The sequence below is a fragment of the Camellia sinensis genome, chromosome 1 (assembly GCF_055761805.1).
Source record: "Camellia sinensis isolate YWXY chromosome 1, ASM5576180v1, whole genome shotgun sequence".
NCBI lineage: Eukaryota > Viridiplantae > Streptophyta > Magnoliopsida > Ericales > Theaceae > Camellia > Camellia sinensis.
The window spans coordinates 35353851-35425939 of record NC_138961.1 but is presented as its reverse complement, the minus strand read 5'-3'; the positions used below and the strand labels follow the sequence as shown (position 1 = coordinate 35425939).

Genomic DNA, 72089 nt, shown 5'->3' with positions numbered 1-72089 from the left:
CACATTTGCATGTTTCGGGACCATCTTTCATGCTGTTTCAGAGCTGTAATTTATGCTATTCCATGCCATCTTTCATCCCTTTCCATGCTTTGGTAGAGTGGCATTCCATGCCTTAGGTTTGGTCCTTGGCATTCGTGCATGTATGCACACATTTCGGTTGTCTCATTTTCATCTAATGGCTACTGATGTGAGTGTGGCTGAGGTCCACTTATGTTGGTGTAAGTCCATCGTGCATTGTGTATGCCATTTCGGTCCATAGCATTGTGTATGCTGAGTTGCATGTTAGAGCATTGTGTATGCCATGTTACATCGAGCATTGTGTATGCCATTTCATAGCATTGCGTATGCTAGGTTGTATGTTAGTCACATTGTGTATGTCATCTCATTTGCATCGTGTTTGGGATAGGAGGTAGCCCAAGCACGGGAAACGAGGGACGTTTCATACTCCGAGTGACGGAACGTGTCTTAATTCCCGGTCGCCGACACTCCGGATTACCCATGATGGAGTTTAGGTCTTGTTGTGTTTATATGTGCATTCATTTCACATCGAGTCGTGCAATTCGCCCCCTCGGCCATCATGCATCGAGATGCGTGACTGGTGACACGAGGATCGAGGACTACACTCCCTAAAGAGTAGTCATGCATACATATATGAAAATAATTTGCCATGCCCCTTTCTTGCTCTCTGTTGCAGCAAATCAGAAATCAACAGCCTTTTGGAGCTTCGCACAACATTCCGGGATTAAGTGTAAACAGAGGCGAATCGGGGCATTGCAATGCATTTCCGCGCCAAGCAACTCAAGCATGCATCTTTCATCATTCGGAACAGAGCCGAGGCGGTCCATAGCTTGCATGCTAATTTACTTGTTTTCCTAGTTAAACTATTAATTAATTAGGGTTTTGTACTTATTCAGACTGTATTATTTATTCGGAGCCTCCAAGCGAGGGCACAATTATAATAAGTGTGTGTGCGTGTGATGTATGTCTTCCAACCCCACGTCTTTCTCCCTTTTATTTACCCGCTTATGATGGCTAGATTAGGGCATGTTTCAATTAGCATACTTATGCTTGCATGTTTGCATCATTCATCTGTATTGCATGCACTGGGCTCGGCGCATCATACTAATTGCATTGTATTTCAATTCCAAGTTGAATACTTGTTAGTTGTAGTATTTCACATGCCATCCTTAGAATAGCAGAGCCTACTATAGTTGCATTTTGCATGTGTTGCATTAAGCATTTCTGTATATTTAAGATCATGCATGATTTCTAATCAGCTTCTGTTTTGACTTGGAATACTCAGTAAGTTTTATGCTTTAGCATCCTTGCATGCGTGTGAGTGACTGCCATGATAGCATGCTTACCATGAGGCTATTTACTTATGTGATATACCTGCCTGAATGCCTGCGGGTGAAGGTTGGGTTATTTAGATTGAAACAATTCATCGATTGTGAGTTTTAAAGCCCACTTGAGAGTTGCAAATCATCTTGTTTTCTAAGCCCACCCGAGGGTGGCAAATCCACGTCTTAGCCTACTTATGAGTAGCACCATCAAACCATTTTCAAATAAACAAACATGAGATATTTTGTTCCAATTCAGGCGATCCGGTCTATATTTGTATACAGTGCGCATCACGTAGTAAATCTAGGCTAATAACCGGAATAAGAACGCATAATGTTTTCAAAACTAGATATCATGGTTAGTAGAGGTCGATCTTTGATCGGGCGAGCGGGGGTGTTCATGAAGTGACCTTCCCCAATCGTACCCAAGTTCCCGAGCCGAGGCAACTTTGATGATAACAGACACCTAGCCTTAGGCAACGAGTCAGGGTTTCCTAAATTTTCCAAAATAAAATATTTAGGTGGCGACTCTGTATCTGGCAAAGCAGTCCATGTTTGGAAATTCTTTCAAAAAATCTATTTTCAAAAATGATTTGCCGGATTTGGACTCTTTAATGATTCATCGGTCTTGCATTGCACTCTGCGAGATTAGATACAGGATCATGACTTTGAGTCTTGAACTGTGGTGAGCCCAAATGAACAGAACGGGACTCATCCTCCCGGGACGTTCGGGGACGTCTACAAAGACCTGCCACTAAACCTCGCCCCGCCACCGTCTGCAGTGTCACCCAGGTTTCCTGCTGACTAGAGGCCTTATAGCAGGAAAAGAACTCCTCTATCGTTATCGCCGTCCCTCCGGTCGCTTGCGGCCACGCACTCGCGCACGCCATTACTATCTTCCCGGCGTTCGGCATCATTTTCCCTGGCGCCGCTTCTAGTCTGTTTAGCACATCCACCACGACCTGAGGAAGGGGTAGCCTCAACACTCCTCGCAATGCTTCTTCATAGAGGCTAAACTCGCCCGATCTCACATCCGATGCCCTTTCCGTGGTTGTGGGCACTCTTAGCCCTAAGTCCGAGGGTATTCGGTACTTCTTCCTTATTCCCTCCAACTCCTCTGCTGTCAACACGGACCTATCCACCTTGGTGTGCCAATGGTCTGGTTCCACTTGACTGATAGGCCTCGCAGCCGAGATTATCGTCCTGGGGTGAGTCCGTACCGCTTCACTTGCTCCCTCCCCCTCCCTACTCTCCGTTCGGTATTATTTTGCCAAATCAACCGCGTCATCTTCACCTAGTGGATCAACCCTTGCGGTTGTTGCTTTCTCTTGGGCCATCTCTCTTGTATGTCTGCGAATAAATTCGGATGCGGGTGCAAGAAAATTCACAAAGTGTTGCAGGGGTGTATCATTAGCAACGAAGGAGTTTACACTTGGAATGTTTTGATTTTTTGCAAAAAAGTAGATAAAACGAATAACACCAAAAGCCCAAGGCTTGCCTGTATTCCAAGGGTCACAATTAATTTTCGCCAGTTTGAAAATTTTTCAAAGTCCGCCAAAACAGTCTTTTCAACACCCTATAATGACCTATCGTTTCACTTCTTGCCCAACGCCTAACCTCCCCCACTACGAGATTCCGCCACGTGTATGACCACGATCCACTGCCCTTTTCCCCTTCCCTGCCTATTCCACTTCACTTCAAACACGTGCCACGTCGCCTCTCGAGCCCCGAGCCACATCGGCCACCCTTCGCGGTCGGCCCTCCTCATGGTCGGTCCCTCCGTTCGGCCACCCTTCGCGGTTGGCCCTCCTCATGGACGGTCCCTCTTCTTGGTCACCCAGTCGCAGTCGGCTCTCCTCATGGTCGGTCCCTCCACTTGGCCACCTTTCGCGGTCGGCCCTCCTCATAGACAGTCCCTCCGCTCGGTCACCTAGTCGCGGTCGGCCCTCCTCATGGTCGGTCCCTCCGCTTGGCCATCCTTCGCGGTCGGCCCTCCTCCTGGTCGGTCCCTTCGCTCGGCCACCCTTTGCGGTCGGTCCTCCTCATGGTTGATCCCTCCTCTCGGTCAGCTTTCACCCTGCCGGTCTCTCATAACCCTCGTTTTCTTCATTATTCCCTTCGTTAGGCTAAAGCTGCACTTGGGAATGGGAGACTACTGATATGGGTAAGCCCATAAAGATTATAGCCCACTATTTAAGGCCCAATACATAACTCAAATACTAAAGCGTAGCATTGCTGAAGCCCCACGTAGCAATAAGAACCAATGACAGCAAGACACATGGTAAGAGAAGGGCAAGCCACATAAGCAGACAAAGATCTACAAAGTTATTGCCACTGCACATCGCTATTAATGAAGCCCCTTACAGTATTTATTGCGATAACCTCTCTCCGTCGAGACAGAACGCCTTCACCATGAACAAGGTAAGCTAAAGCATAAACTTTCAGCTAATGTGACAGATCAGAAGAGATAACGAAATGATTATCGGAGGATATAAGTAGACATCGAAGACAAGAAGAAGGTTAAGCTTTTCTATCTCTAATTCATCTCTACATTCCGCTTCTCTCTCTAACTTGCTTGTTTGAGGGTTCGCTGGGGGACTCCCCGTTCCCCGTTGAACTCGTGTGCAGGTCTTCTAGTGGGCTTGATCACTTGGACACCGGTTTGAGAAGCGTGGATCAGCCTGACCCGTTCCATTTGGAACCCGCTGTATCATCAGTTGGCGCCGTCTGTGGGAAAGGTTTTTGTTCCGCGCGCTAATTGTGCTCATTGTCGCCGGAGACCCTCTCCCAATAACTCCCTCCTACCACCTGTGAAGGTGGATGGTCACAACTAGACCCATGGCTTCTTACCCCAATGTTCCCGATCATCAAGCCGACCCTTCCAATCCGAATAACCCACCACAGTATTTCACCGAGCTCACCAACAGCATTAACCGCTTGGCCGAGCAAAACCAAGCCCTGATTAATGCTCTACTCCAAAGAAACCTTCCTATACCTCCTCCACCACCTCCAGATATTCCACCCAACCAAGAACGAGCCCCGAGCCATACTATCCTGCAACCTAACCCACCCAACTTGGATGGCTTGCGAGCTCCCCTCCCAGATATAAACCTGCCACCCTGGGCCCCGCATCCATCGGCCCTGGTACCAACCCCTGAGGGAGAGGCCAGTAGCGTCCAGCCCCCGCTCCCCTCCGGTGGTGACAACATTCCTTTCTAAGAACCCGCTGTATCATTCCAGATGGAACGGGTCGGGCTGATCCACGCTTCTCAAATCGGTGTCCAAGTGATAAAACCCACTAGAAGACCTGCACACGAGTTCAACGGGGAACGGGGAGTCCCCCAGTGATCCCTCCGACGAGCAAGTTAGAGAGAGAAGCGGAATGTAGAGATGAATTAGAGATAAAAAAACTTAACTTTCTTCTTGTCTTTGATGTCTGCTTATATCCTCCGGTAATCATTTCGTTGTCCCTTCCGATCTGTCACCTTGGCTGAAAGTCTATGCTCTAGTTTACCTTGTTCATGGTGAAGGTGTTCTGTCTCGACGGAGAGGGGTTATCACAATAAATGCTGTAAGGGGCTTCATTAATGGCGATGTGCAGTGGTAATAACTTTGCCGATATTTGTCTGCTTATGTGGCTTGCCCTTCTCTTGCCATGTGTCTTACTGTCATTGGTTCTTATTGCTACGTGGGGCTTCAGCAATGCTGGGCTTTAGTATTTGAGTTATGTATTGGGTCCTAAATGGTGGACTATAATCTTTATGGGCTTACCCATGTCAGTAAAACCCATTTCACATTTTTTTAGTGTCTATTTTTAAAAATTTTGGTTTTGTTTGGAAGAGTATTGGAATTATATTCCAACTCGTACTTTGCATATGGTATTTGGTTTTGACTTTCAAAAATTAATTCCATACTTACTTTTAAAAACTCAGTCAAAGGCGGAAAAATTTGAACTAACTGATCATCCCACCGGTCGTCTGGCTGGTTGACCGGAACAGTGCATTTTTTTTTTATTACAATTGACACATGTTAATTTTTATATATTCCGCAAAAAATATTTTTAGAATTTTTAAAAAAAATTTATGAGCTTTAATGGAATTTTGAATAGTGTGTTTGGTTATGAGTTGTAAGTTTTTGTATCAAATATCATATGTCACATAAAAAAATTTCTACTCAATTCAAAACTTTTTTCAAAACTCATTCACCAAACAAATTTTTCACACTTAAATTATAATTCCAAAACTCATAAACTCAAAATCCAACTCTATTATCAAATCATATTTAGAAAAATTTTACCAAACGCAGCCTTTATGTTTTTAAGTACCATTCGTACAGAAAATTCTAAAAAATCTACATTCTAAAAAAATCTACATTTGGAGTGTGAAATGAGTTTTTGACTTTTTAACTTTGACATAGACTTTTTAATTTTTTTGACTTTTATGAGAAAAAAATAAAATAATTATGAGTTAAATATGATATTTTGTCATTTTAAATTAAAAAATCTATTTTACTTTTTTGTGACTAAAATAATCATAAAAAATAAAAAATAAAAATCCTAACATGCGAAACAAAGGTAAAAAAACATTTGGTTATTTTACAATTTTGTATATAACTTTTAGATTCGCCACGCATATTTATTAATAACATAGCCAACATTATTGAATTAATTATCTAAAAATCTTATTTATAAATGTTATAATCTCTGTTTGGGTTGAATTAGATTTGAAATTATTTTAACTATAAAAAAAATAAAATAGACTTTTTAACTCAATAAAATAAAACATCACATCTAACTCATAATTATTATATTCTCTCTTACAAAAAGTAAAAAAAAAACAAAAAAATCCTTTTCAAATCAAACTTTTTACTCCTAGACTAAAATAATTAAAAAGTTAAAAAACCAAAAAATCAATCAACTTCCTAAACGAACCCATAATAACTTAAGTCCTATTTTAAAATTTTGTTAAAATTTTGTGAACTAATAAATCTTATTTAATAAAATTAAGGATATTATCAATTTTTTTTTCAATTTTTAAAATTAAAACTATTATCAATTTTACAATGTTTCAAATAATTGTCACTAATTGACAAAAAAACAAAGAATAAGATTAAATATTTTTACCTTTTTACTTTTCAATTTGATTCAATTACCTAATAAAATTGAAAACATTATCAATTTTTTCATTTAATTTCTTTTTCAATTTTACATATCAATATTCTATCATTATCATCATGATCCTTTACAGACCCAAAATCTTCAACTTTACAAATAAAATAAAATAAAGTAAATAATAATTCAAGTTTTTTTAATTTTTTCAAAAAAAAAAAATATATTTTAATTTTTTAAATTTAAAAATTTATGTTTTAAAATTTTAAAAATCAAAATAAATATTAAATAATCATTTTTTAATAAATAATCATAAATAATAAACCATTATTATTTGAAGAATAATTTTAATTATTAAATAATAGACTTAAAATTTTAAATTTTTTTAATTAAAACTTAATCACGTATAAATTCATAAATTAACACTTAAATTTTCCTAAATTATTTTAAGTGGCAGGGCTAATCCAATTACAGATGGAGGAGAAAAAAAAAATCATTGGGCATTATGGGAAAAGATAGTACAAATAAAAGAAAAATAACTATTTTGTTAATAAAATTGAGACATGTTTATAGCATTGAAAAGACATAGTAACAACCGAGTATGAACCATATAAAAACTAAAAAACCTACTGGTAGAATTTTTTTAATCATATTAAATCAACCCAACAAAATACAGAAAAAATGGTGACGTTAATTCAGCCAGATATCTTAACAGACTTAACCTCAGGCTTTTTCACTTTTTCTTTGGGCACAGTCACAGTCAGAACACCGTTCTCCATCGTAGCTTTGACCTTATCGACCTTCGCATTTTCAAGCAATCTGAAGCGGCGTTGCCGCTACTGCGCTCGACGCGGTGCCATTTGTCGTTCTTCTCCTCAAGCTCTTTGCTCCTCTCTCCGCTGATCTGCAAAACTCTTCGTTCTTCAACTTCCACCTTCACTTTTTCCTTCTTCAGCCCTAGAAGACCGGCTTTGAAGATGTGAGCCTCTGGAGTCTCGTTCCAATCAATGCGAGTGTTGGCAAAGGCGGAGGTCTCGCGGGCGGAGATAGGGATGTTGGCGAGAGTAGTGGAGAAGGGGAAGCCCTCTAAGGGGTCCCAAATGTCAAGAGAGAATGGGTCGAAGATGTTGCTTCGTTGGCCTCTGAAGATTCTTGGAATCATCGCCATTTCTGATAGTTGTTTTTTATTCAAGTGAAGAATCGGGAATGGAGATTGAGAAGATTGATTATATCGGAACTTTGTATGCTTGGATTGAGTTCGATCTTGTTTTCGATTAAAGAATGGAGGAGGAGCAAGGGATTTATATAGGAGGAAGAGGATGAGTCTTGTAATTTCTGGAGAAGAGTTCTCTGTAACTTTGTACAACCTTCCACAGCTAGTCTCCCTTCTGATTTATGTAACCAATTCAAAAACATAGGGCCCACCTTATCTCTATTTAAACGAGTATACTTCATGCCCGTTGATGTTGATGTATTCTCAAGCCCAAATTAAAAAGGAGAAAACTCTCTCTCTCTCTCTCTCTCTCTCTCTCTCTCTCTCTCTTCCTCTCTCTCTTAATAGGGAAAAAAAATATTTCTAAAAAGAAAATCTTAAAAAGTTTCACAATTTAGAAAGTTCATTCAACCTCAAAAAAATTAGAAAAAAATAGAAAAAGAAAAAGTGCCAAACAACATGCTTGGCTAAGTCTCACAATGAGCTCAGATCTTTGATCACCCTTTCCTGCGGTCTTTTCTACCGCGCATCAAAACGATGTCATTTTGTTATTTTTTTTTTCACCTCTTATTTTTCAGCCCATTTTGGTTGTGCCCTAGCCCCTCTGATAAAGACGAATAGAGTTAGAGATGAACAGAGCTAAACAGATCGAACGGTAGAGGCGACGAACACGAGGGTAAGAGACGAAGATAGAGAGGCGACGGACGAACACACATTTGGTTTGACGAGGTTCATTTTATCTATCTCTCTCTCTCTCTCTTTCTCTCTCTTTTCCCTTCTTCAATGATTAATCCATAGAGAGCCTTCAAACTACCAAATTTTGTTGACTTTTGTGAAATTATGACTGTTGGGTTGAGTTGAGTCAGTTATTCCAGAGGTTTAAAAGCATAATTTTGTGAACATATATATACACATTTGGCTGAAGTGAAATTTGTGGGCTGTTATTGTGAATATATATATATATATATACATTTTGTGAACATATATCTACACATTTGCTTTACATTTTTTGTGTTGATTTTTGTGGGCTGTTATTGTGAAATTTTGTTAATTTGTGAAATTTATTATGTTAAGGTTTGTTAATTCTATCCATTTTTTCATTGAATGGAATGAGTTGCGTTGAGTTGAGTCAGGCATTCCAGAGGTTGTCATTCCACAGGTTGAGAAGGATATTCTTACTCGACATTCTTACTCATTTCTATATTTTCCTTCTTCCCATAGATTTCCAGATGGAAGATATTACTTATTGGGAAATTTTTGAAAAAAAATGTCCAGAGAGAAGATATGAAATACCTACATTTCTATACCCATTACGAATGGTTTAAGTACTTAGAGCTCACTTGGCTGGCTCATACCTTTGCAGAATTGTTTGAATGTAGCACACAAGTGCTTGTAATACATAGCCCAAAAATATTTAAGTACTTAGAGCTCTAGTTGATTTGAATTTAAAGAAACATAACTTTGTAAACAGATGTATAAAAATACAATTTGAGGCAATTCAACAAGAGACTAATGGTTGATATAGAAGCTGGAAATCCAGTTGGAACATAAAGACTAGAATCAATGTGATGTAAAATGGAACCAGAATTTCAAAACTTTGTAAATAGATGTATGAAACCAGAATTTCAAAATTTTGGATTTCCGGTGCCTTGAACTTAGGTATTTGCCATTCATATGTGATGTAAAATGGAGTTAGAATCTAAATAAATACATCTATTTGGAACATAGTGACTAGAATCAATCGAGTTTAGCTTCTCCAAAGGAGTCAGAATCTAAATAAAAATAGAGTCATCCTGTAGACGTCCCCGAACGTCCCGGGAGGGAATCCCGTTTTGTTCATTGGGGCTCACTACAGTTCGGACTCAAATTGTTACGGTTCTTAATCTGATCTCACAATGTGTAGGAATGGCAATGGGGGGCAATGGGGTGGATATTAATTCCCCATCCCCATTCCCCTATAATAAATTTTCCCCATTCCCCATTCCCCATTCCCCATGGGTACCACCCTCCCCATTTTTTAATGGGTATGGATTTTCCCCAACCCACTTTAATCCCCATTTTTATTTTTTATATTTAATGTTAACAACCACTTTTTTTTTTTTTTTTTTTTTTTTTTTTTTTTTTTTTTTTTTTTTTTTTTTTTTTTAAGGTTCACAACAAAAACTAAATATACCTTCAATCTTTTTTTCTTTCTTTTTAAATATATTTAATGTTAACAATTTTTTTTTTATTTTTTTTATTTTTTATTTATTTATTTTTTTAAGGTTCACAACAAAAGTTAAATATACCTTCAATCTTTTTTCTTTCTTTTTTAATACGGACTTCGCTTTCACATTTCGTAACAAACATAGATTTCCTCTTTCAGTGTTTGTCTGTTCATGTGGTTACAAAAAATGTGAAAGCTAAATATACCTCCAACCAAAGTTAAACAAGAGTCTTGTTTAGCTTTCACTGTGAAATCTATGTTTGTTAAAAGATTGGAAATCTATGTTTGTTACAAAAAAAAAAACAAACATATGGGAAATCTATGAAATCTATAAAAGATTGGAAAAAAACAAAGATTGGAAATCACTGTGAAATCTTCGCTTTCACCCTCAAAACTCTTGTTTAGCTTTCACTGTGAAATCTATGTTTGTTACAAAAAAAAAAAAAAAAGATTGGAGGTATATTTAGCTTTGGTTGTGGATCTTAAAAATAAATAAATAAATAAATAAAAATAAAAAAATTGGTTGTGAACCTGAAAAAATAAATAAAAAAAAAAGAAAAAAGTTTGAATGTATATTTAGTTTTAGTTGTGAATCTTAAAAAAAAAAAAAAAAAAAAAAAAAAAAAAAAAACATATGGGGAAATTAGTGGGTACCCATCCCCAACCCATCCCCTGTGGATATTTAAAGAATATCACCTACCCTACCCAATGGATAAGAAAAAGAGGGGAAAACCCATGTATTTGGGTTGGGTCTCCATGGATACCCACAGGGTAGGTTATCCATTGCCATCCCTAACAATGTGCAATGTGAGATTGATAAATCACCAAAGAGTCCAAATCTGGCAAATCATTTTTTGAAAAACAGATTTTTAGAAAGAAGTGCCAAACATGGATTGCTTTGCCAGATACAGAGTCGCTACCTAAATATTTATTTTGGGGGAATTTAGGAAACCCTGACTCGTTGCCTAAGGCCACGTGTCCGTCATCACCAAAGTTGCCTCGGCTCGGGAACTTGGGTACGATTGGGGAAGGTCAGCTATGAGCACCCCCGCTCGCCCGATCAAAGATCAGCCTCTACTAACCATGATATCGATTTTTTGAAAACATTATGTGCTCTTATTCTGGTTTATTAGCCTAGAATTACTACGTGATGCACATAACATACAAGTATAGACTGGATTGCCTAAGTTGGAACAAAGCATCGCACATTCATTTGTTTTGAAAATGGATTGAATTTTGCTACTCGCAAGTAGGCTAAAACACGGGTTTCGACGAATTATTCCAACTCAAGCAACCCAATCTTCACCCACAGGTATTCAGGCAGTTATATCACATAAGCAGTTAGCCTCATAGTAAGCATGCTATCATGGCAGTCACTCACAGACATGCAAGGATGCTAAAGCATAAGCACTCACCTTGTACTCCGAGCCAAAACAGAAACTAGTTAGTAATCAATACATGATCCCAGTTCATGTTAAGATGGCTAACGCAACACATGCAAGATGCAACTAAGATAGGCTCGGCTATTCTAAGATGGCATGTGAGATGCACAGATAACATGTATTCAACTCGGAATTGAAATACAATGCAGTTAGTATGATGCGCCGAGTCCGGTGCATGCAAGACAAATGAGTGAATGCAAACATGCGAGCATAAGTATGCTAATTGAAACGTGCCCTAATCTAACCATCATAAGCTGGTAAATAAAAGGGAGAAAGACGTGGGGTTGGAAGACATACATCACACACACACACACACACACTTATTACAATATTGCCCTCGCTCGGAGGGTCCGAATAAATAATACAAACCAAATAAATAATTAACTACTCTAGCTAATTAAATATTAGAAAACTTCTAATTAATTACAGGAGGAAGGTGGCCGCAGCCCCGCTCGGAATGATGGGATGATGCATGCTCGATTTGCCTCGCCCGAAAACCCGTTGCCATGCCATAGTTGCCTCTGTTTACACTGCCCTACACCTCTGAAGACTGCACAAGTCCCAAGGTTGGTTCTGGAACACTCCCTGAACACTGTAGGATGTTACCGGCCAAAAGAGATGGTCACCGGCTATGGAAAAGTGGTCATCGACCAGTTGTGAGGCTCTCGGCCAACGATGCATGGTCGGCCGGCACTGAATGTGGTCGGTCGGCCATTTTTTCCTGCAGAACCCTGTTTGACAGCAGCAGAGGACAGACAAGGCATGACAATGCATTTTTAAAGCAAATGTTTGCACAACCACCCTCCCCATCATGTTATGGATCCAAGGGAGTGTGGCCTTCAATCCTCGGACCATCAATCACGCATTTCGATGCATGATGGCCCGAGAAGCCAAAGTGTGCAATTTCAATGTCAAAAGAAATGCACACAAAACAAACAAGATGCCTCCAACCTCTATCATGGTTTGATCAAGAGGCAAGAGATGCATGATATGCTATGTAACCTGAGCATGCGAGCTAAGTATGCAACATGAACATGTGGACAGACATGCAAACATGCAAGCATGTGACAATATTCAAACAATGAGCATGCAAGACCTGATGCAACCAAAGCATGCAAACATGAAGCAATGTAACAACATTTTAGCAACATGCAAAAGATGGACTTAAACTAATATGGACAAGCCTTAGCCATATCTAAATCAGTGGCCATATGAGATGAGAACAAGGCCCAAGATTCATGCAAACATGCACAATGCAAGGGCTCCAAGCCTAAGGCTCAAAATGCAACTTTCCAAGAGAAATGCAAGGATGAAACATGGCATACAATGGCATACATTCCAGCTCTGAAATGGCATACTAAATGATTCCAAAATGACTCCGAAGTATGCAAACACTCATGCTATGCATGCTAGAAGGCTCAAACACCAAAGACTAGTGAAGTGCATTACACTATAGCCATGCAAAGTTATGTTCAAATGATGAAACCAACCCCAAATAGACCTTATGCAGCCCTAAAACAGTGGCAAAATGATATGAGATGGTGGCTCGAAATGCATTTAAATGAAGCTCATGCAAAGGCTCATAAATGGGGCATACAAGCACAACTCTCAAACACATTTAAAGCATGGAAAATAGGGGAGTATGGCACAAGTATAAGCTTTGAAATATCATACACAATGATACTAAAACATGCAAACACCTCGATATAAGCATGCAATAGGCTTCAAAACTCAAAGCTAAGCATGACTATTACACTACAAGCATGCATGGCAAGCACCAATCGACCAAGAGGCCTAAAAACAGAGCTAAGGTGGCCCAAAATATGAACAAAACATGTTTGGAATATGGCCAAAACATGCTAGAATAGAGGGCCAAAACAACATGCAACATAGGCTAGTAAGCATGGATTACACTACATGTATATGAAGCATTCAAGGGGCCACTAAACCAGCAAAAAAAAGATTCATGGCATGCCAAAATATGACCAAATACCCACTGAAATGTGTCCAATACATGTTAGAATGAGGTACTCCTTTGGAAGGCCATGCAAGGGGTTGTTCTACACATGCAAGAAGGACATCTAACATGGCAAAACCAACTCTGGAAAGGGGTTATGCAGGCCCTAAAACTCACTGAAAAAGGCCTAAAACATGCCCCTTTGGAAGGCCAAATATGCTAGTAAACAAGACAACAAAGGAGAGGATCACCCTTCTCCTTATTAGGACCTCAAAACACCATCAGTGGTGAGAGGGCCAATACAAGATGGTCCTAAAGCTCATAAAAAAGGTACAAAAATGAGGCTAAACAAGGCCTAAGAGGGGGTAAACAACCCCAAACACAAAAGTGATCTAAAACAAACTTTAAAAGCATGCAAAAACAGAACTTTTATCAGTTATAAGTTAAGCTCAAAACAGTATGCAAGATAGGCTAAAAGTCTATGCAAAAATGAGGAATAAAGAGGGTGTTTCTCACCCTTGATGCACAGCTGTGAAACCAGCAGGTTCTTGGACCAAAAACCAGTACCTTAGCCTCTGAAAATGGCCTCCAAGATGCTTAGGATGATGATGGAGGTGTTAGGCTAAGAGTTGGTGTGCAAAGGAGCCAAGAACCAAGCAATTTGGAGCTCAAAATAGAGAGATATATATTGTTTGCCTTAGCAAAATTTTTGGAACCGTTGCAATGGAATAGGAGCTCTTCTTTTATAGAGGAACAAAGGTCCAAACTTCTTGGAGAAGCTTGGAGAAAAGGGGCCAAGCTTCTCTTAGAAGCTTGTAGCAAAAGGGCCAAGCTTCTTGAGGAAGCTAGAGCAAAGGGGTTAAGCTTCCTCAAGAAGCTAAGCAAAGGGTTCAAGTTTCTCTAAGAAGCCAAAACAAAAGGGTCAAACTTCTTGGAGAAGCTAGAGCAAAAGGGTCAATGCTTCTTGGAGAAGCTAAAAAGATTCAAGCTTCTTGGAGAAGCTAAAACAAAGGTTCAAAAGGTTCAACCTTCCTCAAGAAGCTAAAACCAAGGGTTCAAAAGGTTCAAGCTTCCTCAAGAAGCTAAAATAAGGGTTCAAAAGGTTCAAACCTCCTCAAGAAAAGGTCTCGGCCAGAAAAGTGGCCGATTGATCAAAACAATGGCCGGCCGACCAAAAACATTGCCGACCGGCCAATACTTTTGGCCGATAGCAAGAAAATAGGGCTGGTGGCCTCAAGCCATAGCCGGTGAGGTGTGGGGACGGCCAACAAGCCATTCCCTGCCCTCAGAGGCAAAAACCCAAGTGCTTGGTCCACAACCAAGCACAAAACAGATAAGTTAAGAGATCTTGAGGCAAGGCGCGTAGCCGAGACCCCCGAGAACTCAAAACGAACACGAGCATGGATGATCATCGAGTGTTCAAACGATGACGTCCAAGTCTTGAAAACGGTCAAAAATGGGGTGTCTACACATCCTGACTAGCATCAATCAAATTTTTTATTTAGATTCTGACTCCATTTTACTAGCTTCTCCAATGGAGTTAGATCTGTTTGTTTATTATTTACAACAACATTTTTATTAGTTACTAGCTTCTCCAAAGGAGTCAGATCTGTCTGTCTGCAACTTATGCTTGTCTGCTAGTTGTTGATGAAGTAATATGAACTTATGAACTGATGTTGGCTGAAGTGAGTAGGATTAACATCAACTTATGAACTGATGTTGACTGGATTGTCTACGTGCTTGTTACCTACATCTCTTAACTTCAACTGTGGTTAGATCTATGTTGCATTTGAAATTGACTTTTGTGTTTACTTGTAGTTAGGATTGACATGTCAACAAGTTCAAACAATGATGCTGGATTCTTTCAAAATAAAAGATGCAAATGTGGGAAAAAAACAAGAGTGTACATATCAGAATCAGAGAAAAATCCAGGGAAGTTGTATTTCAAGTGTGCAAATAAGGCTTGTGACTACTTTGCGTGGGGAGTGGCTCCTACTGGAAATGGATCAAATATCCAAAAGAGCGGGAATGATTATGATTTTGCGAGAAATAATGATGTTGTGAATATCTTGGAATGACTTGAGGCAAACCAACGAGAACGACTTGAAGCTATCAAATTCATGATGTTGACAACAATAGTGATGGCTGGTTTTACCATGCTAGTGGTGCTGCTCAAGTGAACATGTGTTTCTATTGAGTGTAAACCACTACTTGTAGAACTTGTATTTAGTTTTGAAACTTTTATATGTGCATGTAAAATCCAAACAATGTTTAATTAATGAAGTTATTATGCTATGCCAATTGTGTTAATTAATGAAATTGGGTGTTATGTATATGATGTATGAAGATTGATGCTATGAAAAGAAAGTGACGATGATGTTATGTGAGCACAAAGTGAATATGATGTTGCATGATGGATGATCAATCCTTTACACAGGGCACTGTACTGCAATTCTTCCATGGATTTTAGTGTTAAATCATAAAATGCCTAGCTTCTTCAAAGTAATCCTCAAAGAGGCATCTCAAAGCAAGCTTTCCAAATAACAAGTTATATGATCACTCCAATATCCTGTATCACCTCACCATCAGTCAACAAAATCAACTCCTAAACATTTCTCCATGCTGATAAACAGTAACATGTTCAGACAAGCAAACATATAGGAAATGAAGGCAAAGCTTGCTTGTAGAAATTTCCCCTTCCCCTTCCCCGTCCCCGTCCCCGTCCCCGTCCCCGTCCCCGTCCCCGATCCTCGACGGGGAGCCTATCACCCCCCCATCCCCGACCCCTAACGGGGATCGGGTTTCCCCGACCCCGAGAATTCCCCGGCCAAAAAAAGAAAAAAGAAAAAATGCATGGATCTGAGCTCAAATATACATATATTCATCATCAACAACAACAATATGTATTCATCAACAACAATCATTTGTTCATCATCATCAAAGATCTGAACTCAAAATGAAAAAAAATAAAAAATAAAAAGAGAGTGAGAAATCTGATCTGATCTGATCTCCCTTCAACATGGTTTCCACTCAAATCAAGCATTTTCAATGACCCAAACTGAGAAATCTGATATGGGATTGGACCCCAAATGAGATTGTTGCTGAGATTCAGAGTCTCCAGAGACCTACTGAGCTCAAAATGTACAGATCGCCGTGATGGAGGGACGACGGCACTGCAGTTGCGCAGATCACCGTGATAGAGAGACGACCGCGCTGTAGCTGCGCAGATCGCCGTGATGGAGGGACGACGGCGCTGGGGAGGAGGGGGGGTCGGGGCCAGCAGTGGTGGTGTCACCGTGTGTCGGTGACTGTGCGAGAGAGAGTTGACAGAGAGACAAGAGATAGTGAGGGAGAGAAAAACGAGAGTTGAGAGAGAGTGAGGGAGAGAAGAACGAGACACACAGAGAGTTGAGAGAGTAAGATAAGAGTCAGAGTGAAAGAGTGAGATGAGAGAGAAATATATAATTATAATACAACTAATAGGTAGTATATAATATATGCGGGGAAGCTTCGGGGAAACTTCGGGGCGGGGCCGGGGCCGAGAAATTAATCCCCGTCCCTGGCCCGAAAATTATCGGGGATGTATTTTTCAATACCAGCCCCGGCCCTACGGGGAATAATTTTCGACGAAAAACCTATTTATCGGGACGGGGCGGTCTGGGTCCCCGTCGGGTTAGGTTAATATTGCCATCCCTGTAGATTGACCTTTGAGAGTACAAAAACCATCACCCTGCAAACAACCAATTTATTTAATTCATCCAAACACACATAACACAAAATTGATAACACATATCACATAACACATAACAATCACACATAACAAAATTAATTACCTACTTAGATTGCATTCTTTTCTTCTTCGCAATAGATTTTTCCATTCTGCCCTTAATCCTCCTTTTTCCCTTACTAGTTGCTTGTCATTTCTTCAGTCCCTTAGCTTGGATTGGACAATCTACTTCATCACTCTGTGGGCATGTGTTAGTTGAGGAATTTCTCAATTCAATGACCTCCACTTAACCACAAGTGTGCACACTTAATTTGTCTTCAACCATTACACTCAATTCTTCACCTTTTACAAGTGACAAATGATAAGTTTCTTCATTTTCAGCAGCTCTACTTGCTATTGCACTAAACATATTCATCAATGACTTATATCGGTCGCTTTGATACAGTTTCACATCAGCCTTGACGTCATACCCACAACTATCCTTCACATATTTAGCCCTTGCTTTTTTAGTCCAACGTTTCAGTATGTATTGTGGAGGAAGGTCTGTTGCATTGAATATATCTCTAAGCACCTTCAGACAATGTTGACACAATATGCCCTTTACTTCAAACTTCTTGCAACTACAACTCAAAGAACCATCTCTATCCATTGTCACATTCTTATTTTTTTTTTCATCTACCACCGTTCTAATTGTGAATATGGTACTCTCACCATCATTAATAGTGTCTACAATGGACGCTTTAATGGACTGCACGTACTCATTTTGGAATTCCTCAAAAATTGTTTTGGTGTAAATCTGTGCCACTTGCTTTAACATCAAAGTTGGAATTGAAACCCTTGGCAATTTTTGGGACAAATTATACTCGGTTTCTAATTTTTTATATCTCTTGTCATAGAGCACCCTCTCAAAATGCATGAAAAATTCCATCAAGTTATGATCACAATTGAGATAATCCTTCAAAAATGCATTGAAGGATTCGCTTAGTTGAGTAGTACTCATTCCAGCTGCCCAAGAATTCATTACATATGGCCATTTCCATTTCTCCTTCACACCAAAAGTTTGCTCCAACCAATGATTGTTGCGTACATCATACCTATCAAGCATTTGTTCCAATTGTATTCTAAATTCTTCTTCATCATCAATTTCATGCATAAATTTAGAAAACACACCCTTCACCCTTACATTTTCAAAAAGAGAACTTACATGCTTCTCCGCATTTTGCATCAAATGCCATGTGAAAAGTTGGTGGTTTGTAGTAGGCATGACAATTGGAATGGCCTTAGCGATCGCAGTATCTTGATCTGTGAAAATAGTTTTCAGAGCTTTGTTTGACATTGCCTCCAAAAAAATCTGAAACAACCATGTAAATGATTCAGCAGTCTCATCATACATCAATACTGGACCGAATATAACTGTTTCTCGATGATGATTAAATCCAACAAAGGTTCCAAAAGGTCTATGCTCGTTATTTAATTTGTAAGTAGTGTCAAAGGTCACTACATCACCAAATTAAGCATAGTCCATTATCATTTGAGCATCGGCCCAAAATATATTACTTATCCGCTCTTCACAGTCTAATTGGACTGCATAATAAAAGGATGGATTTTCCATAGTGTTCTTACGAAAGTATTATAACACACTACCTGCTTCTCCATATTTCAAATCCTTTTGTCTCTTCGATCTCAAGTAATTTTTTTGGTCCAATTTTATGAAGCCAAGTGTTGCTCTTTCACCAGATTCCCTACCAAATAGCTCATAAGCAGACCTAAGAGGAATTCTAGATTCTGAAGCCAATTATACTTCAATTGCTTGGGTGGTAGATATTTTTCTTTGGGATGGCAACATATGAATGCACTCTTGATGCACAAGGTCATGATTATGGTGACAAAATCAATTGCAATATATTTTCCTAAATTTCTATCTAATTTGATACTCAATCGGGCACCACAACCACATCTTACCTCTTGTCTCGGAAATTTTACTAGTGGATCTCACTTGTCAATACCCTGAGTTCCCTCTTTGTAACATACAAAAGTTCGTGAAGTTATTTCCTTAGGTTGTTTGTTCTTGTGTGCATACGACTTCCTAATACTAAAACCAACCTTCCTGCCATAGTTATTGTAAAAGTCATACGCAACTTGTTCAAAGTCAAATGACATGCCCAATTTCGGCTTCCAACCACAACTACCCAACTCATCAACAACATTATTTTCTTCCATTACCTACAATTTAGTACCATACAACTCTAATAAACAGATTCAAAAAAAGAAATCAAATTGAAAACTCCAGTTGAAAAATCAATTAACAGATTCAAAAAAATCTAATAGTACTATACAGATTCAATTTAGCACCATACAACTCTAGTTGAAAAATCTAATAAAAAAAAAATCAACATGAACAGATTCAAAGAAAAAAATCTAATTGAAAACTCTACCATACAGATTTAATTTAGTACCATACAACTTTAGTTGAAAAATCTAATAAAAAACTATCATGAACAGATTCAAAAAAAAAAAATCTATTTGAAAACTCTAGTTGAAGAATCAATTAACATATTCAAAAAAATCTAATAATACCATACAGATTCAATTTAGTACCATACAACTCTAGTTGAAAAATCTAATAAAAAACTATCATGAACAGATTCAAAAAAAAAAAAAAAAAATCTAATTGAAAACTCTAGTTGAAAAATCAATTAACAGATTCAAAAAAATCTAATAGTACCATATAGATTCAATTTAGTACCATACAACTCTAGTTGAAAAATTTAATAAAAAAAAATCAACTCTATCATGAACAGATTCAAAAACTTTAGTTCAAATCACATAAATAGATTCAAAAACTCTAGTTGAAATCAATTAACAAACCTAGATTCATAAACTCTAGTTCAAATCTGCTAACAAGTTCAAACATTAATATGCCTCTATTTATTGCCCTTTATTGCATACTTCAAACTCTACTTCAAACCAGAATGAAAGAACAATATTTTCCCTTTATTGCCTCTGTTTTCTGAACTATATTTTCCCTTTAAATCTGCTAACTATGGTGCATTAATATACATGGTCAGATTCCTAAAATCAACTCTATCATCCTCATAAGCATTATCCTCTCCAGGACCACCCACAACAGCCTCATCGTTTCCTTGCAGATATGACATTAGAAGTAATATATGAAGTAATACAGCTTACTATGTCATGGCCACAATCTCGCCATACCGTCGCGTCGCGTCCCTCTGCTATCCTCTGTCCTTTGCCGTTGTCGTCTCCTCCTTCTGCTATCCTTCGTCCTTCGCGGTCGCTGTCGCGTCCCTTCACCATCTCTCTCAGTTCGTTTCTCTATGCTCCTCTCTCTCTCTCTCTTGTCTCTGTCCTATTGATGTTCTTAGAGCTAAACAGATTGAGAACATATCAGACCAGAGGAAGAAGAAAGTGGAAGAAGCGGGAAAATAATATTTTGGGGAAGAAAAAAAAAAAATTCACTAACCAAAACAACGTCGTTTTGGTAAGGGTGGCAGGAAGGGCGACTGACGATTTGCCCTCATCTCACAATTTACTAAAATTCAATTTACCAAAATGTATTTGAATAGTTTGTTCAGTTTTCGTACAAATTCAGGTGGGTTCAATAATTTCTAATTGCCAATAGTTAGGCCTTGTTTGGCATAAACTAAAAAATTTAAAAAGTCACTATCCTATTTAAGTCACATCATCTTATTTAAGTCACATCACCTCTACATCACATCAATTCAAACCCAACTCATACCCAACCCATATTTTATAAAAAGTCAAAAAGTACATTTATTTAGATCATCGTAAACAACCCCTAATTCAATAGTTAAAGCTGATTAAACCAATTTGGTTTTTGATTAGGATGCTATCTAGTCTATTAAAGGGTTATTTTAAAAAGTTAGTTAAAAGTTAATTTTTTAATTTTTAATTTTTTTTAAAAAAAATGTATAAAAAGTGGAGAGATGATTTGACTCAAAATAAGTTAAAAATTGAAAGATGGCGTTTAACTATAGAGAAATTTGGTCAAAACCTCATCATAATAAAATTTTAATGTATCAAGGTCCAATGAACATCACTATTATCAAAATATTAAATTTTAAAATAATATAATTTTTTATTTAGACGTCGGTTTTTAATAAAATTAATATTTTTATAATTCTCCCATCAAGATCTATTAAATAAGATCTATGTTGACTATGAAATTCTTTTTAAAAAAAATTATTACAATTGAAATTGATGTAAACGGTAACATGTTACTCTATTTGACAGTAGTATGTTACTTTGTCTCACAATAATATGTTATTTTGACAATATTGTTTAAGAAAGAAAAACTCTAACAATATTATCTAAGAAAAAAAAGAAAAAAAAATATTTTACTTTGTCCTTACTTAATTATGTATTTTCTCCTTAAGGAATTTATGAAAAAAAATAAATTAAACTGTTCTTTTCACCAAATAAGGGTTCAATGAAGGGATTTTGACTAAATTTCCTTTAACTATATTCCCAGAAGAGGCCAAAATATATTGTATCACACATTTCTATCTATAGAATGTTATTAGGCGGATACATTTCTTTTTTCTTCTAGATGGATACATAACCAATATGATATATTCGTGGAATCAGAATAAATTAAAAGACGACTTTTAATCATCTTTTTAAAAGAAACCAAAATATATTGAATCAAGCATTTTTATTTACGGAATGCTATTAGGCAAATACATTTCTTTTTTCTTCTAGACAGATACATAACCAATATGATATATTCATTTTTTTTGGTTACATCGAAATGAATATGATTTGGATTTGGTTTTGGACTTAAAAAAATTTAGCAGTATTTTTTTGATAATATAATTTTGGTTTTGGGCTGGGCATCAACAACATTGGGCCTAGTCAAAACTTGAGATCTTACTAAGAGCATCTCCAATGCACTAGGCATATAATACTTGTTAGTTAAAATACCTAGTATGATTCACTTTTTTCAATTCCAATGCACTAGGCATATGATTAGGCATTTTGGCTCAACTCATTTTCACTAGCTACATGTAGCTAGCCTTCAACGCTAGGCAAAAGGTATTCAATCATTAGGATCATTTCCCTCCATCTTTGTTGTTGACGTGGAATTTTATAAAATTAATAGTATTTAGATAAATAGCTAAAATAAAGAGCATGGTTGGAGTAAAAACATAAAACAGTTGATAGGCAAAATAAAATATATACTTTATAGTAATATTCAGATAGGTAAAATGCCTACTACCGTTGGAGATGCTCTAATAGGCTAAAAGCCTTAAACTAGGAGGTTCAAGAAGATTATCGAATCTTGTAGAATTCTCTGTATCCTTCCTGACTCATCTGCCAAGCGTGCTCTCCCTCTCTCTCTCTCTCTCTCTTTCTGTATATGTAACCGCTCTTTGGCTTTCATTGCATCATTGAAAACTGCTCAAAGCTTTGGTATACCTCTCAGATTCATCACTTTCCAGTTTCTCAAACTATAAGAAAATTTAGAAAATGGCGATGATTCCAAGCATCTTCGGCGGCCGTCGAAGCAATGTCTTCGATCCATTCTCTCTCGACATCTGGGATCCCTTTGAGGGCTTTCCCTTCAACAACGCCCTCGCCAACATCCCCAACTCCGCCCGCGAGACCTCCGCCTTTGCCAACACTCGCATTGACTGGAAAGAGACTCCAGAGGCTCACATCTTCAAAGCCGATCTTCCAGGGCTGAAGAAGGAAGAAGTGAAGGTGGAAGTTGAAGAAGGAAGAGTTTTGCAGATCAGCGGAGAGAGGAACAAAGAGCATGAGGAGAAGAACGACAAGTGGCACCGCGTTGAGCGTAGCAGCGGCAAGTTCCTCCGCCGCTTCAGGTTGCCGGAAAATGCGAAGGTCGATCAGGTCAAGGCTGCGATGGAGAACGGTGTTCTGACTGTGACTGTGCCCAAAGAAGAAGTGAAAAAGCCTGAGGTTAAGTCCATTGAGATCTCTGCTTGAATTGCGCTGCTGAGCTTTGGAGTGTTAGTGTTTGAGTGTTTGAATTATATGATAAATAAATGCTCGTTGTTTTGTTTGTAGTAAAGAGGAAGTGTTATGCAATGGCTACTTGAGAGCCTGTTTATGTATGGTGTTGAACCAGTACCTGGTTATTTGCTATGTTTTGTTTGATATAAATTGGAAGAAATATTGTTCTGATGATTTGATTGTTGATCTTGTTTTCCAAATTTCAATTTATGTTTCCGATTGCTCTATTTCATTTCTGTTACATTAAACATGTCCATCTCAACTGCTTTAATGCGAATGGTCATCTTGCTCTAATGTTTCAAATTGACATGAGTTAAACATTGTTTGACTAGTGATTATTGTAGTAATTTTTAATTTTTTTTATAAAAATATTTTAAAAAATAAAGGATGTAATATGATTGGATGTATTGAATTTTCTTTTTAGGATTATTTCATCAGAAAAAAAAAAAAAAATTTCATTCGAAACAATCCCTTAATATGATTTGTAAAATAAGAAGCCTTCCTAGGCTCCTAGCCCATTTCTTCCTGCAATCCTTTCTGGAAAATAATACTTCATCCTTAGTGTCTTTAATTTGTTTAAAAGAAATTCATGTAATTCTGCAAACAGTAGAAATTTGTAAATTTTTTGTATTAAAGAACGAATAGAACTATAAATCTTTTTAGATTTTTTTTTTTTTGAACTGGAAAAAAAAAATGATCTGTGAGATATTATAGCATTTGTGGGTTCTGACTTTGAAGTAATTAGTTGCTAATTAGATTTAATTTAATCCATGGAAGGAACTTATTACTGGGCAAATGGGAAATACACTCCCAGCATAAGAGGTAAAGTCACGATTGAAATACAATATAGTTAATTTTAACTAATTAAGAGAAAAGCTAATGGTGTCCTTAGGAGTCGAGTCATGCCTCCACAATCTTATGAGTCGAGCCATGCTTACTTATGTAAAAGAAAGATACCTTTCCACGTTGTCACAATTAAAGTACAGTGCGGTTAGTTTTAACCAATTAAGGAAAATGCGAGTCTTGTTCAGGTAACAATACATATGATGGATGAACCTTTTAGATATGGGGCAAATTGTATTTAGTGTCCGGAGTATGGGTTTAAATTCTCGGCTGTGTGTGAGTCCGTGACTTACCACTATATGGTTAAGTGGCCTTACTATGTAGCAACTAGCTAAGCAAACTTCTGGGGTTTTGGCTCCTTATAGGGTTTAATTTCAAAGGTTATACCCCTGTGGTCAGCAAAAATTCATAAAAAAGAAGAAGAAGCATAGTTATATACAGAAAAATATCAATATTTATTAATAATCTTCAAAGATTTTGCATTGGTATAATGGGTTGGGATGGGTTGGGGCTAAAATAGTCACAAAAATATAAAATAGGTTTTGTAATCCGATAAAACAAAATATCACATCTAAATGATAATCATTTTATTTTTTCTTTTATCAAAGTCAAAAAGTCCATCTTAAATGAAATTTTTTAACCTTTAGACTAAAATAACTAAAAAATTAAAAAATTAACTCACATCCCAAATGAATCCTTTCATTATTAGCATTTAGCAGGATCAATTTGAAACAGCAGGTTGATTTTTCTGTTCAATTTTAGTCTAAGAGAAGGTGGAAAAAAGGGGAAGAAAATAACTCTGATTTTTTTGTTTTGTTTTTATTTTTGTTTTTGTTTTTTTTCCCCATCATTGGTCTTTTGAGGCCCCGCCTGAATTCATCTCCAATCCAATGAGGCCACCTTGTTTTTCGTATTCAAATTTAACTTCTTATTAATTAACGAATGTATTTTTCTTTTATTCAAATCTAATAGTTAAGACTAATCCCCCAATTTTTTTATATTGTAGAAAAATTCCATTGTGGTTCTTCCGGAATCCTAGATTCTTATCATATTTATCAAAAAGGAGGTTAAATCTCCTTTCCTAAAATTTCTTTATTTCACAATTGATTTCAAATCACCCTAGATAATGTCATGGCAGTACACAACATTCCATCCCCACAATATTATGTTTCTCACCAGACAGATGGCCACGAAATGGCGAAAAATTTATTAAATCCCCCTAGAACATTACCCGGATCAATTATTGCAATTATAGAAGCAAAGGAAAAGGTTTATTTCAAGCAACCCCGCACCATCTATGGCTTCTTCAAGCCCCAAATCCCATAAGTTTTTTTGACTATGATAACTTTAAAGCAAAAGCTAAATAAAAATTAAAGGAAAAATATCCCTCAATATGAAAGAAAGATTTTGAACAAAAATATAAAAAGGCCATTAAAATGAAATATGCTCTAGATGGCAGAATCAAAAACTGTTTCTAATTTCGATGATGAAATCTTGGGGATAATTTCCCAAATTTTCATTCCAAATTGGACACCACGAACATCTCCAACCAATTACCTTACACAGAATCTTGATGATGATCTTAATGAAGATTATTCAGATAATTGTCAAGGAATTGATTTCAATAATTTGTGACCATATGTCTAAAGCCGGCAAAGATTCCTGCAAAAGTAAAGTCTACAAAGATTCTAGCAAAAGTAAAAGTCTGCAAAAGAAATGTCAATAATACTTAGACAATCCATGTGATTCCATTGACAAAGCAGATAGCCTACATGTGAGAAGTCAGAAATCTCATCTCTTCGGACTTCAAACCAATTCAAACCCACAACTTCTCTTCTATTTAAGGAGCAATTCAAGAGCAAGGAGGGCATTCGGGAAAAAATTATTACAAGATATTGTATTTTTCTTTAGTGTTATTGTGAGTATGTGAATTTGAGTCTCCAAGCATAGTGTCTACTACAAGAAGGGCAGTGCATGTTTTGCCCAGTGTGCTTGGAAATGTCTAACCCTTTGTAAGTATTCTATGTATTGTAACTTTTATTATTATTAATATAAGTGTGGCTGTATTACGCTATTTATTTTTGAAATTCAAATTCAAATTCAAATTCAAATTAATGATAGTATACAACATATCTCTGACCTTGAAAACGATTTGCATAGATTAAATTCTTTACTAGAAATTGCATCTGGACAATCTATTATTAATTATAATCAAAGAATTGCCCATGTCAAACTAAGAACAAATTACAATTAATAGATTTCGGAAGTTAATGCAAGGTTTAGTTCTAATATAACTCCGATTGTTCTTGCTTCTATCACAAAGATTGTATAACCTGGGATGAATTCATCTCCTATCCAATGAGGCCACCTTGTTTTTTTATTCAAATTTAATTTATTATTACTTAATGATTGTATTTTTCTTTTATTCAAATCTAATAGTTGAAATTAATTCTTCAGAAATATTTTTATACTGTAGAAAAATCCCATTTGTCAAAGATGAACAATCCTTTCATGAGACCAGCAACCCCCCAATTGGCAGAGAGTAAATAAACATCAATTGGCTGCTGCTGCTGTGGAAGAGAGAAAACACCAAAGATGGACATGCTGATGGCACCCCTCTTTCGGCTGATCCAAAACCCAATTGACAACCTCATTAGATTGTATGGACTGTAGACAAAAGGCCTTCAATGCTCTTATTACAATCGACAACCTCAGAAAAAGAATTGGAACTAGAAAGCTCTATGATTAAGCCCTTTTGGAAGCCTTCCTAATTGCGGTCTTGGACTGGGCTTCAATGACTTTGGGCCCAATGAAACTTAAAAGATACCAAGCACACTTCTAGGGGGATCAAGAAGATCGTAGAACCTCATAGAATTCTCCATATCCTTCCCCTCTTTATATTCTTATCCCCAGGTGACAGTTACTAGAAGACGTCTTGTCTTCCAAGCTTCTTGTATTTATACTCTGCCCTTTCCACTCCATTGCATCATCGAAAAATCGTTCAAATCTTCGATAAACCTCTCAAATTACATCGCACTCCCAATCTCTCATTTTAAACTCTTTAGTGTAGATTCAAAAAATGGCGATGATTCCAAGCATCTTCGGAGTCCGACGAAGCAACATCTTCGATCCATTCTCTCTCGACATCTGGGACCCCTTCAGCAGCGTTCTAGCCGATGCCCCGACCTCCGCAGCACGAGAAACATCTGCAATTGCGAACACTCGTATCGATTGGAAGGAGACTCCAGAGGCTCACATCTTCAAGGTCGATCTTCCTGGGTTGAAGAAGGAAGAAGTGAAGGTGGAAGTTGAAGAAGGTACAGTTTTGCAGATCAGCGGGGAGAGAAGCAGAGAGCATGAGGAGAAGAACGAGAAATGGCACCGCGTCGAGCGGAGCAGCGGCAAGTTCCTCCGCAGGTTCAGGCTGCCAGAGAATGTGAAGATGGATCATGTGAAGGCTAATATGGAGGACGGTGTGCTGACTGTGATGGTGCCTAAGGAAGAAGAGAAGAAGCCTGAGGTTAAGTCTATTGAGATATCTGGTTGAACTGAATTGCTTGCACTGTTAGTTTTGGATTGGAGTGTTTTTAGTGTTTGGGTGTTTGAATTATGATAAATGAATGTTTTGAGTGTTTGTAATGGAGGATATGTTTTGCTATGCAGTATCCTCTAGAGGTACTCGTAGTGGCTGTTTGTGTAGTGTGTTTTAACTTGTGTATATGTTGTTGTCTGAAATAATATTCTAGTAATTTAATAATCTTGTTTTAAATTTCAATTGTACAGTTTTCTTTAGGGTTGGGCATAGGATCATTCGATTCGCCCAAACCGTCTAACCCGATTCGAATTGCGCATGTATGGGCGGTTTTACAAACACATTAAGGTAGGGTGTGGTTTGAATTTTATCTAATTTTCGAGTTGCGAGTGGATTGCGGATTTGACCCGCACTCGTCCAACCTGCCCGCATAAAAACTTTTTTATTTATTTATTTTTTTTAAAAATCTAACCGTTCAAAATTTTATTTTTTTCTCCTTCAAATTTGATCGTTCAAAAAAAAAAAAAAAATCCTAATCAAACTCACTCACTTTATCTTTTCTGAAAGGTGGATTGGATGATTCATAATGAAGTTTGATATCTTAGAAATATTTTTATTTTATTTCATGGGCTTGAATTGAATGAAATTTGGCAACAATTTTTTTTTTTAATTGCATTTTGATTTTGGATGAATGTAAGTTAATGAATTTTTATTTATTTATTTTTTGTATTTGGGTTAGGAATGATGAATGTAAGATTTTTTAATTTGGATTAGGAATGATGAATGTAGGATGAATGTAAGTTAATGATGAATGTAGATTTTGAATGATTTGTTTAGGTTATGAATTGAGATGAATGCAAGTTAATGATGAAGGTAGATTTTGAATGATATGTTTAGGTTATGAATTGATTTTGTTGTATTTTTTATTTTATAAATTTTTTATAAGTTTTAATTTATTAATTGTTAATGTTAGAGCATTTTAAAAAATGAGAGAAAAAAGGTCTAAAAGAAATATTGATAAAAAATGAAAAAAAAAAGGGTCTAAAAAAAAAATTTTGAAAAAAAATTCAATCCGCAAACCGCCCGCAACTGCCTGCGCAACCGTGAACCCTATCCACACAAATCGCATTGCGGGCGGTTGCGGGTTGACTTTTTCTCAAACCACATACATGCGGATGGGTCCAAACCGAACCACAAATCGTCCCAAACCGAACCACAGACACCCTTAATTCTCTTACCTCATCATGTTTAACGACGGACTAACTAGCCCAGGTCAACTTAATTATTTTGATCAAGATTCCAGATGATGACTAAAAATGTGTAAATGTGCAAGTGATTGAAAAAAAATTTCACATATAGGTAGGGAGGTAGATCAGTTCATAATTTAGACTATGGAGAGCCTGTTTGGATCGGCTATTGAATTATTAGGTGATGATTTGAATAGTTTTATTGGGCATTTGTTTATTTTATTAAATAAAAAATTAATTTTATTTACTAATAATAATTTATTTAATTTTTTATAAGATAAATTATTTATTTTTATAAATAAATAAATAAGATAAATTGATTGTGTTATAATTATTGAATCTCAAATCGATTTGCATGAAAAAAATATAAATGATTCAAATTTCTATAGTAAATTCGTAACTAATTCAAATTTTCACGGTGAATTCTGGACTTAGCATAATAGCGTCTTCCAATTTTGATAGTGAACTCATGACCTAGCATAATAACATCTCTAATTTTGAGTCTAATTTTGAAATTACGAATTAAATTTGAAATTATATAATTATAAATTGAATTTGAAATCATGAATCGGAGAAATCCTGCTCCTAGAGTAGCTATGTTATGTACCTACAGACAAAAATAGCGATTCCTTTTTTTCTCATTTAAAGCATCACTTGGAAGTGGAGATATTGAAAAACACGCAATAGGCTCGACTAACAGGGTCAGTTTTATCCCATTTTTATAAATTAATAATTCATTTGACTTTGAAGTGTTTTGAGAAGTTGATAAAAAATTAATTTTTTGATATTTTAATTTTTTTAGTGATTTTTTTAGGCAAAAAATTAGTGTTTTTTGGACTAAAAAAATTGACTTTTTTAACTTAAAAAAATTAAAAAATTGATTTTTTTAATTTATTGCCAAAATGAATGTTAATAATGTGGGCTATCACCGCCTAAGAGTCAGTGGGTCAGGGCAGAGTAACAAAGGCATAAGACATGAAATGGATAAAAACTCAAGTGATTTTTAACAAAAAAAAATTTATATGAAGTTATTAATAGCAATGATATGACAGTATATTTGAAAAATTGTAAATTATTTTAAATAAAAAATTTTATTTAAAATAAATAGATACTAAATTTGTAATTTTTTATTTATTTATATATTATTACTCAAAAAATATTTATAAAAACATGAATTGTAATTTTTTTGGCAGAAAAAATACAGCAAAGTTGCACTTCAATAAAAAGTTTCATTTTTTTATAAATATTTTTTGAACTTTTTACTTATTAATATTTTTCGCTTTACTAACTTCAGCATTAGAGGATGTTCGGCTGGCATGACATGGATATCCATCGAAGACTTGCCAATTTGGATCGATTTTCGTAATTGGTCTTTCCTGCCTAATCAATGGGCCTGAATTTCATCCCATAGCCCTTGTATTCACATAATATATTGTCGTAATTGGGACCATTGGTCTTTCCTGCCTAATCAATGGGCCTGAATTTCATTTCCTAGCAGATGGATTCACATAATATACCAGGAGAAGATTTTATGAGAAGTTATTTGATAGTCTAGAGGTATGGTCACGTGGTATCTTAAGTGAGGTGTGATTGGTAGAGCGGGGTACGGAATACGATTTTGTGATAGGTAATTGAGTAACATGAGGGGGTATGAGGGGGTATAGTGGTTTGTGATTGGTTAGAGATATAACCACGTGGTGCTATTAGACCAATTAATATATTTTTCACAAAAAGAGACTTATAATATATATGTTCTCAATCATAAAATTATATATAATTTTTATTTATTTAAATAGATATGAGATTTATAAAAAGATAAAATTTAATTTTGTCATCAATTTCTATTCAAATGTATATTTTCTATAATTATATGATAAAAGAAGCAAGCAATGAGGCATACCAACCTTGGCATTGGATCGCAAGAGAAATGCCTTTGTCTATATGTGAGAATTTGTCAAATGACGAACAATACTTTCGTTGGGAGAGATGTTGATGTTCCAAGAAAAAAAAAAAAAAAAAAATGAATAATATTTATTAAGAGTGATGTTATTTTGGCCAAGTTTGGCATCTTCAAAAAAAAGTTAAAAAGTTAAAAAATCACTATCCTATTTAAGTCACATCATCTTTTTTAAGTCACATCACCTCTCTACTACATCACTTCAAATTCAACCCATATTTTATAAAAAGTCAAAAAGTACACTTATTTAGAACATCCCAAACAACCCCTACTCAATAATTAGATTTTTTTTTTTTAAAGTGTGATAGAATATTTAAGGTAATTGTTTATATATATTTTTAATTATTAATAATTATTTTATTTACACATTATTAAATAAAAAAAGTGAATTTAAAAAATAAAGGAAAAATTATTTATAAGTCCTACTAGGGAGACTTATTTAATATAAAGTCCTGTGTAATTTCTTATAGAGTTTCAAATCCTATTTAGATTAGAAAGTGTTCCACAAGATCCTATAAATTGTGATTAAATGGTATTAGTGTACTATTATACCCTTTATATATGTTTCCATACTATAAGTTATTCACCCTATTAAGGTTTGGAGACTTTTAGGAAAGTTTATTGTGTAGGCTTCGTCTGTTGTCGTGAATTGCGCCATGATCGCGGAGGTTGGTGGATTTTGAAAATGTTACTGGTTTGGATGGTTTTGTTGTTTGGTCTTGCCGATTTGGACTCAAAGTGTTTGAGGGAAGGTGATAAAGTTGTTTGCTTCTTTAATTGGTGAGTATTGCTGTGTGTTTGCCGTTTGTTTTGTTTTTAATGTCATCTTATATGATATGGATTTCACAATCTGGTATAGCCATCCATTGGCACACTTTCATTAGTCTCCATTGAAGTTATATTTAGGTTGTAATGGTAATAACGTATCTACAATATAGTTATGTCTTCTGTGTGTTACGTTCGATTGTATTTGTCTTTCAACTTGTCTGGTAACGTTATTGAATTCATTGTTTACATGCGTGTCACATTACGTTTCGCAAAAGTACATTACGTTTCGTAAAAGTACATTACGTTCGGTTATTAAGGTTTATTTTAATGTGAAAATGTTGCTGGGTTGTGCAAAATGGTACAACCATACATTGGCACACTTCTTCATCCGTGGATGCAGATGACTTGATTTGCTGCTCGTACATCAGCATTTCCGCGTATGCATCAATTACCTATGTGCACAAATAAAACATTTATAACTTTACTTCCCTCGTATACATTTACGTAAATTGCGTACGTATGTTCAGAAGCTTCAGATGTTTCAAGAATAATTAGGGATACCATACTTACATTGCCTTGTAACGTCAGCCTCTTAACGATTGCCCGTATGTCATTGAAACACACATAATTGGAACCATTCTGCTCAGTCCAGACTTGCACACTAACAATTAAACAAGACAATGTTGAACACTAAATTCATGTACAAATGCAAAACGGTAATAGAAAGTTTGGAAACCTACCTATCCCTGCCTTTCTCGTACGCTTCTTTAAGCTTGTCTTTCTTTTGTGTTGATAACAACTTCCAAATCGGCAAATGATTAGTCAAGTCAAATCGAGAAAATGTCCTCTTCGGCTCTGCAAGGTCATCAACCTCTATAATCTCATCGTGCATTATTTGCTTATCGGTACACTCACACGCCACATGCCCAATGTCGTGGGTTGGGGTCACATGAGTATCTACCCCTCGTAACTTTGCATTCTCATTCATGTCAGATCAAGACGACATCGACAATGGCATAATGTCAAGTATGTTTGTCTCACAATGGTACATGTTCGGATGATTTTGCTTCATATCATGTACAGTAGCAGCTGCTTGGGTGTATTCATGCACTGCGTACTCCTTCAACTGATCCACAAGCTTTGCGTTTTTGTCGTTAAGCTCATCCACTAACTGCTTCATCCGTTCTATCTCACAATGCTTCTGGTTATTGGTCAGTGTGTATTCATGTGCTAACTTCATACATTTTTCTTTGTTTGATGCCCTCATTGTTGACAGTTATGTCTCTAAAGCAAATATGACATCAGATTTACATCACAGTTCTATCTCGAGCACACCAATTTGAACCAATGCTTTCTAGTATTCTTCAGAGGTAGATGCACACTGACCACAATGACTATTACTATCAGCACCACCTTTGTTCACATCTATTTCATGTTGTACATTTTCTTTTACGTTGTGCAGTTCATGGACACGAATACCATCAATTGAATCCAAAATGCTACCATCTACAATTGTCCCACTAGTTGAGCCCATGTTCCCACCAACCCCACCACGATACGAACATTCAACATTTGCTCCAATTTCCTTAACGTTATTCGCTTTCATGATGGTCCGTTCAAAATGACTCATGTACAGCTCTCCTTCCACAACCTGTCAAAAAAAAAAAAAAAATCACAAATAGAAATTGCCATATCTCATATTTACGTTAACAGTACGCAAATTAATACTTCAACATCATGCGGCTGATCGATGTCCACTGCTCTTATCTTTGTGACCAACTTGCTAATATTCCATTTCATAAACCTCGGAAATCCATCTCTTCGATCAGGTTTGATCAAGTTGGTGTGCTTGCATATCCAAAACTGTGTAACCATTGGTAAAAAAAAAATTAAGTTGTCAAATTTATTCGAAACAAATACACGTACCAAAGCTATCAAACAAAATCATAATTATAATGGGGGGGGGGAATACAGAGCACTTACAAGAAGAGCAGTTACACATCCAGTAACTTTCTCAGGCTTAGTAGAATCTCTTAATTGACTCCATCAATGTTGTGTATATTGCTCTCGCCTAATCATATGCTTTCATGTTCTCTAGATCCTCAACAACCCGGACAAACCCCCATCCCACGGTCTCGCCCGAAGTGGCAAAGAATAACTTTCCACACAAGTACAAACACAGTAACTTTGCAACATCCTGGTCGTTCTGACTAGTGTTCCTGATTAATGCATCCATTAACAGTTCCTTAATGGTCTTCAAGTTTATGCGTTCTATGTTGGGACACCTTCATTGGATGAAGTCAGTCGGAAGTCTTGGCCCATGTGACACATCTAAACTCTTCTTGCCACCATGGATTCCAAATATTAGTTGCATATCGATGCACGCCAACTCAACATGTTTACCACCAATCATGAAAACGGACTTCTCTAGAACAAATATGTTTGAATGATCCTCATTACAATGTCATCGCATTTTTGGAATTTATGTTGATTTAGCTCAGTTTTTTGCATTGCATCAAATAGAAGCTAGAACGGTGTTTTTTGAAGATGATGCAAGTGCTCATTTTTCAGATTTGACGCTGCTATAAGCTTCACAATTCCAGTGATGTTAGAACGGTAACAGAATCTAGATGGTTTGGTCAATGGTTGTTGAGGTTCATATTTGACCTTCTTTCCTTCTCGAACATTGCTTTGCCCTACTGCATTCACATTTTGTGATGGAGTTAGACACCATCGTCTTTTACTAAATGTACTCCCTTCACGGATGTTTACTTTCGCCTTGGACCCCTTTTGTGGTGTAGCCTTAATTGTACCTCCTGATAAATATGCCATAAACATTTCACATTTTGTAAACAAACAAGTGGCCAGTAATAACTAATGTGAATATGGAAATTAGTAGCAATATGTGACAAGATGAGCTAATATGTTCCTCGTGAATATTAACATATAATATGATAAGATGTGGTTGTACATGTATTCAATTCACACCCATTCACATACCCACACCATACATTAACATTCTAATTGAATGACAATACAACATTTCAAGACCAAAACATTCACTAATGCCTGAAGATATGTTTTTACTTCATTTGATAAACGTCAAAATTAATTACAACATTTTCACGTGTCATTATGCTTCACTTGTGTTAGATTAACATGAATGACGCTTCACTTGTGTTAGATTAACATGTCTTTTTTGAGTAGACACAATTTAATTCACATCATTCTTTAGTATGAATGTACTTATAAATTATGAAAACATAATCCAAATGACATAATACCATTGTGATTCAAAACACCACAACACTGTTGGTTTATTACAAAAATTAAAAAATGACCAACATGTGTTTATGGGGGTTAACGTCTTCAGCCCAAAACACAACATATAGCATAATGTGGTGCATGCCATTTTATCAACTAATGTGACAATAAAAGCCATAATGTGAAGTGAGACAATTTCTGTATAACACACCCTGAACACGAATGTGACAACATTTAATGGACATGTGCAACTTTGTGAATGTGCCGTTGTGTGAGACAATGCGACATATTCAAATTCAAACATGAATCAAATCTACGCAAACAAACCACAACCCGTACGCGTATTATTCGTCCCGCATAACACAAATTAATGTTGATATGGAAATTACTCCACCAAATATTTAATAAATTAACACATAACTATAGACACGTTTACAAATATCACAATACAGTATGCAACGTGAACGTCAATAATGGGAGACATGCCAATTCATTTAATAATGTTAAAGTATAAACAAGATTGAGCTACGTGAATATTGATGTACAACACACTACAAACACGGACACGAACATGATAACTTAAAATGTGCAAGTGAAACCACAACCACATCCCGATGTCTTGTTATGCACATTATTTGACTAATTGTGACAATCAACTACCATTGTCCTAAATATTCACTTGCACATTCACAGCTCAAACATGTAATATTTGTCCTGCGAAATACACTTGACGTTATAACGAAACTTACCTTCATACATTTCACAATTTAAGAAGTAATTATGTACCTACATACCCAGACACACTTACAAATGTGATGGTGAAGTACTCAACTTAATCATGAATAATGTCACGTATGTCGATTAATGAAATAATGTGAACAAAAATATAAACGAAAATGTGCTACGTGAATCTTGACAACCAAACCACTACGAACACGAATGCGGCATCTTCAAATGGTGACATGAAACCACAACCATAACCATACCCCCAAATCATGTTACTTGCATTGTTCGACTCCCTTTGACAATGTACAAACAGTGTCCCACGAATATGTAAACACATTTACAAACCTTAAAGTACATCAAAATAGGATGTGGCACCAGCCACGTTCGACAACTTACTTTTATTACTGAATGCAAACAACCAAACGATACCGCAACACTACGTGACATTATACACATAGTCCAACTTACATGTGCTGCCACTCACATTAAAAGTAATTTACCATTGGGTCACAATCACATCCAGAAACTGGACAACACATAACACAAGGACGTGGCACCATTCACATCCAACAACTTATTTTTTTAAGTTAATGCGCACAACAAAATGACATCGTACCACATCGTGAACCCCCAAAAAACAATCTATCAAACACGATAATTTTCATGGTTAAAAAAAAAAAAAAAAACAGCAAATACAGCATGTACCTGGCAATATAACAACGAATCAAGCACAAAACACCCAGATTGGACAACCTGCCGAACCTCCGTCCTACAACACCAATAACTAAGTCACATAACACACATAATCGACAACCCCCACACGTATACTATCTTCAAATCGAGAACTATAAAAACCTGTATTCCTCATAAAACTCACAAAACATACAACTACTATTACATATTATGAATGAAGTAAACCAAAATTATCAAAAACCCCATATTCACATAAACCCTAGTTATGGGTTGTTAATCAAAATCAAATGAATGAACATTGCAAAACATTGGGCAAGCCACACTTACATTTTGGAGCCATCATTCCTCCTCGTTCACCGAAAATGATATTTCATTAGCACCTTCCCGTCGAACGTGGAGGTCAAATTGCACCCCTTCTCCTCTTGGTGGTGGGTTTCGAAATGTTCTCAAATGAATCATCCGTTCACATTAGAATAGAGCCACAAAACATATCTAATTTATTTTGTTTCCTAAAATTTTGCTGATGGGAAGGTGCTAATGAAATACCGTTTTCCGGTGAATGAGGAGGAATGATGGCTCCAAAACGTAAGAGTGGCTTGCCCCCTGTTTTGCAATGTTCATTCATTTGATTTTGATTAACAACCCATACCTAGCGTTATGTGAATATGAGATTTTTGATAATTTCGGTTTACTTCAATCATAATATGTAATGGTAGTTGTATGTTTTGTGAGTTTTATGAGGAATACAGGTTTTTATAGTTCTCGATTGAAGATAGTATATATATGGGGGTTGTCGATTGTGTGTGTTATGTGGCTTAGTTATTGGTCTTGTAGGATGGAGGTTCAGTGGGTTGTCCAATTTGAGTGTTTTGTGCTTGATTTTTTGTTGTATTGCAGGTTACGTGGGGTTTTTTTTTTTTTTTTTTTTTTCAAACCATGCAAATTATCGTGTTTGATAGACTGTTTTTTAGGGGTTCACGGTGTGGTACGATATTGTTTGGTTGTGCACATTAACTTAAAAAATAAGTTGTTAGGTGTGAATAGTGCCATGTCCTTGTGTTATGTGTTGTCCAGTTTCTGGATGTGATTGTGACCCAATGGTAAATTACTTTTAATGTGAGTGACAACATGTAAGTTGGACTACGTGTATAATGCCACGTTGTGCTATGGTGTCATTTGTTGTTTGCATTCAGTAATAAAAGTAAGTTGTCGAATGTTGCTGGTGCCATGTCCTATTTTGATGTACTTTAAAGTTTGCGAATGTGTCTACATATTCGTGGGACGCTATTTGTACATTGTCACAGGGAGTCGAACAATGCAAGTAACATGATTTGAGGGTATGGTTGTGGTTTCATGTCACCATTTGAAGATGTCACGTTCGTGTTTGTAAGGCTTTGGTTGTCAAGATTCACGTAGCACATTTTCGTTTATATTTTTGTTCACATTATTTCATTAATCGACATGTGTGAAATTATTCATGGTTACATTGAGTAATTCACCGTCACATTTGTTAGTGTGACTGGGTATGTGGGTGCATAATTACTTCTTAAATTGTGAAATGTGTGAAGGTAAGTTTCGTTATAACGTCAAGTGTATTTCGCGGGACGAATATTACATGTTTGAATTGTGAATGTGCAAGTGAATATTTAGGACAATGGTAGTTTATTGTCACAGTTAGTCGAATAATACGCATAACACAACATCAGGATGTGGTTGTGGTTTCACTTGCACATTTTAAGTTATCATGTTTGTGTCCATGTTTGTAGTGTGTTGTACATCAATATTCATGTAGCTTAGTCTTGTTTATATTTTAACATTATTAAACGAATTGGCATGTCTCCCATTATTGACGTTTACATTGCATACTCTATTGTGATATTTGTAAACGTGCGTATAGTTATGTGTTAATTTATTAAATATTTGGTGGAGTAATTTCCATATCAACATTAATTTGTGTTATGTGGGATGAATAATACTCATACGGGTTGTGGTTTGTGTTGGGTAGATTTGGTTCATGTTTGAATTTGAATATGTCGCATTGTCTCACATAACGGCACATTCACAAAGTTGCACATGTCTGCTCGAGCGTAGGAAGTTACGCTCAAGTGAGGACCCTATTTTCATCAAGTTTTGTTAAGTGTTTTCAAGTGCATTTTTCCATTCTCATTCCTTTCTAGGCATACCTAGGCCAAGTTTAAGACACCATAATGAGGATAGAGGAGTAGGAATGCACCAAGACAAGAAAGAACTAAGTTAATGATTCCGGGTGTGTAATTTAGTACGTATTTATTCTGTATCTGTGTAGGTTGCGCACCACAAGGTATCTGAATTGCCTACTCTGTCCGTTTACTTAGAGCCATTTGTTATCTGTGAGTAATAACTTAGTAAAGCTATGTTCAAGTTAAATTATTTTCTGTATATGGACTAAGATCTGTTCTATGAATGCTATGTTTTTGCACTATGAATGATTGTCCACCTTTGACAAATAATTGTGACATTAATACTGTGATTCAAGTATGCAATATGTACCCGGACCGGAGGTTCCTTTATGGAACTGACAAGTTATCTATACTCGGCTGGAGGTTCCTATATGGAACTGACAAGTTATCCGTTCCCAGTTTGGAGGTTCCTTTAAGAAATGACAAGTTATTCGCACCCGGCCGGAGGTTCCTCTATGGAACTGACAAGTATGATCTGTGATGCTCTATATATGATCTGTTAGCGCTAACGGATAAACCATGTAAGATCAAGCATGAATTCTGATTTCTGTCAATGACTCAAACAAGAATACACATATGAAACTATCCTATGTACAGACTTAGTTATGAGACATCATTCATTTAACCCTTTACTTTGTTGTTATTTACTAGGCTCCCGCTCACTATTTATATTATTTATGTAGGTGATCAGGCACGTGACGAGGCTCAGAGTTGAGGATCTGGCGTCTCAGTTTTTGTCATCCAACCTTTGTGCCTCGCGAGGTGGTTCCAGATTAAGTGAAGTCTAGTGGCTGTGTTGTTATGAATGTATAAGACTTTGTTTCTTTTGAACAAGTTTGTCTGTTTATATGTACATGAAGTGATGTGTAGATACTGTATCTTTTGACGTCACTCGTATGTTTATAAAAGTTTAAGATTGTCGATCCCATGTATGTTCTCACAGCTCGATGGACTATGTATATTTTATGTATTTGCTTCTGCAGCCCCTATTTATATATTATTATGTTAAGAGGCCTTTGATAATCCAAGGATTACTGGCCGGTTACAGCGCTACACCTATAGGGGCGGGTTTGGGTCTTGACATAATGGTATCAAAGCACGTGTTCTACCGCACACACGAGTTCATATGAGCTTAGGATGTCCTAGTAAGAAGTAAAGGCATTCCATCTGTATGTGTAAGTATGTATTTATTGAAAGTGAAAACCTAAATTTGATTATGATCACATGATATGGAAACAAATGATCTGAATATTGTAAAAGGACTATTTGCCTACGTTTATAATGTTCTGTTTACCTATAGCAAATGGAAAATACAAGAAGTGATGGAACAGCTGAATCATCAGAGGCTCAAATGAGCCGTATGGAAGAAATGCTTGCAGCTTTAACTGAGGCAATGACTCAACAACAACTGAGGCAACAACCCTTACCTCCTCTACCCCCACCAGTCCAAGTTGAGCCGGATAACAATGATCTTATAAATTTAACTCAGAAGTTCCTGAAAATGAAATCGCCGACCTTTTTGGGTGGCATTGAACCGTTAAAAGCAGAAACATGGAAACTTGAAATGGAGAAACTATTTGAAGTATTCCCTTGTTTTGAGATTTAGAAAGTCCTTCTGGCTACCTACACTTTGAAAGATGAAGCCCGGAGGTGGTGGTTGCTAATCTGAAACAGTAATGAGAATATGACGTGGGCACAATTTAATGCGATCTTCTATGATAAATACTTTCCTCAGTGTTTCTGAGATTGGAAAGTTTATGAATTCCAAGAACTTAAATAAGGCAGGATGTTCGTGGCTGAGTATGAGGCCAAATTTACTGGGTTGGCTCGATTTGCTCCACATATGGTGGATATTGATCACAAGAAGGCACAGAAATTTGAAGGCGGGTTGGATCTGGAAGTATTTGATCGAGTAGGCGTCTTAAAATTGCCTACCTATGTGGAAGTTTTAGATAGAGCGATAATGACAGGAGCCACAATAGCAGCAATGAGGCAAGCCAAGGCACCAACAACAGAATAGAGAAGCAAAAGACCTAGATCCAATTTTCGGAAGAGTTGTTTATTCTTTACGAACAAAAAGCAAAATACTGGAGCTCTAAGTAGCTCAAGCCAAAGTAGTGGGTCTATGCCAATTTGTTCAGAATGTGAAAGGAAACACAAAGGCATGTGTCATCGTGGATCGGGCGCGTGTTTCCGGTGTGGCAAAATGGTCACATAATTAAGGACTGTCCAATGAGGTTTGATAATGCAAATCATCCAACAGCAAGTTCAACCGGATCTACTCCTGTAACGAGGCCCAATGCAAGAACTAATGCCAGGAATAATAGCTGGAATGAAACACTAAGGCAAGGGAGAGTGTTTGCTCTAGTACCCGGAGATATATAGAATACTGAACCAGTGGTGTCAGGTATAATTTCTATCTATGCACAGAATGCTTATATATTGATTGATTCTGGTTCTACGCATTCATTTGTATCGCATGCTTTTTCTCGGAAGTTGGCTAGATCATTGGAACATATGAATTGCATACTATCTGTGTCTACACCATTGGAAAGTTCTATGATGTGCACTTATGTATATCCTGCATGTGATGTTTTGATTGGTGATATGACATTGTACGTTGATCTGTTGCCTTTGAGCATTGACCACTTTGATTGTATATTGGGCATGGATTTGTTATCGAAATATTATGCCACTATTGATTGTGTGAATAAAACCGTCACGTTTAAACCACTTGGTATGCCTGAGTTTGTTTTCACTGGGAATGTGGTAGTTCCTCCACCATACTTGATTTCATTTATGAAAGCCAGAAAATTGTTGAGAAAAGGTTGTTAGGGTTACTTGTGTAGTGTAATGACTGTATCTTCGGATAGTACCAGCGTGGAAACTATTTCTGTGGTTTGTGAATTTCCTGATGTGTTTCCTAATGATTTACTCGGAAACCTAATTGATAGGGAAATTGAGTTTACCATAGATGTAGTACCTGTAACACAACTTATCTCTAAGACTCCGTATAGAATGTCGACTTTTGAACTGAAAGAATTAAAAGTTCAACTCCAAGAACTCTTAGACAAGAAATTCATCTGTTTGAGTACCTCACCTTGGGGAGCCCCAGTGTTGTTTGTTAAAAAGAAAGACGGATCTTTGAGACTATGTATTGACTACCGTGAGTTGAATAAAGTAACCGTGAAGAACAAATATCCATTACCCCGAATAGATAACCTGTTTGACCAACTCTAGGGAGCCCAAGTATTTTCTAAAATTGACCTTAGATCCGGGTATCACTAGTTAAAGGTCAAGACAGAAGACATAGAGAAAATTGCATTTAGAACTAGATATAGACACTATAAATTTTTGGTAATGCCATTTGGGGTAACAAATGCACTTGCGGCGTTCATGGATTTAATGAATAGGGTGTTCAAATAATTTCTGGATGAATTTATTGTTGTCTTTATTGATAATATATTGATTTACTCCAAAAGCAGGGAAGAATATGAGAATCATTTAAGAACTACCTTACAAATCTTGAGGGAAAATAAGTTATATACAAAATTTTCCAAATGTGAATTTTGGCTGGACATCGTAACCTTTCTGGGCCATGTAATCAACAGGGATGGTATATCGGTAGACCCACAGAAAATTGAAGCTATTGTGGACTGGCCTAAACCGACAAATGTGTCAGAAGTTAGAAGTTTTCGGGAACTTGCAGGTTATTATTGTAGATTTGTGAATGAATTTTCAAAGCTTGCTATGCCATTAACACAGTTGACACAGAAAAATGTATCGTTGGATTGGAATGATCAATGAGAGTCAGCCTTTTAAGAACTGAAAACTAGACTGGTAGCTGCACCAATTTTGACCTTGCCTAACGGAACCAATGGGTTTCAGATTTACAGTGATGCTTTCTATAAAGACTTGGGGGTGTGTCTTTATGCAAAATGGGAGAGTGATTGCTTATGCCTCTTGACAACTCCACCCACATGAAAAGAACTACCCAACTCATGACCTTGAATTGGCAGCTGTGATTTTTGCCTTGAAGGTTTGGCGACATTATCTGTATGTTGTGACTTGCGAGGTATATACCGACCATAAAACTTTGAAATATTACTTTACACAGAAAGAATTACACATGAGACAGAGAAGATGGTTAGAGTTGATCAAAGACTATGACTTACAAATTTTGCACCATCCGGGAAAGGCTAAAGTTGTGGCAGATGTCTCGAGCCGAAAATCAATGAGAAATTTGTCATGTTTGCTCACCGGTTAGAAAGAATTGCTATGTGATTTGAAAAAGAATGAGATTGAGATAGTGATGCATGAACAGGGCGGGATCTTAGCTACCATTTCTGCTCAGCTTGCAATCATTGAAGAAATTAGAGAGAAACAACCGCAAGATGAATTTTTGAAAAAGATCGTGAATGAAATTGACTCAAGACCAAGGCCCGGGTTTGTGTTTGAGAACAATGTGTTAAAATTTCAGGGTCACCTTTGTGTGCCAGACTGTTTTGACTTAAGGAAACGCCTTATGACTAAAGTCCACAACTCCAAATTTGCCATGCATCTGGGAAATACAAAGATGTATCATGACTTGAAACAGAACTTCTTGTGGCCTGGAATGAAGAAAAGTATTGCTGACTTTGTGGCTAAATGCTTGTATTGCCAACAAGTTAAAGCTGAACATCAAAGACCTGCAGGATTACTTCAGCCACTTTCAATACTGGAGTGGAAGTGGGAGCATATTACTATGGATTTCATTGTTAGACTACCTCATTTGTCTCGAGGTATGGATTCTATTTGGGTCATTGTTGATCGTTTAACTATGTCTGCCCATTTTCTGCATATTAAATCTTTGTATAATGTGGATAAGTTGGCTAATTTGTATGTCAATGAGATTGTGAAATTACAGGGAGTTCCAGTGTCCATAGTATCTGACAGAGGCCCCAAGTTTACTTCAAAATTCTGGCAGAGTTTGCAACAAGGTTTGGGGGCTAAATTGAGATTAAGCAGTGTTTATCACCCATAGACAGATGGCCAATCGGAATGGACCATTCAAATATTAGAGGACTTGTTACGGATGTGTGTGTTAGACTTTCAAGGTAATTGGGAGCATTACCTTCCTCTAGCCGAATTTGTGTATAATAATAGCTACCATTCAAGTATTGGTATGGCCCCACATGAAGTTTTGTATGGTAGGAAATACAGTTCTCCGATTTGTTGGGCCGAGGTAGGCAACATACCTTTATTGGGACTGAAATTGGTACAAGAAACAACTAAAAATGTGAAATTAATTCGATACAGACTGAAAAATGCACAAAGCTGCCAGAAGAGCTATGCCGATGTCCAAAGAAGAGACAGGAAATATGAAGTTGGGGATCACGTATTTATCAAAGTGACCCCAATGAAAGGCCAGACACGGTTTGGCGTGAAAGGCAAATTGGCACCAAGATATGTTAGACTTCATGAAATCCTTGAGAAGATTAATTCAGTGACGTATCAGGTAGCTTTACCACCAGTCATGGAACATATGCACAATGTATTTCATATCTCTATGCTTCGGGATTATTTGAGAGATCCACTACATGTGATTGAGCCGAGTCATGTACTTCTAAAAGATGATTATACATACGAGGAGAGGCTAATGCAAATTGTGAATCGCCGAGTCAAAAGATTGAGAAATAAGAAAATTCCGTTAGTGAAGGTTGATTGGCAGAATCATGGAGGAACTTATGCAACTTGGAAGACAGAAGAAGACATGATGAGAAGATACCCTGAGTTGTTTCCTTTGAATCCGGTGTTCTTCCAGAATGAAGGTAACTTGAGTTTGGAGGACCAAACTCTTTAAGAGGGGAAAATTGTAACAACTCCGACCCATGATTAACGTTAATCCATGCTTAATTATGCCTAATGAGTAATTAAAGTGAAATTTTGAACATATGTTGCCTTATGTGTGTTTATATCTATTTAACGTAGAAAGATTTGTTCATGTTTTCATTTTTGTTTACAAATTGAAGGCCTTATTGGCATTCGATTCAGAAATTGACTTGATTTATGTGTTAATTAGAATTTTTAGAAGTTTATGGTAGGTTTAATTGAAATTCGATTCAGAATGATTAAATTAGAATAATTAATGCTCAATTAAACCTAACTAATGAAATTTTGATCTAAGCCTATATAAGGCATCTTTTATACCCCCAATCATTCTTTTTCTCCATTTTATATACATCTTTGAACTCACAAACACACACAAACGTGAGAGAGAGAGAGAGACAGAGAGAGAGAGAGTGGGAAGATTTGGTCCTAAGCTTGAGAATTTTGTGAGACTTGAGCTCATTCAAAAGGAATTGCTAGAAAAGAGAAGAATTTGGAGAGAACTTGGAAAACTAAGCTCTTACACTTGAGAATTCAAGGCTTGAGGTAGAAATTCACTCCTTTAGTTGTATATTTTTAGTCTTTAATGCATGAATTCAAGAGAATTAGTTAATTAAGCCAAGAATTAAGCTTAGGAAAAAGAATTAAGAAGATAATCATACTTGCATGTAATTTTTTTTGCATTTAGAGCTTGATTTTGAGAAAGCTTCACATGCACGCATTGATCATGGCTTGATTTTGGAATTTCATCACATTTCACATGTTTTTGCCTCATTTGATTATGTTTTGGAAGGTTAAAACTCATACCATTACATACAAGTTATACTTTCAACATTTCAAGTTTGGTTTTGTATAATTGACAAGTTTTTGAGCTTTGGTTTTGTGAAATGATTTTGAATTCACCATGGTTTTACCATTTATAAGTGTTTCTTATAGCTTCCTCAAGTTTTTGGCCCTAGAGACCATGTTTTACAACTTTGAATCTAAGTTTTGAGCTTGGGAGCAATTTTGGAAATTCCAAAATTCTACGCTTGAGCAAAGGAATCCACGCTCAAGCGACCACTCTGAGTGCATGCACTTTTGCTCGCGCGACCAGAAGTCAGCTTGAGCATGAAATGCATGCTCCCAGAAGTTCTTATGTTTTGCAGGCCGCTCAAATGACAAAAGTTGCGCTCGAGCGAGGGCATGTCTCTTACGCTTGAGCGAGTGTCGAGTGAGCATTGGGCGGAAAAATCAAGCAACAAGCACTTTTGCAAAAGTTTACAAGCCACTCGAGCGACAGATCTTGCTCTTGAGCGACCACTCATATTTTGCATGTCCGCTCAAGCATAAGAAGTTATGCTCGAGTGAGGACTTTGTTTTTAGCAAGTTTTTTTAAGTGTTTTCAAGTGCATTTTTCATTATCATTTCATCCTAGGCATACTTAGGCCAAGTTTAAGACACCATAATGAGAATAGAGGAGTAAGAATACACTAAGACAAGAAAGAACTGAGTTGATGATTTCGGGTGTGTAATTTAGTACGTATTTATTTTGTATTTGTGTAGGTCACGTGCCGCAAGGTATCTGAATTGCCTACTCTGTCCATTTACTTGGAGCCATCTGTTATCTATGAGTAATAACTTAGTAAAGCTATGTTCAAGTTAAATTATTTTCTGTATATGGAATAAAATATGTTCTATGAATGCTATGTTTTTACACTATGAATGATTGTCCACCTCTGACAAATAATTGTGACATTAATGCTGTGATTCAAGTATGCAATATGTACTCGGACCGAAGGTTCCTTTATGGAATTGATAAGTTATCTATACCCAGCTGGAGGTTCCTTTATGGAACTGACAAGTTATCTATATACCCAGCTGGAGGTTCCTATATGGAGCTGACAAGTTATCCGTTCCTCGTCCGGTGGTTCCTTTAAGGAACTGACAAGTTATTCGTACTCAGCCGGAGGTTCTTCTGTGGAATTGACAAATATGATCTATGATGCTCTGTATATGATCTGTTAGCGCTAACGGATAAACCATGTAAGATCAAGCAGGAATTCTAATTTCTGTCAATGACTCAAACAAGAATACGTATATGAATCTATCCTACGTACGGACTTAGTTATGGGACATCATTCATTTAAACCTTTACTTTTTTATTATTCACTAGGCTCCCGTTTACTATTTATATTTTGTATGTAGGTAATCAGGCACGTGATCAGGCTCAGAGTTGAGGATCTGGCATCTCATTTTGGTTAGCCAACCTTTGTGCCTCCTGAGGAGGTTCTGTATTAAGTCAAGTCTAGTGGCAGTGTTGTTATTAATGTATAAGACTTTGTTTCTTTTGCTCCACGAACAAGTTTTTCTATTTATATGTACATGAAGTGACGTGTAGATACTGTATCTTTTGACGTCACTCGTATGTTTATAAAAATTTAAGATTATCTGTCCTATGTATGTTCTCACAGCTTGATGAACTATGCATATTTTATGTATTTGTTTTCGCAGCCCCTATTTGTGTATTGTTATGTTAAGAGGCCTTTGATAATCCAAGGATTACTGGTCGGTTATGATGCTAAACCTATAGGGGTGGGTTTGGGTCGTGACAATTAGAGATGTGGGTGAAGATGTACGTGACAGGTATTTGGCCGTGCGTGCCCCTTATGCCCTTAAAGCCAGATATATTCAATTTGTAATCCACTTAGATAATCATTGGACACTAATGGTTTATGACATTGAGGAGGGATTTTGAATGCATTACAACTCAATGAAACCAAGACGTGGGAGGGAAGACAAACATTACTGGGAAGCATGATTGTTAGTTAGTAAACGTGAATTAGTTAATTGCACTAGTCTTTGTATTTTATATTTGACAACAAAACTAATTACTTGGTAATATAAATTTGACAATAATGTAGAAGGGATACTTTGAGGATTATATAAGGTGGAGACTGAAGGTTGGCGCAGCTGAAACGCAAGATTTGGTAAAGGAACTTTTAGTGGTTGATTATTGTCCGCAGCAAAAAGCAGACTTGTTAGTGTGAATTACGTTTGTTTGCAATGTATGTTATTGATGTTTCCATACATTGCACGTGTCACATTCCAAATTTTAATTACTCGGAAACATTACCAAAGCCTTTAGATTAGGTCCATTTTTTTTTGAAACATCCATTACCCTTGAATAATAGAAATACAAGGATACATGTTCTTTCTCTCTCTTAATGAATATTAGAATGACAACAATACATGCCAATTTCTTACTGTGAAGCTACAAATAAATAAAATACAAATACAAGATCCATTACATCTACAATGAAATTACATATAAAAGACACATGGACTTCTTAACTCTTCAATCACAGAATCCACACATTCTTCCTGTAAAAAGATTAAAAACAACAGGGGTGAGCACTAATGCCCAGTAGAAATCTCATAATTCTCAATCAATAACCAACACACATATAGAAATGATCATGCATGCAGAGTGATACCATACAGTAGGGTGACATTGTATAATTTCAAAATATCTTAACTAAGTACCTTTTTCTCAAAAACTATTTAAACACTTTTAAGAAAAACCTTCAGCCATTAAAATCATCCCTTAACTTTAGAAAACTATAGATCCTTGTGAAACAAACATATTTAAGAAACAACATCATTTACAAATTATTAACCAATTCCCAAAATATTTCTTATTTAATTTCCATTTTTAATATTCATCTTTGTCTTTCATTCTTCCTTTCTACTCATTATATTTATTTAGAACTCCATAAATTCAAATTCAAGTTCAAGTTCCCTAATTTATTTACAGAACAACACTCATAATTTACCTTTATTGCCACAACTACTTCATTAAGTTTACCATCACCAGTCCATATTCCTCTTACCCATTTTTGGTTTCCATTCTTTACAAATAATATCTATGCACATTTCCCCTTTAAACCAAATTACACATCAATATGCAATTTCATAAATTCATCACAAGTCACAAATAACATCATTAACTCAACATACTTCTCAACACATATCTCAACACAATCCACCTTTTGCCGACTTACTACGGCGGGACAGCGGGCACCTAATTCATAACACTTTCCACATTTCGCCGGCTACTATACGGCGGGAAGTGAACTCCCAAAAACCATTTTCTTAAAAGCCATTTTCTTCTAAAAAAACCATATTTTTCCAGAAACCAATTTTCAACTTTTTAAAACTATCCCTCACATTTGTCGGCTACTATACGGTGGGATGTGGGCACCCAAAACATTTTGGAAAACTATCCGTTTTTCCACTTTTGCCGGATACAATACGGTAGGACTGTGTGGACACCAAAAAATCATTTTTCCACTTTTGCCAGCTATTATACGGTGGGACTGTGTGGACACTCAAAAACATTTTTCCACATTCGTCCAGCGATAAGCTTAGATAGGGCAATTGGGCACCTTTAATCCAAAATCACCCCCACATTTGCTGGCTACTATACGACGGGACGTGGGCCCCCAAAAACATTTTTTCAACTCCCCGCGCGAGTACCAACACAACACCACCCAACACAACTTAACACAACCCAACACAACTCAACTCAAATTCAACACAACCCAACACAACTTAACTCAAACTCAATACACCCAACACAACTAAACTCGACACAATTCAACATGATTCAAACACAATTCATCATAGTTCAACACAATTCAATTCAACATTATTCAACACAACTTAATTCAACATAAGTCAACACAACTTAATTCAACAACACTATTTGCAATTCAACATAATTCAGGATAAATTCTTGAATCCCACTTCAACATTCCATAACCAAGTTTATGTCATCCATATCATTATCACATCTTTTCCTCCAAATTTCATTTCATATTATAGCATGATCTACAATGCCCATAACAAAGGTTCATTGGCTAATTTTTTACATAATTTTCAAACACTTCCAAATTTCAATTAAACTTGTATATATATAATTCAACACCTCAATTTCATGATCTAATTTCAATTTGGGCAAAATCATTAATTATCATCATGAATCAACCTAGGGTTTTCAAGAAAAATCAAAGCTTTCAAGAAAAATTCAAATTTCTCAAACCACTACTTTTTATTCCAATTTTTCCATTGATAATACACTTAAGGTTCATAATCCATAATCTCAACCCAACAATTGAACCCCAGCACTTCAAACCCTAAACCCCCAAATTTTATGATATAACACTATATGCTCAAAAATATAGATTTTGCATTTATATAATCAAAATACCACAAATCTATCTATTAATGTAAGTATTGAAGAAGAACTAGGACCCCTACTTCAAGAATCGAGCAAAAGAGCAAAGCTTTGAGAAAAATCCTTCGCAAATCCGAATTCCAATCGGTAGAAAAGTAAGATCTTCAAGCCTCTTCACTTTCTTGTAAGGGATCTTACCCAAATCTTAGAAGAATGAAGAGTATTTGGGGTAAAAAACCTAGGGTTTTCGGACCTAGGGTGAGAGGAATGAAGAGAGGAGATGAAAATGTGAAGCATGATCTAGAAAAGTGCCTTTAAACTTGCTGAATTCGCGCAGTTCGCTCGAGCGTCGCTTTTCCCGCTCGAGCGTACCTGCTTCCTGCACAGATTCCAAAACTTCAAACAGGTATAACTCTCTCATCCAGATTCTGTTCTAGGTCGTTCTTGTATCCAAATTGAAGCTTCGGAAACAAGCTTTCCAATGGTTCTAGACTCACATCCAAATTCAAAGTGTGGAAAAAGAAAAAGGCAAAAGAGTGATGGTTATTCGTAGAAAAAATTATCTGAATTAAATTCTTGGTTCACTCCTACTTTATCATTATGTTACAACTTCAATCAATACCCTAAAATAAAATAAGGAGGTTCTAAATACACTAATAAAAATGTCAAGGGAAATCTCACTGTCCACGCTCGAGCGTTGCTTTCCACGCTCGAGCGCGTAGACTAACAAAGCCGTCCACTCGAGCGACCACTTCTACGCTCGAGCGGGAAGTCACAACTCTCAAAATTTCGGATAGACTGCAAAAATGCTGGGAGCCTCTCAAGTTTGCTCGAGCGTCAACTCCCCCGCTCGAGCGGAGGGAAAAATTCTAGATCGTTACAGCACGTGGTTCGTTTTGACGTAGTTACTAATGTCTTAAATATTTATAACATGGCTGATTGTGGAATTATAGTATGCTTCATTATGAAGCAACTCGTGCGTCACCTAGATGTGGACAAGTCAATGAGAGGGGAGAGCTACAAAATGATGCGAGCCGGTATGGTGAAGTCATTTATGAACAACCCAAAAATGTCATTTGTCGCTACTAATTGACAATTGGAACAATTTTCCAATGGTGCCAAATGAGTGCATTATCGTTTTTTTTGGTCTAAATTCACAGTTAATTAGTTTTTGAATGGTACAGTACGTTTGATGTTAAACAAATTTTGGATGTTTTGGATGTTTCGGGTAGCATTGTCAATATAGATTGAGGATTTGTACATTTTTTTTGGGAATATGTTACAACGATTCATTTATAATTTTTTGTATGCACTTATTTTTTATAATATGGCGGTATGTATCATTTAGTAATGTCAGTAAGAAGTTAATGTCAGTAGGAATGTTAAGTGACTAAATGTGAATGTACATGTAAATGTGATTGTGAATGTGAAGGTGAAGGTGAATGTGAATGTCAGAAGGAATCTTGGTTGTCCATCTCTAATACCCAGACTGTGAATGTGAATGTACGGGAGTGTTTGGTACTTGTCACAGGGAGTTGGAAAATGCAACTAACAAGATTGAGGATTGATCATATGATGTTTGTCATCTAGTTTACTTAAATTGTTGCTTTCGACATTCATGTTACGTGTCAATGGTGGATTGTTCTAACAAAATTTGACTTCCCATGTATACTTTAAAGATTATGAAGGTGAATGTATTGGAGTGTTTATTACTTGTTACAGGATGTTGAGGGTGGTGGGATTTGTTAGGTAGATTTGGTTCACTTTTCATTTATCAAATGTCACGTTGTCTTTAAATGTGTCAAATTTTCAAATTGTCATTTACTCAGTATATATGCTGTCACATTAACGTTGGGGGTGTGTCACACATCAATCTTTGCACCTCACATTCTTGTTTATGTTGTCATATTTTTCAATAAATCGACATGCGTACTGTTATTGTATATGTTGTCATATCAGGATTAACAGTGTTGGTATGTGCCAATTTGCGTTTCCCCTTATATTGTATGGTGTCACATTCGTGTTCATAGTATGTTATTTGCTTCAAATTACAATTCAAACAATTTGCAAGACTAGAAGTTTGAATATGTTTTTTAATACTTTGTAAACAATGTTGTTTTTTGAATTCCGAATGATTTGATTCGATTTAAAATTTATTCCCCTTGTCGAAGGATGTGCTGTAAATTCAAATGGTAGGTGTGCTTCATCAATTTAATCTTTCAAGTATGTGCTGTAAATTAAGATTGATGAACTGGTTAAAGGATAACCTATGTCACACCGACATAATACTTGGCTTCAAAAACTATGGATTCTCGTATACAAAGCCAGTGTGCAACGCACTACCCAAACGTGTTTTGTTGGTTTCAAACATACAGTTGCATGAACAATAACATAAACATGTAAAGCTAATATATGAATGAAAGCGGTGTGAAGAAAAAAACCAGCTGAATGATTACTTATAAATAATTTGTTGACTTATTAAAATTTGTCATCATTTTGTTTCGCTACATTTTACTACGATAATACGATGTTGTTATTCAAAAGTGATTATAAAACTTTGCCGGTAAGTGTCTATTACTAAATTGGTTCTTTACATGTCTTTCGGTTATGGCTGCCCATACGACCACATCAACCGCACCTGATCTGACTTAGTTTCTTCCCCCGAAATGGTATCCGATTCTTCTTCGGTCACCCTGGAGAACGTTTAACTTCTGGTAGATATATGATGAAGTCATCTTCCGAGAAGGACGGTTTGTCAACTGTTGGTATTGACTGAATGTATTTGGAATAAGCTGCTTTGTATTGATCAACGTGAAAAATTGTTCAACACATGTACTAAAATCCCTTCCACTATTCTGTATTACAACCACCGCATGTGCACATGAGAATCCATTTAATTGCCACTGGAAACATGAACATAAACGCTTGCCAATGTCTACCAACACCGTTGGAAATGAATGAACCTCGTATATGTCTTCATTTGCCTGACTAACAATTCATGTGCAACCATTGGAGTACGCCTCCCTAACACAACTTTCCATTTTTGGACAAGGTAAGCCATTCAAATTAGTAGCCAATAATTTACGCTCAGCCCTCATTGTCATTATCTGATTTCTGATTGTATCAACTAACCTAGTGATTGGGTAAATACGGGCATAAAGTATCCATTTATTGAACGATTCTGCAGCGTTAGAGGTCATCTCCTTATAGCGTTTGCTCCTGTTGACATTTTGAAAACATCATGAAAATGTTATTACATATTGGGTATTTTCAATGTTATCACATGTAAGTATCGTACAATCCTAAAATATGCATTGGCTCAATGGTTTGGTGGCATATTTTCCAAAAAATTATTTATTCCAGATCGTCCTGATCCTTTTAGCTTGGCCAAATGGTGCTGAAACGAAGCCTCGGTTGGAACGTATGCACATTCACGCAACTTGGCCATTAAACCAAAACAGACACGGTTGTTAACCTACCGTAATTTGTCCCTCAAATTTGCTTGGAGATGTTACAAACAGTAGGCATGATGTGCAGATGGGAATACAGTTGGCAAGGATTCGAGAAACCCAGTATTCCGATCAGATATGAAAGTTAATGTTCGAGCACTATTGACAACGTTTGTCAGGTGCTCTAAAACCCAAGTCCAATTTGCAGTGGTTTTGGAGTCAACAATAGCGAAAGCCAATAGGAATAAACCTGGGAGATATGACAAGTTTTACGTTAGATGTGTAATATTTTTAATAATGTTTACATTCACATTAACAATTGTTCACAATTCAAACCGCACCATAGACAATGTTATGAAAATAACATTAAATTGGAAACACATTTTCCATGGGGGATCCCCTACTGCTATAGTGGACTAATAATAAAATGTTTAGTCGCTATGTTATGTGTTATTATATGGAAGATTGAAGTAATCATCATAAGACACGTACTTTTGTTGCCATCCTTCCCCGTCACTGCAAGCAAATTGCCTGCAAGCAAAAAAGTGCCATCAACAAACAATAATGGGTGGATATGGTTGAATCTGTCAATGCAAGATTTGAATGATATGAAGAATCGCTTAAATCGGCCGGTTGACTGCTCGAAATCCAAGTTCACAGAACTCCTAGGATTGTACTGCATAACTGCATCCGCGTACCACCTAAGTTGATCGAATGAAACATGATAGTCACCATACACTTTGCCTCTTGCCTTCTCCACACCTAACCAGGTTATGCGGTAACTAACAGTTAGTATGTACTCCTTTTCTAGGTCAAACACGAGTGGAACGTGTAAGCGGCTTGTCACGTACCCGATAACCAAAAACACTGCAAACCAATTCAGAGTTGAGTCTACCATTCTTCCCAGTGCGAACAACAGCACCACAATTATGCAAGTTGTTCAACCTCTTCAAGTAAAAGTATCCATTGCATGTTTGAACCCTTCTATGTATCAACCAGGTACACCCTTTTTGTTCTCGCAACGTGTACACAACCTTGACCCGCACTAAACTGTTTTTCACGAATTTGAAATCAAACCCACACTCAATAACATATTTGGATAGAACCAAATAGAATGCAGCAACACCCCTTTTGAAACATTGGCCTACGTGACTAACACCATGTACCCAATCAACTGTCATCAACGTTTTCTTACTGTGGCGACGATAATTGGGCAACAAATCTACGTCCGTTTCGGCACCCGAAAATTGTTCAATGTTAGGATCCATTTGACTTGCGGAGATAGTCCCACCATATTGCTTACCTCGAATCAAATCAGCCACTTCATTTTGCGAGTCAACCGCAACGTTGATATGATAACGCCAAAGGATCTTGCAAGGGAAAACATGTTTTCTACGTCCACATTAGTACTCATCATGAATTGGTTCTCGTGACACGGTAGATTGTAAGATATGGAAATCAATGATGGTGTCACATTCCTCCACTTGTCACATAAATTTTCAACCAATTGTGTAAATGTTAATCCATTAACGCCTTTGACAGCAACAGTGGATGAACCGAAGGTGCACAATAGCATGATGTCCATATCATGTGCAACAAAATAAATGAAACATTAACCGTGTCACTACATTCCGCCAAAAATAAAAAAAACAAGGCATACAAGATATGTGATATATAATCAAATGTGAGCGCAGTAACGTCAACATCGTATTACAAGGTTCAACCCACATTCAATCACAATCCATCATAAGAAATTTTACAGCTAAACAATATAAATCTAAATTGAATAATATATAATGAAAAGTACGAGTAACATTCACATACATTCCAATACTTTCCATGAACAAGCAACATTGTTACATTCAATTGGAAAAATTAGAAACCCAATAAGTTTGCGAAATGTAATGTGACACATATGTCCACACTAAATTAATATCATAAATAATGCCAAAACCATAATCATATCCATGTGTATAGGAAATTGAAAGCCAAAACTATATATACGAAATTGAATGTTACCATAGATCATATCCATGTGTATGTGAGTTACATTCACATACATTTCAATATTTTTCACGAACAAGCAACATTGTCACATTCAAATGGAAAAAATAGAAATCCAATAAGTTTGAGAAATGTAATGTGGCACATATGTCCACAATAAATACAACAATTGCACAACACAAATTAAATACGAACGAACGTAACACACACCAAAAAATGACAACATTGTAGATATGGTTTAACATTACAACTTAAATGTAATGTCCTTTGAGGCTAATGGAAGTGTACCAATGTATGGCTGTACCATTTTGCACAACCCATCAACATTTTCACATTAAAATAAAACTTAATAACCGAACGTGATGTACTTTTACGAAACGTAATGTGACACGTATGTAAACAATGAATACAATAACGTTATCACACAAGTTCAAAGACAAATACAACTGAACGTAACACAGAGAAGACATAACAACATTGTAGATACATGATTACCATTACAACCTAAATGTAACTTCAATGGAGGCTAATGAAAGTGTGCCAATGGATGGCTATACTAGATTGTGAAATCCATATCATATGAGATGACATTGAAAACAAAACAATCGGCAAACACACAGCAACACTCACCAATTAAAGAAGCAAACAACTTTATCACATTCTCTCAAACACTTTGAGTCCAAATCGGCAAGATTAAACAACAAAACCATCCAAACCAGTAACATTTTCAAAATCTACTAGCCTCCGCGATCATGGCACAATTCACAGCAACAGACGAAGCCTACACAATAAACTTTTCTAGAAGTTTCCAAACCTTAATAGGGCGAATAACTTATAATATGGAAACATATATAAATAGTATAATAGTATACTAATACCATTTAATCACAATTTATAGGATCTTGTGGAATACTTTCTAATTTAAATAGAACTTAAAATTTTATAAAAAATTACATAAAACTTTACATTAAATAAATCTCCCTAATAAGACTTACAAATAATTTTTCCTATTTTATAACTCGTAATGCTCAAACTAACCATAAAAGAGTGGACTTTTGTCAAAAACAAATGAGAACGTTTAGAATCCGCAAATGCAGTGCCTTTTAGTACACCACCAAATAATTTGACCTACCTAATTTTAAAATATTTATTTAATTAATATTTGAAATTAATTAATGGTAAAGTCATGGATCTATAGAGTCATGGATAGAGTAGAGTGGGTTCTTATATCTTAGAGTCGTGAATTATGTCGGTTATTTTTCTCCATGTGAATCAAATTTTTATTTTTTGATTAATAGAGATTTCCGTTAAACTAAAGTTAGCAGCACTTAGAAGGACATCGATTGGAAGTCTTCCGGTTAAAGTGGGTCTTTCTCTTCATGTTTTTTTTTTATAATTTTATTAACACAAGAAAAAAATACCTAACATAATTTTTTTTGTTTTTAATCAGAAGAATACGTAGCATGTTGAAAGAGTCATTTGTGATATATTTTTTTTTAACAGTAAAAAAGTATGTTCGGTGAGAATATCAAAGTATCTGTGTACTCTAAATCCGATATAATTAGTTGATAATTAAATTTAATCTAACTCAAAAGTAGGGCCTCAAGACTGAAAAACTCAATAGAGCTTAGTTATATGTCCCAAAAAAAAAAAAAAAAAAAAAAAAAAAAAAAAAAAAAAGGGGTATCAATCGAATACAACGTGTGATCTCTCAAAAGAGTCAACTAAATAAAGTTAACATTCAACACAAAAATCGAACCTGACACACCCTCATAAAAAAAAATACTGCCTCCTTCACAAGGCCGGCACCCCAATGGTATTTGAGAACCTTGCTTAAGCTTCTCACACTCTTAACCATTTTGCTGTTTACTTTTATTTTATTTTATTTATTTATTTATATTTTACTTTTTGTCCAGATTCATCCTCACAAACCAAACGGAAAAAAATAGTCAAGCCACCTAAACACTTCCTCTTAAAAAATAAGGAATTCGAACCTGGTTACATTTGGAAAGCTAAAAGTCTCTCTATCGCACCAGACAAGTCTTGATCTGAGTTTTGAACCAAATCTCACAGAAAATTCCAAAACCCAATTCCATGGAACAAAGCTCAGCCTCACCTCATGTACTCATCTTCCCCTTACCAATCCAAGGACCCATCAAATGCATGCTCAAGCTAGCCGAGCTTCTCTGCCTCGCCCCCGATCTCCACGTCACCTTCCTCAACACCGACCACAACCACCGCCGTCTTCTCCTCTACACCGACATCCAATCCCGCTTCGCAACCTACCCTCAATTCCGCTTCGAAACCATCTCCGATGGCCTCCCCGAAGACCACCCGAGATCTGGAGACCGATTCATGGACTTGTTTGATTCTTTGGAGACTGTAACAAAACCACTTTTTAAGGAGATGTTGAGTTCTGGGATAGGCAGGCCGGTGACTTGTATTATTGCAGATGGGGTTTTGAGTTTCAGCTTTGAAATTGCTGAAGAAGTTGGAATTCCTCTGATGTATTTTGATACTATTAGTCCTTGCGGTCTTTGGACTTACTTCTGCGTCCCGAAACTCATTGATGCTGGCGAGCTTCCTTTCGAAGGTGGGTTATAGAGTTTTTCACTTTTAAACTGTTTGGTCACTGAGAAAAAGAGATTTCAAAAATTCTATCCAATACTTACATGGTGCCTACTTAAATAATATTGTATAAAATTTTTGATAATTTTTTTCTAGTCCTAATATTGCTCCTGAGAAAATGATGGGAGTGTTCTTGCACTGTTTTAACTTTCATACATAAATTCTTTCTAAAAATGTAAAATTTCTAACTCAACTTGAGTGATAATACACATTGATAATTATAGGAATTTTGAAAATCTGTCGGTTTCTACAAAAATGAGGTGGGCAACCACCAATTTGAGCATATCTCCCCATACTGATTGATTTTCTTGATTGATTTTTTTATTTTTTATTTTTTTTCACAATTTTTGTTCGCATAGGTGATGATTTGGATGCACCAATTAAGAGTGTTCCTGGCATGGAGGGCTTTCTTCGCCGCCGTGATCTACCAGACTTTTGTCGTATCGGAGATCTGAATGACCCTGTCGCCAAAATCATTGTGAAGGAAGTTCAACTAGTTCCACGCGCCCGTGGACTCATACTCAACACGTTTGAAGAGGTAGACGAACCTGTACTCTCTCATATGCGATCTCTCTGCCCAAATCTCTATCCCATCGGCCCACTCCACACCCACCTCAAAATGAAATTGGCAACCGAACCAACACCACCAGGACCACAACAGGCCTCCTCAAGCAGTCTATGGCAGGAAGATAGAAGCTGCTTGAAGTGGCTCGACGCGCAGCCACCCAAATCCGTGATCTACGTTAGCATTGGAAGCCTTGCCATGATGACAAGTGACCAAGTGATGGAGTTTTGGCACGGCTTGGTAAATAGCGGGCATCGATTCTTGTGGGTCAGACGGCCTAATTCGATACCCGGTGGCGACTGGGAGGGTCAGATTCCGAAGGAGGTCTTGGAGGCTACGGCGAAGAGAGGGTGGTTAGTGAGTTGGGCCCCGCAGGAGGAGGTGTTGGCTCACCCAGCTATTGGTGGATTTTTGACTCACAGTGGGTGGAACTCGACTTTAGAGAGTATGGTGGAGGGTGTGCCAATGGTTTGTTGGCCTTACTTTGTGGACCAACAAGTGAATAGTAGGTTTGTAAGTGAGGTATGGAAGCTTGGGATCGACATGAAAGATACTTGTGATCGAGTGGTGATCGAGAAGATGATCAAGGATGTTATGGATCTGAGGAGGGATGAGTTTGTGGTATCGGCAGATCGAATAGCGAAATTGGCTAGAGAAAGTGTTAGTGAAGGGGGGTCGTCGTCCTGTAATTTGGAGCGTTTGATTGAGGACATAAGATTGATGAAGATGTGAACATGACTCATTCTTAATCTTGTTTGCAAATTGTTTGCAAATTGAAGTATAGTTTTGAAAATAAAAGGTTGTGAGGTCAAAGGTTCGAATGTTTGATTCTAATTCAGTCTTCGTAAACTTGGTTTCCAATTATGGAACATGTGATAGAACTGTACTTTGTTTTGAGAATCGAGAGTTTTAGTAACCTTTTAGATTTTTATGAAAAGTTGTATAAAATAAAAGGAAAAGTTATTTTTTTTAAAGTAACTTCGTAACTTTTTTTGCTAAAATTTAGAGTTGCCAAAACATGTCTATAAATATTTCAAATAACAATGCCAAAATCCTAATTGTTACCACAGAAAATAGAGGTGTACAAATAAATAAGTAGAATTTATAAATCTATCTAATCGGATCTTGTTTTTATTAATTTTGATTCTGGTTTTAAAAATGATAGAATCATTCAAATCGGTTCGGTTCTTAATTTTAATGTTTTGGTTATGCTCCAAACCAAACCGAACATGTCATATTTGTTTATTATTATTTTTTTAATATTTTCATATGTAACATTTAAAATATAAAAAGTCTCTTATAAGATTTGAACACTAATTTTCATTATGAAATTGGTTATGATTAATGTGTTTATTAATATAAAATATCTATCATATTTGTTATTATATAAAATTTTTAGAATTGTAAAATCGAACCGAACTAAATTGGTTTCTATGGTTCAGTTTTGATCTGATTCCACAATTTAATAGTTCAATTACTACTCTAATTTTTCTGGAACCAGTTCCTTCGATTTGGGTCCTAATTTACTTTAAAACCAGACCAATCCAATTCATGTACACCCCCAAAAAAGTCAGATATTTAGGATTCATGTCAATGATGTGATTGCGACGCTTTTGTTGTATACTTACTAACCGACCAACATTTTATTTTTTGCCAAAAATAAAATAAAATATAGGAATATGATTGTTTTAGCAAAAAAACAAAAAAAAAAAAAAAAAAAGAAGGAAAAAGCCAATAACAAAAAAAGTTTATTTTTGCATTTAATATAACAAACAATGTTTTATGGTTAATGTGGTGGGTAAAATTGTACCACTTGGCAGTGGCGGTGCTCCGGTGAGGACATAATTGCTTGAGACCTGAAAATACACTCACAAAAAGACAAAGAAGTGGCTAGGGAGCAGCCTAGGAACTCTCCAATACCTAAGTCAACAAAACAGTACACAAAGGAGCAAAAATGTGAGAGTATAGGTTCAGAAAGTATATTTAACTGTGTGTACCTTAGCCTTTGTTATCTTCTTTATTTATATTATGCTCCCACTAATCGTAGGCCTCCCCCCACTCCTCATGTCAACCCTTTTTCTTTTGGTATTGCTCACCAGATTGGTGCAATTATCTAGGAGTTAGTTGGGCTATTATTTTAGAAACACGCATTTTGACTAAGTCTGACTCTTGTGAGCGCGCATCCTATGTGCCCTACTCCTGATCATCTAGACCCTTAATTCCTGGACTTAAAGACCTCTGGTCTTGCGCTTCTAATATTCTGGATCTAGATTTTTAGTCTTGCTTTCTGGTTTAATTTGCCCTTCCACAGTTCAGGAATAATGAGTTGATTTGAACAGAAAATATCTTGTTTGTGCCACCTCTATAAAGTAGTTGTAATTAGCAAGCGTAGTCGGTTTTCTCCATCTCTGACCTGTTTCTTAAGTCCAAAAGGTCTCGAATGCTAATGTTATGTTTAGTTTATTCGATTAGATTGGTTATTCCATGAAATTATTTATTTTTAAGTTTAAATTATCAATATTCACGAATTTTATTTCAATAATCCAAACACTACTAGTGTACATTGAACGTTCCATAATGAATTGACACAACACACGCAAGCACATAAGAAGCATTCTATACATTGAAAACAAAATAAATAGAGTTAATCACATATTTAATCTCCAAAATAAGAGTTTTGTATTAATTGTATTAATTTAGTTTTTAATGTATAAAATGTGTTTCAATTTGGTTTCTCAATCTAACTCGGTCAGTAGATGCCATTAAAATTATGAATAAATGTGAAAAATTACTTAAAATGTAACACATTTAGTTAAAAAAATATTTGATAGGTGTCATTAATGTGAAAATTTACTTTAAGAAATATACTCTTTTAGTCCATAAAAAATATTATTTGTGTCAATTTGATCTTCAAAATTACATGTTATTTGTGTTAATTGTTTGTCTCGGCATATTTTATCAACATATGGTTTTTTATAGTATTTATTTAATTAACTAGACATTTGGTCGTTTAATATAGCTTTTATGGAGATTGCAACCTTTGAATTGCTAATGCAGTTGGAGATGCAGCATAGAACTGAGGTAGACTTCAACTGATGACTTTAAATTTATTTCATTTTGTAGATGTAGAGAATCGAAGAATATTTTATAGAAGTTGTTAATGATCCAGTTGTTAATGAGTGTCTTAGTAAACTTACTGACAATTTTAAAATAATTTAAAAATCTGAATAATAAAGTAAAAAATTCAAAATCTAAATAGAACATATAGCTTTTATGGAGATTGCAACATTTGAATATGGCTATAACTTGGTCGGATTCAGTCAGGTTGGAGATTATTCAAATCCACTTCAAATTGTGTTGAGATCTGCCCTGACCAATCCAAGCCCGAATTGTAACCCAAAATTGTCTGTTCAAACCCGACCCGAGTTAAACCCGAATTGTATATGAATTTGAATTTTTTTTGGTAGCAGAATTATTAAAATTAGACTTTATTTACATATTTTTAAGAAAATCATTAATAATATCAAAACAGACAATTTATATAATGCAGGAAAGATGCCGCTATAGTAGTCGTTGCAATTGATGAGTGAGAATAAAAAATAGAGAAAATTGGTGAGAAATCTAATTTGGAGAGTGTCTAAGGCATTAGGTCTAGTGAATACTTTTTATTGATGAGAGGTTTACTTTTTGTGAAATTGCTTGGTGAGAAGTCCTTTTATTGGTTTTAAAGGATATTTTGTTTTCAATTTTGCCTGATTTTTTTTTATCTGTTCAAAAAAATTCCATATTTATTCAAAAAAAATTTATCTGTTCAAATTTTTTTAATTTTATCTGTGCAATTTTATATCTATTTGCTCAATTTTTTCCCTAAACTCTATCTATTTGTTCAATTTTATATCTATCTATTCAAAATTTTTGACTATCTGATCAATTTTTTCTCTGAAATTCTATCTATCTGTTAATTTTTTTCCCCTAAATTCTATCTGTCTATTCAATTTTTTTTTATATGTTGAAAATTTGCGTTAACTTTTTTGTTTATTTGTTCCAATCATTATCATCAATATTAATTTTTTTTCTAGATCTGTCTTATACATACACACACTCACAAATATACATACATACATACACTAACACCTATCTATTACAATCACAACCCTATCATTATCATCATCATCATGAACACCCTATCATCAATATCATCATCATCATCATCATCATCATAAATAAGAACCAAACCCTAAACAACAAGAACTACAAAAAAAAAAAAAAAAAAAAGAAACACAAAGTCCTCAGATCTGATGTTCCTTTGTCAAAGTGGAACAACAATGTGCATGACTTCTTCATTTTCAACTTTCTCTTTCTCAATTTAGATCTGTACAAAAAAAAAAAAAAAAAAAACAGTAATTCAAATCAAATTGCACACTGACAATAACTATAAATTTAGAGATAATATTACTCAGATCTAGCAAAACATACACGACGAACACAATGATCAGCTATAGATAACATCTACGTCTTGAATTTCAGCAAAAAAACCCATTTGATCATTCACAGGTCAAGCACCAATTCATTATATACACAAATATAATGATAGATAGTTGCAAACCCTAGCAAGGCGAATAATTTGAACTCACCAATTTGGTAGACTAGTGGAGAGCTTGATCAACAGAGATTTGAGGAAAGAGAAGATCAAGAGGAATCTGAAAAAAAGTATTTTGCCCTAGGTCTCTGGACCATTGTTCTCTGGGCTTGAATTTTGTCCAAAAAAAAGACCATTTCATCTTACATCTTGAAAAGCATATGAATTACACATCAACTCCTCACAATAGAGATACACATTAAAGCAAAGAACAAGAACAAATTTATGGTGTTTAAAAAAAAAAAAAAAAAAAATCACAAAAAAAAAACACTAAGTTAGAGATATTTTTTTCTAGAGTGTCATTTATAGAGAGAAACGAGAGTCAATGGGGGTGTTGGTGCCCTTTGTCACGTAAGAATTGATGTCGGTCTTCCACGATCTTAGATCTGATATTTCTTGCGCCGTTGTAGTCATCGGTGACATACCTCTTCTGTCTTTGAAAACCTCTAATCTACACACCTTCGGTGTATATATACGCGGCTCTGGTACTGTGAAAATTTGAGGAGTAATCGAAGACGGTGAAGACAAAGTAGATGACGGAGGAATGAGGTGGTGATAATTGTGCTGGTCACTGGTGATGGACAAGGAGGCAATGGCATGGAGAAAGAGAAGAGAGAGATTCTGCCACCGTCGCCGTGGCAACAATATGTAAATGAGAGATAGGTGGTTGTTGTGGCAGAGTCGTGGTGGTTGAACTCAAGAGGTGGTGGTGGAGTGGTGAAGACGGTGGTGGAACGCTGGAGATAGAGTGAAAAGGAGGGAGAGCGAAGAGACTCTAGAAAGAGGGAGGGAAAAAAAGAGAGGCGCTAGTGAGAGTGACTAGGGTTTTGAACTAGAAACAAAGTATATATATGCAGGGTTGTTTGGTCACTGTGCAAAAGCATGTCCTTATGGACAAAGTAATTGTCACGACCCAAACATGCCCCTGTAGGTTTAGCGTCGTAATCGGCCAGTAATCTTGGGATTACCAAAGGTCTTTGACCTCAATCATAATAATAAGGGGCTACGGAAGAAAATATACAAAATATACGTGGTCCATTGAGCTGTGTTGACATACATGGGACATAAATTTGAAACTTCATATAAAATATACATATATGACGTCATATTACATAAGGCTTATGGCAACATATAGATACAACCAAAAAGGTACTTAACCCAATGTACAGATAGAGAAAAACAAACAAAAACATTTTTTTCAAGATTCACAACTTGGCTTATCAAAAAGGAACCTCCCTGGGAGACATGGTGGTTGACTGACTCAAAACTCTCCAGGTAGCAGCTTAGGCCTGGTCAAGTGCTTGATCACCTACATATATAATATAAATAGTGAGCGAAAGCCTAGTGAATAATAACAAAGTAAAGGGTTAAATGAATGACGTCCCAATAGGTTCAGAAAATAGAAACAGGTTCATATTCATAATCTTGTTTGAATCATAACAGAAATTAGAATTCATGCTTGAGTATACTTGGTACATCCAATAGTGTTAACAGATCAAATACAGAGCATTAAGGTCATACTTGTCAGTTCCATAAAGAAATCTTCGGTACTGGGAACAGATAACATACTTATCAGTTCCACAAAGGAACCTCTAGTACTGGGAACAGATAACAAACTTGCCAGTTCCATAAAGGAACCTCCATTACTGGGAACAGATAACATACTTGTCAGTTTTACAAAGGAACCTCTAGTACTAGGAACATATAATATACTTGTCAGTTCCATAAAGGAGCCTCCAGTACTGGGAACAGATAACATACTTGTCAGTTCCAGAAAGGAACCTCCAGTACTGGGAACAGATAACATACTTGTCAGTTCCATAAAAGAACCTCTAGTACCGGGTACATATAACATACTTGAGCCACGAAATTGTTGCCACGAATACTCTTCAATATATGGACTATCATTCATTGTACAAATGTAATTGTTCCATAAAATAGATCTTATTGCATCATACAGAAAATAAACGAAGTTGAACATAGCTTTACGAAGTTATTACTCAAAGTTGGATCCAAAGAAAACAGACAAAGTAGGCAAATCAGATATCTTGTGGCGCGTGACCTACATAGATACAGAACGAATATGTACTGAATTACACACTCGGAATCATTAACTTAGTTCTTTTTAATCTTGGTGTGTTCCTACTTCTTCTCCTCATTACTATGTCTTAATCTTGGCCTAGGAATACCTAGGACATAATGAGGATGCTAAAATGCACTTAAAAACACTTAACAAAACTTATTGAAAATAGGGGTCTCGCTAGAGTGCAACTTCCTTCACTCAAGCGGACGTTCTAAAATGTGAGTGGTCGCTCGAGCGGTCTGTAAACTCTGCAAAAGTACCGGTTGCTTGATTTTTTCGCTCGACGCTTGGTCGATGCTCGTTTAATTGAAACTCTTGTCGCTTAAGCGGTCTGCAAAACATGTAAACTTTTGGGGGCATGCATTTTATGCTTGAGCCAACTTTTGGTCCCTCGAGTAGAGGTTTAAAACACAACGTGGTCGCTCAAGTGCAAGTTCTGTCGCTCAAGCGGAGAGGCAAAGTCTAGAATTTTCAGATTGCTTCACTAGATGGAAAACTCGAATTCGAAGCCATTAAAATTAACCTTTGGGCTCCAAAACTTGAGAAAACAAGTCTAAACCTTGAAAACATAGAGAATTAAAGATCATTTCATGAAATCAATGCCCATAAGCATGTCAATTGTACAAACTCAAGCTTGAAATATGCATAACATGAACATGACATGCATGAAAGGATTTGAGCTCCAAGTTTCCAAATCATGAGTCAATGAGATGTTTAGATCCAAAACATGTCGAATTCTTCGAACAAAACCAAGATATGGGCATGCAGGTGGAAATTCTTGAGAATCAACTTACAAATCTTAGTGAATTATGCATGCAATGCATAAATGATGCTCCAATTCCTTAATCTAAGCTCAATTCTCAAATTTAAACACTTAAACTCCTTAAGTTCAACCACCTATGTCTTGAATACAAAGTTTGAGGGCATGATTCTTACTTAGAGTTTCCAATTCTCTTGAATTCTAGTAAATTCTTGCTCAACTCCACAAATTTTCCTTCAATCTTACCAACTCCCATTTTCTTCTTCTTGAATTCACTCTCTCCCTTGAACTCTCACTCTTCCTTACATTTTGTTGTCTCAAGGGAATAAAATGAGAGTGTAAAATGTATACTAGAGTCCACTCATGCCTTATATAGACTCAAGTAAGTTGACTTAATTAATCTTGGCTTAGGTTAATCACATTGACATTAATTATTTTAATTAATTGTTCTGAATCGAATTTTAAGTAAACCTACCATAAAATTCTAAAAATTTCACATAACATATATATCAAGTCAATTTCGTAATCGGATGCCGATAAGGCCTTCAATTCACAAATTAAAATAGAAACACAAACAAATATTTCTACAAAAGAAAGATAGAGACACAAATAATGTAATGCACATGTAATTAACTTAGGATTTCATCTTAATTACTTATTAGGCAAACCTAATCATGGCCTAATAGTTAATCATGGGTCGAGGTTGCTACGGTAATTCTAAGCGCGAATCTTTGAACAATAAAAATTCAAAATTGGATTTTTGGCCTAAACGCCCTACAAAAATATAAGATTTTGTATTACTTGTATATATAATATATATTCAATATGATTTAATAATCTAAATTACAATAATATCATGTAATGGCTAATAATTTATAAGGAAATTTACCAATAAATCCCAAATGTTAATCTTATAATCCAATTGGTGCTATATGTTATTTAATGAACCATTTAGGCCTCGTTTGGGAACAGGCTAATTTAGTAACTTTTTGGCTATTTAGCTAAAAAAGTAAGTAAAAAAAACTTATATGTTTGGGATGACTTTTTGGCTAATTACGAAAAAATGTGCAAAAAATAGAGAGAAAAGAGAATCTTTGACTTTTTGGTATGAGTTGTTGGCTTTTTGGCTAAAAAGGTAGCTTTTTGGCTTTTTGGCTAAAAAGGTAAGTCCCCAAACGGGGCCTTAGTTCTGTTCATTTGGGAAAGGATGTAATTGCCATCAACTTTGAGTGTAATGAAAATGGTGAAGTTGGGTTTTATGTTGAAGGTGGGTTGATGCGTGTGGTACGCATGAGGTGGGCTAGAGAGTGTCGCATGACGTGGGCCATGCGCCATGTAACGCACTGCCACAAATGAAGAAAGCGCACTAACGGATTTTGTACTCTACATGTGTGTGCCTTGGTAGCGACGTGACACAAAACTAGTAAACCCATACCCGTTGAATGTAACCCGGAATTGTACATCCACATTCCCACACCCATTGTAATCAAAGATTGAGTAGCGTAAGAAACCCTAATTTTGTGTGTCTCTAAAATTTGAAACTGTTGATTGACCGTGAATACCGTTGCGTGATTCGGGCGTGAAGTGGTGACCAATAGTAGAGATTGAGTAGATCATCTTGGATGTTGGTGGGGTATTGTGGCCGATCGAAGTTGTGACAGGACAAATTGTGGACGACGGTAAAACCTTACTATTCCTATTCCGTCTTCCTTGGTTGTGGGCTTGGAGCAATGGCCGAAAATGGTATGTTCATAGATTTGGTGTTGTGGTGCTTATGTGACAATGTGGTTTGTGCATATTTGTCGTTTATTTATGTTACCCCTATTTCTGTCGTGTTGTTTGTAAATGTTAGGGTTGAGGTGCTGTGTGTTACTCTGTTATTTTGTGTGTTTTGATGTAGTTATTGGGTTCGAATGTGTGGGTATTGTGGATTTTATTAGGTTGTCTGGTTGTGGATGTGGGGTATTGGGGTATGTATGCGAGGGTGATTGTTATTTGTTTTTGTTTTGTTTTGTTTTTGTTTTTTGTGTGTGTTGCATGTGTGGTTGTTTGTGTGTGTATATAGCGTGTATGTGGTTTTTATAGCGACCCAGGTTTTTACCCCGACTTTCGTTGTGTTCCGAACTCAGATTCCGTGATTGTATACTGTTGTCTATGCCTTGTTTCCTTCTTTTAACTCTTTGTATATGAGTTTTGGATTATGTTGAGCGTGTTTGGAACATGTTGGTTGTTAGTTGGTTTAGAATGTTGTTGCCCAGATTTTGGCTTCTTCGCTCGAGCAAGGCTTCTTGCGCTCGAGCGAGTCTTGTGTAATCTGCTTCTTCGCTCGAGCAAGGCTTCTTGTGCCCGAGCGAGCCTTGTGAAATTGTTTCTTCGCTCGACTGAGACTTCTTGTGCTCCAGCGTGCGTTTGCGTTGGTGACAGACCTGAAGCTTTGCATTCTACCCTTGAGCGACGTTTCTTGCACTCGAGCGAGGTGACTTGTTGTGTCTGGTCACTCGAGCGACAACTCCTTCGCTCGAGCGAGCATGTTTATATCAGATCAGGAATGAGTTATTTCAGAACACTTTTACAGCTCACTCTCTCTCTAAAACTCTCCAAAAATGTAGGTTTTCATACTCTCTCTCTAGAATACACCTTCTCTCTAAGATTTCATCTAGATCCGTTGTGTTCTTGACCCTAGTGTCTTTGAGAATAAGGTAGAGGGCTTCAAGAGCTTCGTGTTGATCCAAGTAAGAGTTGGTTTCGTCATCTTTGGAGTTTCGATCTTCCTTGTCCGTCTTCTACACTTAAGGTAGAGATTTTCTTTGAGTTATATATATATATATATATTGCAAGATCTAGATGATTTGCAAAATCATCTTTTGATAGCTTTTGAAAAATTGATTGTTGATTCAAGAAAAAGAGTGGTTTTGAAAGTGGGTTTACTATTTGATCATTTGAGATAGAAATTGGTGGTTTTGAACTATGTTGATTAAAGAAAGATGTTTTTGATGAGATTTCTTCAAATGTTTTGGAGATAAATTGTTTTGGTAAGAAAACCTAGAAAATAGGAGTTTTAAAAAAGATGTTGAGAAATCATGGATGATGTTGTTATATTTATTTTGTATATCAAAGTAAATGGATGTTGGAAAATTTCTTATTTATATTTATATAAATGATGTTTTCATGGAATATGGGAATTGTTGAAGTTTTGAGAATTGTTGTTTAAAAGTATTAATATAGTCTTGAGATGACAAAATTGTTAAGATTGTTTGAAATATGGGAATTATGTTATCCCTTGGATGAATTGAAATAAAAGTATTTATTCATCTTGTGAAATTGCATTGAAATGAGAAATGAGCATTTTGATCACAATGAAAATATTGTGTGGGAGTATTGAAAGTGGAAGAAATATTGCATTATATTATTAATCATTGCATTGACATATCAATTCATTTGATAATGAGGAGCTTTGAAATTTGACTTGAAAACTTTGCATTTAGAAAAGAATGTTGAGAAACAAGTTTTCATGAAATGATTTTGAGGTAAATACGGTGGTAAGTCTTGAAAGGTGGTGTAGATTATAGGTGTCGAGCCTTCCAGTTAATACTGGTAAAAATGACAGATTAGAGGTGTCAAGCCTTCCGGTTAATACCAGTAAAAATGACAAATTGATAGTACTTGTATAGTCTACTTGCAGACACTGACATAGGGATTTACGGAGTTATAATTACCGCCCCTCGAATAAAATTTGATAAATGTTGAGCAGTTGAAATTGCATGACATCATTGAGCATGTTGGTTTTCAAAGGATGAAGGTGTGTTTTACTTTGAAAAAAGGCATGGCATGTCATAAGCATTTCATCTCACGAAACTTGTACAAAATGTATATACTTTGTCAAGAATTTCCTACTGGGCTTTATGCTCACCCTACAGAATTTTTGTGTAGGAAAAGATGTGGTGATTCTGCCTAATTGAATGCGTGGAAGTGTGTGCAGAGAGCATAATGTGCTCATCTGCTGTGACTCTGATTGTAAGCCAAGGGCTTTGTATGTGTGGGTTTGAATAACCGTTTTGTGTAACCAGGCGCAAGCCATGGAAACTTGTAAACCCTTGGGGGTATTTGTTGTTTAATTAATTTTTGTTGGATTAATTGTACCATCGCATGAAGACTATTTACATCATGTAATGCAAGTATGAGGATTTATTATCATTTTTACTTTAAAGGGCCATGACTGTTGTATTACCATTTGGGCATGAAAATTGGGGCGTTATAGTTTTGGTGTGTGAGTTGTCACTGTGACGGCAATTATTTTAATGGTGGGTGTTTTGGGTCTGTTTTTTTTTTGGTGACAAATAAACTGCATGTGGGACGGAATATATGTTGGGACCACACTAATAGAAAAGTATGTTGTGTTGTGGGGTTGGGTTTGTGGGTTTTTTTTTTTTTGTTCTTTTGTGAGGGTATTTGTGGTGTTTATGTGATGTGCTGTTGTTGCGTTGGAAGTGTGTTGAAGATGGTTTTTTTTTTTTTTTGTTAACCCATTGTTGTTGGGTTTGAGGCATGTGTAATGGAATTGGGTTTGGTTTGGTGTGGTGTGGTGGTTTTTTTTTTTTTTTTTTGACAGTGTAATGCGGTACATCGAGTTTTGTGTGGTTGTGGTATTTATTTGCAGAATGTGGACAGGGGGATCAAATACAGTTTTGTTACGGTACGAATTTGTTGTAATTGAAAGGTTGTAAGGGAATTGATACGCGAGTTGGGAAATGTAAGTTGGTTGGTGTGTTGTGAAGATGGTGGGGCATAAAGGGGTCGTGGGGGTGGGTGTGTGTCTGTTGTGCTGTTTGACAATGGGTTTTGTTGTGTATTTGTTTGTTGGTTTGAATTTATAAGAAGGCTGTTGGAAATGTTGGTTGTGTTGCTGAATAGGTTGTTGTTGTGGGTTTTATGCATTTGGTGGTGGGTAGGCTATGTGCGCTTTGTGGATGTTTTGTGATATGGTGGGGGCGTGTATATGTGTAGTCTGTTGTTAGGGTTGTGATTGTCTGGTAATGTTGTGTGGTGTGTGTCACATATGTGGTGAAGGACTGGTTGTGTGTTTTTCATTCGTTGGTGTTTGTTGTTGTATTTGTAATGTGATTTGTTGGTGTTGTAGATTGCAAAAAGACTAATAGTCCATGGACTCGTTCATGTGAACGGAGACGGGTCGAGGATGCATGTGGTTCAAAGTCAGATAGCCTGGGAGTTAAAATGATGGGGCACATTCTATTCAAGCTGTCTAAAGTTGTGAACAATGCGATGGGACGAAGTGTGAGTAGGTGGCGTTAATGGTATGGTTAATGTGACATGTATATAGTGGTTTCATATGTTTGTTTTGATTATATTTGTTTACGTAATTGGCTGATTGTTTGTGTGTCGTTATGTTGGTAATGTAGTATTGGTTTTGTGAGCATTTGAACATACTTGAGCCTCAAACGGACAACATGTTCCCTAAATTCCTTAAATTGGACATTGGGGCATTGCTAAAAAAAGTTGAAGGGTTGGATTTGGTTGGGCTCATTGATTTCTAGGTTTTTTTTTAAGTTTTTTTGATTGAATGTGGTGAATAATGTGTACTGTTATGACATATGTGACTATTAACGGTATTTATTTTTTAATGTGCATAGGTGGAAATTGACTGTTTGAGGTCGTTTGATTATGAACGTGAAGTTATGGGAGCAACAAATGTGGTGGTGGAAGAAGTTGTTGCAGACGTCGTTGGTAGAAGTGTGGAATGTTCAATGGTGATGACCATTTTGTGGACAAGAGGAGGGTAGAAGTTGCAGCTACTAACGAGGTAGTGCATGATGACAATGTTGAATCTCTAGGTGGCAACGAGCATGTGGATGAGGGTATTGTCATGAATGGTATGAAGGTTCCATGGATGCACAGGGCCATGACGGATTGAGTAATTGTAAACTGAAAGAAGCACTAAGTGTAATCATAGACCTTCAGTTGCAGAAAAAAAAAAAAAAAAAAAAAAAAAAAAAAAAAAAAAAAAAAAACTAAGGAGGATATGGTTTTGTTTCTTGAAGAAAATATGGATGGGTTAAATAGCAAGTTGGAGTTGCAAGCAGTGAACATAGTAGGGAGGTTCGAGTGTGTACTGAAAGTGAAAGATGATGAGTTGGGTAGGTTGAAGAAAGAGAATGAGGCATTGAGAAGTAAAGTTACGTTGCTTGAGGATCAACTTGCAGACCGGGAGGTGCATGTTGTGATGCAGGTATTCCATGACGTGTCGGATGGTGGTAAAAGCGGTCGCATTGGTGTGGGGGAAGTTGGGTTTGGTGGTGTCGTGGTGTGTGATGTGTCGCCATTGCGGGCAGTAGTGCGTCAGAGTGGTATTAGTGGTGATGTTGCTGTGGACGAGATGACAGACTGTAGGTCAGGAATGGCACATGGTGACTGTGCTATCAGTATTTCAGAATCTGAAGTGCAAGATGTACCAGATGTAGTTGAATGTGTGACAGGTTTGGGTGGGAAAAATTCACTTGTGCATAACATTAAGAACAATGTGAGAAAGGAGCGGAAAATGGCAGAATTCGATTACCCATTATTGGTTGGGCGTACTAAGAAAATAGTAGTGAATATTGAT

General features: G+C 36.3%; 7 protein-coding genes across 7 annotated transcripts; 4 read left to right on the top strand and 3 right to left on the bottom strand.

The window, feature by feature from the left end:
- Window positions 1-6972: 6972 nt before the first annotated feature.
- Window positions 6973-7886, bottom strand: LOC114296228 (18.1 kDa class I heat shock protein). Its single transcript, XM_028240516.2, is given in 2 exon segments — window positions 6973-7279; window positions 7282-7886. Coding segments are annotated over 2 exon segments (471 nt in total). The 5' UTR covers window positions 7616-7886; the 3' UTR covers window positions 6973-7142.
- A 9392-nt stretch (window positions 7887-17278) lies between these two features.
- LOC114296227 (protein FAR1-RELATED SEQUENCE 5-like) lies at window positions 17279-20310 on the bottom strand. Its single transcript, XM_082869827.1, has 4 exons — window positions 20209-20310; window positions 18989-19215; window positions 18637-18758; window positions 17279-18489 (listed from the first exon to the last, which is right to left on the bottom strand). The coding sequence occupies exons 1-4, from the start codon at window positions 20308-20310 to the stop codon at window positions 17279-17281; spliced, it is 1662 nt and encodes a 553-aa protein (XP_082725953.1).
- A 1989-nt stretch (window positions 20311-22299) lies between these two features.
- Window positions 22300-23181, top strand: LOC114296213 (18.1 kDa class I heat shock protein). The gene has a single exon (XM_028240496.2). The coding sequence runs from the start codon at window positions 22504-22506 to the stop codon at window positions 22981-22983; it is 480 nt and encodes a 159-aa protein (XP_028096297.2). The 5' UTR covers window positions 22300-22503; the 3' UTR covers window positions 22984-23181.
- A 516-nt stretch (window positions 23182-23697) lies between these two features.
- On the top strand, window positions 23698-27628 carry LOC114296219 (18.1 kDa class I heat shock protein). Its single transcript, XM_082876027.1, has 2 exons — window positions 23698-25865; window positions 26330-27628. Exon 2 carries the CDS (start codon window positions 26933-26935, stop codon window positions 27398-27400), a length of 468 nt encoding a protein of 155 aa, XP_082732153.1. The 5' UTR covers window positions 23698-25865; window positions 26330-26932; the 3' UTR covers window positions 27401-27628.
- A 15795-nt stretch (window positions 27629-43423) lies between these two features.
- LOC145790820 (uncharacterized) lies at window positions 43424-51094 on the top strand. The gene is made up of 3 exons (XM_082869662.1): window positions 43424-44069; window positions 50778-50863; window positions 51068-51094. The coding sequence occupies exons 1-3, from the start codon at window positions 43424-43426 to the stop codon at window positions 51092-51094; spliced, it is 759 nt and encodes a 252-aa protein (XP_082725788.1).
- An 899-nt stretch (window positions 51095-51993) lies between these two features.
- LOC114305490 (uncharacterized) lies at window positions 51994-54062 on the bottom strand. Its single transcript, XM_082869615.1, has 5 exons — window positions 53654-54062; window positions 53287-53556; window positions 52915-53044; window positions 52478-52564; window positions 51994-52333 (listed from the first exon to the last, which is right to left on the bottom strand). Exons 1-5 carry the CDS (start codon window positions 54060-54062, stop codon window positions 51994-51996), a joined length of 1236 nt encoding a protein of 411 aa, XP_082725741.1.
- Window positions 54063-56565: 2503 nt separating this feature from the next.
- Window positions 56566-58965, top strand: LOC114296215 (7-deoxyloganetic acid glucosyltransferase). Its single transcript, XM_028240498.2, has 2 exons — window positions 56566-57391; window positions 57786-58965. The coding sequence occupies exons 1-2, from the start codon at window positions 56893-56895 to the stop codon at window positions 58721-58723; spliced, it is 1437 nt and encodes a 478-aa protein (XP_028096299.2). The 5' UTR covers window positions 56566-56892; the 3' UTR covers window positions 58724-58965.
- Window positions 58966-72089: the final 13124 nt, after the last annotated feature.

Bases quoted from the DNA above. Each gene is read 5' to 3' on its own strand.
- LOC114296227 (XM_082869827.1), bottom strand. From the start codon at position 20,310: ATGGTGAAGGGACGCGACAGCGACCGCGAAGGACGAAGGATAGCAGAA. The intron at 19,216-20,208 runs GTATGGCGAGAT...ACTAAATTGTAG, and splicing joins CAGAGGGACGCGACGCGACG to GTAATGGAAGAAAATAATGT. The intron at 18,759-18,988 runs GTGAGATCCACT...AATTCCTCTTAG, and splicing joins GGAACTCAGGGTATTGACAA to GTCTGCTTATGAGCTATTTG.
- LOC114305490 (XM_082869615.1), bottom strand. From the start codon at position 54,062: ATGGATCCTAACATTGAACAATTTTCGGGTGCCGAAACGGACGTAGAT. The intron at 53,557-53,653 runs GTTATCGGGTAC...TAACCTGGTTAG, and splicing joins ATTGGTTTGCAGTGTTTTTG to GTGTGGAGAAGGCAAGAGGC. The intron at 52,565-52,914 runs GTTTCTCGAATC...AAATGTCAACAG, and splicing joins ATATCTGATCGGAATACTGG to GAGCAAACGCTATAAGGAGA.
- LOC145790820 (XM_082869662.1), top strand. From the start codon at position 43,424: ATGGCCCCACATGAAGTTTTGTATGGTAGGAAATACAGTTCTCCGATT. The intron at 44,070-50,777 runs GTAACTTGAGTT...GTGAATGTGAAG, and splicing joins GGTGTTCTTCCAGAATGAAG to GTGAAGGTGAATGTGAATGT. The intron at 50,864-51,067 runs GTACTTGTCACA...TACTTGTTACAG, and splicing joins TGAATGTACGGGAGTGTTTG to GATGTTGAGGGTGGTGGGAT.
- LOC114296219 (XM_082876027.1), top strand. From the start codon at position 26,933: ATGGCGATGATTCCAAGCATCTTCGGAGTCCGACGAAGCAACATCTTC.
- LOC114296215 (XM_028240498.2), top strand. From the start codon at position 56,893: ATGGAACAAAGCTCAGCCTCACCTCATGTACTCATCTTCCCCTTACCA. The intron at 57,392-57,785 runs GTGGGTTATAGA...TTGTTCGCATAG, and splicing joins TGGCGAGCTTCCTTTCGAAG to GTGATGATTTGGATGCACCA.
- LOC114296213 (XM_028240496.2), top strand. From the start codon at position 22,504: ATGGCGATGATTCCAAGCATCTTCGGCGGCCGTCGAAGCAATGTCTTC.